This window comes from Pinus tabuliformis, chromosome 2_2 (assembly GCF_031772625.1).
Source record: "Pinus tabuliformis cultivar Carrire ecotype Pingquan chromosome 2_2, CPIR1, whole genome shotgun sequence".
Lineage (NCBI taxonomy): Eukaryota > Viridiplantae > Streptophyta > Pinopsida > Pinales > Pinaceae > Pinus > Pinus tabuliformis.
The window spans coordinates 139,938,085-140,010,173 of NC_142300.1; positions in this window are offsets into that span (position 1 = coordinate 139,938,085).

Consider the following 72,089-nt stretch of genomic DNA (forward strand, 5'->3'; position numbering starts at 1 on the left):
CAAATAATGTATACGAGATATCAGCCTTATAGGATAAATTATTATTAATAAGGTGATAGCTATTAACATTATTTGCTTGGTTAAATATTTCAATCTCACCTAATTGTTTACATAAAGACAGATTCTCCACTGACCATAAATGTATTTGTGTCAATAAAAGATATTTCATGAAATGTATTTTCTATAGAAATTCATTCTTCCCACATGGAAGGTTGTTAAGAGTTAGATTCGTGGGAAGAGTTATTGTGATTTTTTTATATCTAAATTAATATAATCTTGCACTTCATTAAACTCTGGCCCTACAAAATGAAAATCTAGAGGATCTGAAATGTTTTCTTGAGAATTACAATCATCAAATAGAACAGAATGTGATGAATAATAAGTGTGAGATGAAATAAAATGAAAGATATCTCATGAATGAGTAGTCTTCGTGTCTGATTTAAATTCACAATTTATTGTATTCACTTCTCTTGGAATGAACTCATCAATATCAATGATATGCTTTGCTAAAAAATGTGAACACCAAATTTTTTCTAAAATGTTTTCATGTTCATAAATAAGAGATACAGGTAAGATCACATCACTGGAATTTTAAAAATTAGAAGGTCCAAGAAATATGATAGAATTCCCAAGGAATTGGTCTTGAACCTCATCAATTGAACTATACGAAGATTGTAGATATCAGTCTTTCGGATTAATCACATACTTAGGATTGGGTCAACGTTTCAAACCGACTAATGTGGTTCATTCTCAGGACAAGGTTAAGAAGATTGTTTTATATTATGAATGCAAGTTTCTTTCATTCTTTAGATAGTTGTAGAATTGTCTAGAGTGTGGAAAATTTCTTCAACCCTATTAAAACTTTCTTCCTCATTTAAATTAGATGATAAAAGATAAGAACAATCAAGTGTTAGATTTACTTCTTGCGAAATATCATGTTGTTCCTGATTCACATATATCAATGTAAAAATATTTGTTAAACCTTGTTTTTCTTCAACAACTTCTAAATCTCATAAATGAAACTATAAGTGGCTATTAATGTTTGATTAATACTGATTAATATTTGGTTGATCCTAGTCATAAGAGAGAGAAACTAGATGTTGAAACAATTCAATTATAAAAGACAAATTATCTAAAGGAAATCTATAACAAATATGAGTAAACCTTGTAGAAAACTTTTCTAATGATTCATCTCATTTCATCCTAAGATAATTTATTTCCTCACATAATTTAACATAATAAAAATTCCTAAAAGCAAAAAGAAACTCACCTATAATTTTTCCAATGAATGAATCGACACGACCGACAATGTTTCACATCACATCTTAACTCGACATTCAAAAGTCAAAGTGAACATCATCCACATAAAATATTCATGAATTATATTATGAGAAATATAATTTTGAACAAATTGAAAAACATGTTCAAATGCAGTAATTTCACACTCATAGTCTAACTTAGATTTCAACAAGAGTTTAACTATCTTTGATGATACACTAATGATACTTGTCCAGAAACACATCTCCAAATAGGAATTTGGGAAGGATCTATTAAAAATAAAAACTTTAAAGAAAAAATATCCATAGAGTTAGATTTTCTGTATGGCCCTCCTTCTAGTGCCAATTGTTAATTGGCATAAACATCCTACTTACAACAGGGGATCATTACCCAATCAATCCTCTTATTAGGCCTTTATTCATTTGGTATGGTGATGTCCACTGGTACGTGGGCTTGGTTGCTAATAAATGGATTGCTCCTCGAAAGGAGACTTTCATTGAAGGTCTCCTGAATCTAAATGTAGTTTAAGCTACTTTACAGAAAATAGAAAGAATTAGTCTAATTATATTTCAATCCTAAACTATCTCAATTGGGATAAGGAAATAGTTCTTATATCCCAATTGAGAGCATGTAAAATGAAAAAAAATGAACATGAGAGATTAATATGAGTTATCAAGCTACAAAAAGAATTCACACAACTTGATAATGATTAAAACAAATACATGTTAGCCTTTAACTTAATAAATAATTACCAAGAAAAACATAACTATGCATGCTCATGCTCAGTTTGGAGGATTAATAGAATGAACAAAGTTCATATATGAAACAGAGTAATCTTCGAAAGAATCCATACCAACATAACGAACAAGGTTCGTTATAACAGGGTAAATACTCCAAAATACTTGGAAGACGTAAACATCCATAGTAGGATAGTAATTGTATATCAAATATCATATAAAAATTGATGAGATCTGAGATGATCACAATGAGGGCGAGGGTCTGCTTATATACCCTAAGCATGTACCTTTTCACCAACAGTTATGTCCTTAGGTATTTTCATTAACTAGCTACTAATTAATCATTATTTATTATTATTAAAGTTTTACATAATTTATATTATTTTATATATTTTTATTCATAACATTGCCTTCCTCTTCAAAAAGATTTGTCCTCAAATCTTACTGATGAAAGGGTTTGATCTATTTTCTTGTTTTGAGTGTCTTCTCGTTGCAGAATTTTCATCCTCATTGACACAAGATGATAGGATCCTCTGAGTGATAGATAAAATTGTCGGGCTGAGAATGGATCTGACCATCCTAGATTAATCTTTTGTGGAATGTTCTAATCACTAGAAATTATTAATGAATCGTTATCATAGGAATAGATTATGTAAACTTCAGTATTCCTTGGAACATAAATTTGTTGCTTCCATTTTGATTGGTTCAAATATGTAGACTGACTTAGTTGTCTGATTTTGTGATTCAGACGTCGATAAGGAGTTATTCTAGTTGGACTTTCCCTTATCTTGTGTGTGGAAGTTTCTTGGTTTACTTCAGGTACTGTTATAGTTGAATTGGCTACTGAATCATCACTTGAAATTTCCACTATTTGAATTACAACTTTTGAATATGTTTTAATTTTTATTGGTCTATCATCTTCTTGAGTTGTGATATTGACTGGATTGGTATTTGTTCCCCTTTCGTCCACTTAGATTGAAGACTTCGACACTTATTTCGTGATAAGTTCTAATTTTTTTTTCAATGTTTCTTATCCTCCTTAAGTTTCTTAATTTTAGTGAGTAGACTTTGATTATGGTTTCTGAGACGTAAGAGTTCCTCATTTTCTGAATCAACTTTATTTTGGTCTTCAAGCTTCTCATATTTTAAACACTTGATTTGATTTAATAACCTTTGGTTAAGGTTATTTAAGCATAAACATTTTTGTTCTTTTCCTGATAGACTTTCGTTGAGTTTCTATTTAAAAATTTCCTTTTCTTATTCTAACTGATGTTTCTTAGCTTTACATTTTCTCACTTGTGTAAGTGGTTTCTGATTATGCTCCTTCAAACATGAACTTTCCTTATTTTTGTTGGATATGACTTCTTCAAGCTCTTTCTACTTCTTTGACATTGTTTCTGGATTCTCTTGAAAAATTAGTTTCGCAATATCTTTAAGATCTTTTAATGAAGGCATTGTTAGTTCTGATTTCATTGTCATGTCTTGGAACGTAGCCTTCTTCTTCTTGTACAGGAACACCAATAAATTTTGTTTATTTATTATATTTTTTATATTATATTTATATATATATATATATATATATATATATATATATATATATATATATATATATATATATATATATATATATATATATATATATATATATATATATATATATATATTATGTGTTTAAAATGAACGTACCTAAGTACTTCAACCAAGGTTGATCGAGAATTATGTCAACCTCTTTGTCAAGCATAGTTATGCCACATAATTGAGATATGTACTCATAATGATCAATTATCACTTGTAAATTATTAATTTCATATTCTTTTTCACCAAAAATACCTTTTTGGTCGCCTATATTTGGCTGTAAAATTAGTACCGATGTAATTATCCTCGATGTTTGGATGAATAGCGATACTAATCTCTTTCCTTTGGATACACCATTTTAATGTAAATAATCTAAGATATACAATTGGGATACCTTTATAGGAGAAACTTTGTTCCTTTATTTTCGAATTAGGCTCCATTTATATTTATTTATTTTCCAGAGGTTGACTCTATTTGTATTAGTAAAAAATTTGGGTTTTTTCCCTCCCTTTACTCTTGAAAAATGCTTCTTTAATTTTGATTTATTTTAACTATTCCTTTTATAATTGAATTGGAATGTTCCCTTTCCTTCTTCTTCAACCCTTTCTCTTTTTTATTTTCATATATATATATATTTCATTTTGAAAAGTTACAACCCTAGTGAAACATGGCTATTCACCTCTTTGGAGTATAATATAATTTATATATGTCCACTTATGTGCCTTTGACGTGAATTTTCTCCACGTAAAAAGTAAAACTTACCATTCACATAAAGAGATTTTTTATTCCTATTTTTTTCTTTTACCTTGAAAATACCATGGGCAATTACCATGGGTTGTTAAAACCACGAGCTTGTAAACCACTTAATGAAGAATCAAGATCATCTTATCACTCTTCTTTCTCTTAAGATTCCCTTTTGACTTTATAATGCACTTTTTATCAATAATGTATTACCTTTTTATATATATGAATGTTTTCCTTCAAATTTTACATCAGACTATTTTTTTTACTAGAATCATTGAAATGTCAATGGCCAAAGACTTTTTTTTTTTTTTTTAACTCTTTTCTTTTGTAATTTTTTTTCCATCTTTTTTTTTGTAATTTGCCAAGGGCCTGATCGAAAATGGAGATACTCCAACTCATGTAGTGAAACACTTTAGTTGCGATGACAAGTTGATGGCCAAAGGTCAGGATCTGCCAATGTGGCTCTGATACCAATGGAATGAACAAAGTTTGTATACGCAACAGAGTAATCTTCAAAAGACTCCATACCAATGGAACTAACAAGGTTCATTATAGCATTTTAAGTACTCCAAAAGACTTGGAAGACGTAAACATCCATAATAGGATAGTAATTGTATATTGCATATGATATAAAAATTGATGAGATATGAGATGGTTACAATGAGGGTGAGGGCATGCTTATATACCCTAGGCATATATCTTTTCACCAATGGTTATGTCCTTAGGGACATACCTTTTCATTAACTAGTTATTAATTAATCATTATTTATTATATTTTTATTCATAACAATTAATGTGAATTGAAAATGATATAAGTTTTTCGATATGAGAAATGTTTCACATAATTAACCTAAAGGTTTTAACCCTGTACAAAATTTACCTGGAAATGAATTCTTAAAACAAAAAAATATACAATTTCATGAACATAAAACAAATATACATAGATATTTTCCCCTAGATCCCAAAACCGGGACTAGCAGATTGATTTTTCATTATATTCCTTTCAATGTTACAATACATATACACACACACACACACACACACACACACACACACACACACACACACACACACACATATATACATGCTAAAGCATTCATAAACCCTAAGCCACTAACCCTAGATTAGAACATAACTATAGTTCTCTTGACCATATCTACAAAATACCATGGGAAGAAAACCCTCATGCCCAAAACCATTAGCAAACCCCATGCACAAAACCATGGGTGGGTTTGCACAATTTTTTTTCTTTCTCGGGGTGCTGCCCTAGACCCTGTGCAAGGGGGAGTTATGTCACCCCCCTGTGACTCCTCCGTCGTGCTCGCATAATGTACAAAACGTATAACTAGCCTTGGACAGAACATAACACATACAAAAAATTATCTCACTTGTTGTTTTCTTTCCATACAAGGGGTCACAGGAGAGCTTAGTTATTGGTCTAGGGCTGCAATTCCCATTGTTTCTCTACACCAAGAAAACTTCTCAGTGCTCACGAATTTGTCAATGCATATATAAGATTATTCAAAGTGTCCACCTTTACCAGCAACACATTTTTCTCTTCAATCATATCCCTCACAAAGTGATACTGAACATCAATGTGCTTTATCTTCGAATGGTAAGCAAGGTTATTTGCCAAGAAAATTGCACTTTGGCTATCACAGTCTATCCTTATAACTTGTTGTACTAGCCCCATACTTGAGCATAATATTTGCAAACAAACCACTTCCTTGCTTGCATGAGTGGTTGCCATGTTTTCTGCCTGTGTGGTTGAAAGTGCCACTGCAAACTGCCTCTTGATCATCAAACTAATTTCTCCTCCAAGTAGGTTAAACACATACCCACCTATATATCTTCTCCGATCTAGATCTCTAGCCCAGTCTGCATCAATAAATCTATGGATGTCCAAAACTTTGTCTAATCTTGGTTTTCCTTGGTAGCACAAACCATAATCACTAGTGCCACACAAATACTTGAAAACCTGTTTCACTACTATCCAATGCTCCTTCCCTGGTTTTGACATAAACCTGCTCAATATCCCACTACATGTGCAATGTCTGGTCTAGTATAGATAATTGCATACATCAAGCTACCAAATGCACTCACATATGGAACACGGGACATGTCCTTTGTTGAAAATGCAACAAGAAAATTCTAATTTAATTTTGTCCTTGAATTAAATTGGGGAAAAAATTGTAATTCCACATCTCATGACAACTTGTATTCGTTAACAAAGTTAATTTGACTTAGCTGGCTTAGTTAAGTAGAGTTGAGGGTCTAACTAGAGTCATGTAGAGTGTCTCCTACATTATAAGAGCCCTGGTTGAGTTTATTTTGAGTTGTAATTAATTAATTCAGTTCAACTAGTTCCAACTGTTGGAGGAACTAGTGGGAGGTCTAATAGCGTAGTGCTGCATGCAGTGATCAACTAGTAAATTGTGCCTTAGCTGGAAAGGTGAAGAAATGGAAAGGGAAGTCATCGCTTTCCAAATTAGATTTTATTCAAGGTAGCAAGAAGAAGGACATCTCAAAGATTAAATGTTTCCACTGTCACGAGTTTGGATAATATGCCACGAAGTGTCCACACAAGAAGGCCGACATGAAGCCCTTAGGAGGAGCGACAGGTGAAGGTCTTGCTTCAAAATTCGAGCTAGCTTTCACCCTCATTGCTTGCATGGTGACATCGATGATGGGTAGTGTGTGGTATCTGGATAATGGAGCCTCATTCCATATGACCAACAATAAATATTTCTTCAATGACTTGGAGGAGAAGGAGACCTCCATATGCACATCGAAATGGGAGATGATGGGAGGTATAATGCAACCGACATCAGTACTGTTCCCTTTCAGAGGGAGTCTGGTTCTCCTCTCACATTAAAATATGTCATGTATGTCTAGGGTTGAAGAAGAATATGGTTTTAGTTTCCATGTTGGAGGACTGTGGATACGATGTGATATTTAGCAAAGGAAAGCTTTTCCTTCCTCACATAGCCTTAGGACAAGTGAAACGGATTGGGGTTTGGGTGAAGAACCTCTACAAATTGGAGGTAGAAGACTGTGCTACTTTGAGCACAAAAGCAGAGAAGGTGCAAAGTCGAGACATCAATGAGTTGTGGCATAGAATATTGGGTCACTTGCACCGCGAAGCTTTGAAGATCATGCAACAAATTTAAAAGTAAAATTTTATAACTTAACTAATGCATTAAAAGTAAAATTCTCCTAGTTTATGACATATCAAATTCAACAATGAATCCAAAATACGAAAATTTAATTTATACTATTCTCATATTATTGGATAGGAAAGGTATGAATATGGAGTTTTACAATCAGCAAACATATATTAGGTGCATAATCTACTTAGAATTAAATTCGGATATCTACTGAGAGTGATGTGAAGTAACTTCATGCATCATATCATGTAGAAAGATGTTAGAATCAATTGTTTTATTTACAATAGGGAAAGTATCAACATTCCGATACAATGTAAAATTCTTCAAGAATGATTTTTCCAACCAAATTTCATTTGATTGATCAAAATTAAGTTGAAAATATATTGCTAATTGCAAAGAGTTTGTAAAAAAATATAGTAGGTAAAAATGAAAGAATAACTGGTAATAATTATATGGTACAATTGCAAGTGTTGGATTTTGTGGAAGAATATTAAAATCGATGGTAATAGTTATGAAATATAAAGCAAGAAGACAAGGGATAATTATTGGGTGAGATTTCAATTTTTCATTATCTTGATAGATTCTTCAACACTTATTCTTTAAATTCAATCAATTTGAAGAAAATTAATTGGATCAAATAATGTATATTCTTCCACTAATTTATAAAGTAACCATCAATACTAAAATAATAAGAATATCAACATAAACCATTAAATATATGAGATATTGTAGTCATATATAAATTCTTATTAAAAGAAAATAGCATTCTTATTTAGAGAAAATCTTGTGTGAAAACATTATTCTAACCAAGCTTCTAATTTATCATGATATATAGAATGATTAATGTAAAAACATTGGAAGAAATCAACATATGAGTGAGGATTTTGGGTAAAATTGCTATGAAGAATATCTTATGGAAAAATTTTGGTGTGATTTATTTCAAAGATCGTAGCAGGGCCATGAGAACTTGACATTACCATTGGTTGCAATCGAAGTGTCTCATATTCTTGACAGGCCTTTATGAATTCGTAATTGGACCAAATAATGTATACGAGTTATCATCCTTATAAGATAAATTATTATTAATAAGATGATAGCTATTAACATTATTTGTTTGATTCAAGATTTCAATCTAGCCTAGTTCTTTACATAAAGAGAAAGATTCTCCACTGACCATAAATGTAATTGAGTCATTAGAAGATTTCATGAAATGTATTTTCTATAGAAGTTCCTTCTTCCCATATGGAAGGTTGATAAGACTTAGATTCCTACAAAGAGTTGCTGTCATTTTTTTATATGTAAATTAATATAATCTTGCACTTCATTAAATTCCAGCCCTACAAAATGAAAATCTAGTGGATATGAAAATTTTCTTGAGAACTGAAATCATCAAATAAATGATAAGATAATGAATAATAAGTGTGAGATGAAATGAAATGAAAGACAACTTGTGAATGAGAAGTCTTTGTGTTTGATTTAAATTCAGAATTTTGTGTATTCGCTTCTCTTAGAATGAACTCATCAATATCAATGGTATGCTTTACTAAAAAATATGAACACTAAATGTTTTATAAAATGTTGTCATGTTCATAAATAAGAGATACACGTAAGAGGCACATGGAGGGCTCTAGAACCCGATCGCTCTCTGCTAGGGCATCTACTGCTCGCATCTGGGGTTAGGTACATATTCGCTTTCCTTAGCTGACTGTAGCTCTTTGCTGGCACCGTCCATCTTCCATTATTCTGGCACATAGGGCACACATCGAGACACTTCTCTGGGCAACTATAGGTCATCGCGGTTTTTGTGCGGACCTCCTTTCGTTGTCTTTCAACTGAGATGGAGGTGGATATGGTCGACTATTTTGAAGATCCTTATGAATCTGTGCATATTTGGATGGTTTCTCCTCCACAACTGCCGGTCACATCCTCAAACATCTCCCTACAGCTCCCTACGACGTTGGAGAGTGACCCTAGGGTTTTCTTAGTTCCCATATTTTTTGATCCCTGTCCCCGGGCTCAGCATTTTGTGTCGTCGGTTGGTCCTTCATCATCATCGCTGCCGAAATCTGGTTCAACGAACACTTCTTTTTGTTTTCCAAGCTCTGACTATTCTCAATTCTCTCCAGCTTCGTTTCAGTTCTTTGCATCCTGTTTAGACCCGTCCTCATCCTCCTTCTCATCAGATCTCACGAATTTTCCCACCTCTGCGACCCCTTTCCCATCTAACCCACCTGAATTGGGTCCCCATTGCCCTCTTACATCGAATCATTCCACCACTATCCCCACTCCTCTGGTTACCAAGCCTTCCACATCTGGTTTTTTTGAAGGCACTTCACTTTCGCCACCTGATTTTGGAGAAGCACCTAGGGCTAGTACAGGACTAGGTATTGCCTCTGAACCCTCTGTTAACCCACCCTTTGGCAAGCTAGCGAAGACCATTAAGAAGTTCAAAAGAATTAAGGCAAGGAGAAGGAAGATTTACTAACTTTTGGTGATGACCTTGAAATGGGTGATGTTCTCGACATTGCTGATAGGGTATTGGTCGGTCGAGTTCGGGGTCGATCTTATACTACTGCTCAATTGAGACAATGGATTTCGGAAATTTGGGGCTATGTGCTTGATGAAATTACTTTTTATGGTTACTTTATCTTGAGGTTGGTTCGCCCTATGTTTCCAGTGACTTGAATACATCCCCTGGGTCCTATCAAAGTATTGGCACATTGAGCCGGCACCGATATTACTCAAGAGATGGATTCCTCTATTTGACCTGGAATATGAGCATCTGGGGGCTGGCCCAATCTAGGTTCGTCTCTGTGGAATTCCACTTCATTTATGGTCCGAGGACGTCTTTAAGCGAATTGGTAATGCCTTGGGGACCTTTCTGGACTATGATAAATCATACATCATCACTAGGAATATGGCAATGGATCACATCCTAGTGCACTTGGATATGCGAGAAGGTTTGGAGGAAAATTTACAGATTCAATGGAGGAACTCATGTCACATCCAAATACTAGATTACGAGAGGGTACCCTATAGATGTCGTCTGTGCCATAAAATTGGGCACTTATACAATGATTTCCCTCTGCTCGCTTCCATTTTTTATTCTATATCACAGCCAGATCACATTGTAGCGGATATTCCAACAAGCCCACTGGGCAAGAGACCTACAAAGGTTGTTGTTCACCCACCGAAGACATCCTCACAGATGCATGGAATGAGAAAGGAACCTGTTCACCCTTCCTCTCCTCGCATCACCAGATCACTTGAAGCCATTGTTGCCAACACTTCTTGTATTTATTACTCTACTCTTCCTCTTTTTACTGCCTCTATATATGTATCTAATCTTTGTGCATCCATTTCGCATTGCATCTATGCACCCGCATTTGACCACCATCCTATTACTTGCCCCCTGGTATCCTCTCCCCCCACTTTCTCTATTACTCCTCCTATTATCCCTGATGTCCCACACTCTACTCCCTCATCTGAGCCTTCTAATGATTCCCGTTGGAGTCATCCTTACCTCCTCCAATCATTAGTCAAATCCTCATCCAAAGATTGTTGTGGCATTGGTATTGTCCCCTCCTCCATGTCCATCAAAACTCCCCGAGGCAGACATTCCAATATATCCAAGGCTATCATCCAAGCTGGATTGGATGTAGCTCATGGCCGACAATTACCCATTGACAAGGTCCTTAGAGCATTGACCTCTCCCCCCCGGTTCTCCATGAAGTGGTTATCTTTCAATTGTCGTGGGATGGCTAGTCCTACAAAAAAACTAGCCTTTAGAAGACTTCTTGAACTTGAGAAGGTGGATATATTTTACTTACAGGAAACTCTTGCACTTAGTGACCATATCATTCCCTCCCTTGAGTTACTTATCCCTGGTTGGAACTTTCATACACTTGATGTCTGAGGACAATATGGAGGCATTGCATTAGGTTATAACCCTCAGATTGTAAAGCTTCTCAATATTTGGGGGATGGGGGGGGGGGATGGTATCATTGGGGCAAACATATATACCTTCGATATTGGGAGGGAATTATCAATGTCTATGGTCCCTGCATTAATCGGGCTACTTTTTTGGAAAACCTACTCAATACTTCATACATGCAAGCTGATAACATCATCCTTGGAGTTGATCTTAATTTATATATTGGCCATTTGGAATCTTGGGGTCATAATGTCGAATTTGACCCTCTATATGATCCCATCAGTTCACTGTTGGAGGACCATCACTTTATTGATATTCATATGGCTCGGCTTGAACCTACCTAGTGTAATCAAAGGACTAGAGAGGCTATGCTTGCCAGAAGACTGGATCGGTTCCTTGTTAAAGAAGCTATTTTGGGTCATTTATCTCAGTACAGACAATGGGTGGGTTCAAGAGGCTTATCTTATCACTCCACCATATACCTGGAATTCACAAGTGCTGATCGCAAGCCAAAATCCCTTATAAATTCAACTCTACCTGGCTCAAGGATGAGGGGTATACCAATATGGTTACTGATTATTAGAAAGCTCATCCCCCTACTCCCGGACAGACACACACTGAAGCTTTTGCTAAAAAGCTGCTCTGTCTTAAATACAAAATAATCAAATGGGCCAAAGAAAAAAGAGCAAGGGATGACCACGTCCTAAAAGATATCAAAGTAGAACTTGCAAATATGGTTGATAAGTGTTATAGAAATTTTTGGGCATTGCAACCCCAAGCATAAAATTTCCATAAACCAAGGGCTTCTAAGTCCCTAAAAGTGTTGTTCTAACCCCTAAAGGAACAAGGTCAACTTATTACAACTTCTCCCATAAGTTCTCCATGAAAAACTGCTCAGAACTGGTCAAAACAGGGTCATTTCAGCTGCTCCATAGGCAAAGTGCATTGCATCTCACCTAAGTACACTCTGCGGGTGCATTGCATTTCAAAAAGCCCTTCTATGGGGTGCAATGGGCGAGAAGTGACAAATGGCAGTCTCAATCCGCGAGGTGGAGAGGCATGGAATCTTCCAGAAACTTCTCCTGTGACACTTGCCTCTCTGAATTCGACCAAGGATGAGTAAGAGATCATCAATCTCCAAGTGGAAGCAAGAAATATCAGAGGGAAGACACTAATAAAATCACAAGCTGACTCATCTCCCTTACAGATATCTATATATGGACCCCTCATCCCAGAGATCTAGAGGCTGGGATTTTGCATCTTGTAAGGAATTGTTGTTGGTTTCTTGAGACAACATCATAGTGTTGGGTGATCTAAGATTTGTATGAGGTGAAGAAGGGCTTACTTGCTGAGAGGATGATGCTGGGTCAGAACAACTGGTTGTAACTCTCTTGGCTCTTTCTTGATTATCAATAAAAGCTATTCAAGTTTTCCTCCATACTCTTGTGTCATTTATGTTTTATGCATTTGTATGGTAAATTTACATCTGATCCTAGATTGTTTATGATTATAGATCCATGTTCTTGTATAGTGTTATGCTACTTTGATCCTACAGGTACTCTGTGAAGCTGGGTGTACAAGGAAGCAAGTAGCGAAGGACTATCAGGAGAGAGAGGAATCAAACTAGGAGATAAGCGCAAGACAGAGGTTGGTCTCCTTTGTTCTTCTCTCATCTATATTTCATAAAGGAAAAATGAAAGTAGCTTTACTTTGTTTGTTTCTAAGGTAGCTACCACACCTTAGTGGGATAAGTAGTTCTGTGTAGACACTTTTCCCTGTAACAAAATGGCGACTCCGCTGGGGAGCGACTAGGTTGTTTGTTTATCTTCCTTGTTGTTTATTTTATAAACTTATAGACGGAGCCTGAAGTCGAGCCAGGTAGCTTTCGAACTGCATTTTCTATGAAAATTCAAAGTAGATAAATGCCACTTCAGTCAATCTCTGGGATTTGTTTATGAATTAAACAACTGATTTACAAACTCTCTAATTGCCCCTGTGGTAGCTCCAGTAACCTCCTTAGATCTACCCCTGATTGTTGGTTTACTGATTACCATTTGCTCGGCCAAAACCCCTGAACTGAACTGAAAACTGTGACCCAGAACCCAAGCAAAGTCTTGTCTCTGGCCCAGCGCAGGCTCTATTCTGTGAATCTGAAATTCAGCGCACTTCCCGAGTGTAGTAGGTGCACTGCATTTCAAGTTCACTGTGTTACAGGTGTGCTGATCAGACTAGGCATTGTTCCTCAGTTTTGGTTTCTGTGTTCATTCTTTTCAGTTATATTCATGAGTTTTGCTATTTGTAATCAATATATCTCTGTTTGAAACCCCTTTCCTTGCTGATATTCTGCCTCCATTGGCAAAAGAATTGTAAATGTTTTTGTGTATTTGTTGAGTCATTTTCAGTTCTCCTTTGCAAAAAGTAACGTAATTGTACTATCGTTCCTTGATTTGAAAGTGTCGCAAGTGTCGTTTTCAGTCATAGGAGAGAGTTTGGTTGCTCTTGATAGTCGATTACCCTATTACTATTGTATTTGGTCTGAATTTGTAGTTTTTCTAGTGTCGAAAGAAAGTATTCATTTCCGAATCGTAAAGTGTTGTGATTGTCTCCATTTTTGATTTTGAAAAGAAACTTGTTAGTAATTGTCACTTGAAAAGTAATTCAGATTTGCGCATTAGCTTTCTTTTTATCATTCACATACTAAGAAAGCTGAAAAAAAATATATGCATGTGCATTTGCATTTAGACTGTTTGATTGGTTTGATTTAGGACAGTGCATTTAGTGTGTGCTCTTTGCTCTTTGTGAAAGAATATTGTCTCTCTTTCCTTAGTAGCTAGGATTTTCATTGCACAAAGAAGATAAAAGACTGTTTATCATCTTAGATTTCATTTTAGGAATTGTACATCTACATCTCGCGGTGAACTTGAAAGAAAAATTTCTTAAGCAAGATCAACTATAAAATAAATTTAATGAATCTAACAACGCTTTGGAACCTAACGCACAACATCTAGAAGTCTAGGCTAGAGACGTATTCTAGCGTCGTAAAGCCTGGTAACTGTTGTTGTCACTGATGGTTGGGTGATTCCTATACTTTGAGACGATAAGTGCCAGTACGGACTTGTGCTCCCACGTACCGTCGAGTATATTTTGGGAGACCACAATAGGCTTAATCCTTTATCCATAGGAAGCCGTGTCTGCCGCCCTATCGATCGCAATGCACTGAACACAACATTCGGGAAGATTGACTGCCGTACCGTAAAAAGTATTCTGCAGTTTTGCGATTGGTTTGGTAATCCCTATGCCTAGATTTCTAGAGCAGTCCCTTTCATTCCTTTTCAGACTCCTTAACGGAAAAGGTCCATCTGAGCACTTGTCACTTCAGGCTCATTAAAAATCGAAGGCGACTAGAGTCATCTTTTGTTTTTTCTCGACTCTTTAAAATTGAAAAAACAAGTTGTGTCAAAGCGTCTAAAATTTATTTTAAATGGAATAATCATCACCCTTTCCTACGTTGATCTTAGGTTGAGAAAATGGAATCCACCAACCAAGGAATTCCCCTTGGAGGAAATCCTATTCCCTTCTCCTCTTGGGGAGTTGTTGGTGCACCCCATATGGCAACATTGTCGCTTCCAGGATTGACAATCGGCTTGCCCGTATGGCTCTTCTCAACCTCTGTCATTCAGAACACCACAATTCCTGAACAATCAAGTCAACAACTAGACGAATCCAGAGTTACCCACCAACTTTCTACTTCCTCCAATTCTTCCTCTCCTCCTTCCTCTTCGCTTGATGGGGCTAGTAAAGCCAAAAATCAAGTACCTGAGAACAAGAAGGAAAAGAAGAAGAAAGAGAAGAAGAAGAAGGAGCCAAAAGCGAAAGGGGGAAACCAAGCGTCGTCTAGCGAAAATCCACACACTACACCGACCAGGCCTAAGTCGCCATGTGTCATTTGCAAAGGAGACCACTATCATCGAGATTGTCCCTGTATCCCTCAGATCTTAAGGGACTGGTCTCCTCGTTTGCAAAACTCGGTGTCGTCAACCTCTGATGATCATGTTGAAAACACACCATTGACTAGTGAAAGTGAAGCCCTTCTTAGACGAGGCTAAAAGAGTTTTGGACGATCGTCCGGTTTCACCGTTACGACTTCCTCCTGGATATAAAAAACTCTTGCCGAGTCTGTCACTAGTTGAAAATCCGGCTGACCCGCCCAGGTGGTCAGCTGAAGCGTCTATCATTGAAGACAAACCATCTGAACCCATACCAGACGAAATTCAAAAGGTTGAGGTGGCAGTTGACCCGGTCTTGCCTTCAGAGGTTCCATCTTCAGATGATACAGTCACAGAAGAGAATAAGGATGACACCATCCAAATTCTTTTCGTAAGCACAGACTTCGATGAACATGGGGGAAATTTACCCATTCCTTTACCGCAGGAAGGAAGTTCGTCAGAATCATACCCGACCATCTATTCGGTCCCACCTCCAAGCAACCTAGTTGTTTCCTTCGACTGGAATCAACTAGGCAGACCCCATTTACTGGCTAGTGTACCATTCCGAATTATTGCTCAAGTATATAGAATGGTTATGGCTGTTACCATCATAGATGAAGGGGCTTCTGTGAGTATCCTTTCCTCGACTGCTTGGAAAGTGCTTGGTTCGCCATCGCTTTTTCCTGAGATGAGAAATCTAACAGGCTTTGACAAAGGAACTAGTCGACCGTTAGGGATCCTTCCCAATGTGCCCATAACATTGAGAGGGAAAACCATTCATATGAACGTAATGGTAGTCCAAGGACCCCTGGATTATAATATACTCCTTGGATGAGACTATATTTATTGCATGGGAGCCATTGTCTCATCACTCTTTAGAGTAATGTGTTTTCCGCACGAAGGAAGAGTGGTCAAGCTCGTAGACCAGCTTTCATTTCCCAGATAACACATAGCAAATAGTCATATACCATCCCTAAATGGTCTTTTCACACAAAGAATGTCTCATCAATCTCTAGTCCATCCACCTGATGAGCGCGAGTGATTCAGGGGACATGATTCAAACCTAGGGGGCATGCACCCTGGTCTGCTTCGGCAGGAAAACTTCGGGTATAGGGTAGGTTTCCGCGAGAGATATATGACTAGTCTGTACTCCTGTCCATGATTGGAAAAGGGGGTTAGACTGGAATAAGATTCCCTCATCAAAGTTATTTGAGTGGATTGTCTCATCTTTTTCTATTTCGGTAGACATCACCGAAGAAGTGTTTTGTTTGCGGTGTGAATAGAACAATCTTTGGTAACCTGAAAGAGGTAGACCTTTCCTGATAAAACAAATGTTTTGTCGGTAGAATGAAAGGTGACCTTGAAGCTTTATTTTATACCTGGGGGCATGCAAACCTTTTGGCATGCAAGCGAAGAGCGACCATTTATTTTTTAAATTTGTAGGTCCTCTAACCCTTTAAACTCGTAGGATTGGTCGTTTCCTAACTTGCATAAAGAAAGGATGTGGGGAAAAACTCTAAAAATTGTCGTTTTCATATATGAGACATTCTTATTTTACGACTGGATTAATTGAGCAGTTTTAGCACATAGTTCAAGCTCGTTAAAAAATAAACATAAGTCATGAGCAAATGTTTCTCCCCGCATTTAAGCTCATTAAAAAATGAACTATTTCCCACAAATAACCATCGTCAATGTAGTACTTCAGCCTTTAAAGCCTTGGTCGTGTTCTCATCATCACCTCCACTCTGTATTGGCCGATCATTCACCTCCATTTGATTGTTTACCCCTTTTGAGGAACAGCTGCGAAGAGTGATCCCACTAGCCATCCTTGTAACACTGTCATGATTGGAAAATTCCAAACCTTACCTGGAATCAGCTGCTACCCTATTTTTATCACTCTTTCCTCAAAAAACGAGTCTCCTTTAAGCTCTTTTGAATTGACTCATAAAATATGAAAAGATTGCCGAGCCATTGGCCTCTCCAGCTCGTTAAAGGGACCAGAAGTGCTATCCCTCCTTTATATTTTAATCTTTTTGGACCTGAGGGATTATTACACAAAAAGATCGAGCACTTGTTTTATTCGGCTCGTTAAAAGTATCGAAAGTTCATCCCTTCTGTATTGTTTTATACTTTTTCAGACTTAAGGGATTAGATGACGAAAAAGGAATTTTGGAGTTTCCTTTACGTCCCTTTTCAGACTCTCTAAAAATGAAAAGGACCGAGTTATCTTTGTCGTTAAACTCGTTAAAACCTAATAGCGACAAACTTGTCGATAGCAGACAAGAATGAGTTTCACTATCGCTAGGCTCGTTGAAACATAGCAATGGGTTTGCCCGAAGGGAAAATTATAGAACAAGCATATTTTATCCTCCTCAAGCTTGACAAAAATAAAGAGGTACTGGTCAGCAATGACTGGGGAAAAATTGGGAAGAAAACTTGAAGAAACTTTGTTGGTAGCAAGTCGCTCTTGAACATGACACTTTCACTCTGCATCCAAGTCGGGTTGGGTTGTTTCATTCACCGGTCACATCACCATGGTCCCATCACACCATCCACATTTGGGGTTAATGCTACCAATCCATCACGTCAGTGTCGCCGATATGTTCAAGAGAAGTCATTCAGAGAATTCACCTGTGTCTCACCCGCTGCAATACATTTACACTCCATTCTTTCATGACCGCCACCCTGAACCTTATATCACCAGATCGTTTTCACCTCCATTAAAATCATTTTCTCCGTTCCGTGTCATTGATGTGGGATTCATTAAGGCCCTCCTATGATGGATCGATTCTTGTCGACATCAACTCATTATCAAAGAAGTCGATCTAGGAACACCCCGTTCAGTACTTTGAAGCTTGCATGCCTCAATGGCAATTTTCTCACTTCCGGCGACAGGTTTACATCAATGACCTTCGACCGAAAGATTTTACGTGGTGTTCGATGCCAAGTCCTTTATTTACACCATGTGAATTGTACTACAGTACCTTGAGGGTCATTATCATTATCGGTGATTCCTCTTGCACCTGTTAACAGCTTACATCATTGGCTGGTAATCAGGCGATGTCTTTCCATGTTCGACTCCAGAACATCTCTCACATGGATAGACTTGTACTTCAAGTGAAGATCGAACGAGATTGAAGACCCCGGATCTAGTTTCATCCATCCGGGCTGCGATATATATTCAGGGAAATAAAGACATCAAATGTACATCATTGCTGCACAGATAATCATCTATTCAAAGGGATGATGGCTCTACCAGAATCATCAGTCTACACTCAGACAATTGTCTGTCCTATGTACATGAAAATGAATTTATAAAGCTGAGCATGGGAATGCCCGCCTCAGCTAGATCATGAAAATATTATGAAGATAATGTATTGTATTGTATTGTATCTTATTACAGGTCTCCTCCCATCTTGAAAGAACTTCGGATCCTCATAATAAAGCATTTCACTCGGCATCAAAAGATTAACGACCTCATGCTTTAGGGGGCAAATGTTATAGACATTTTTGGGCACTGCAACCCCAAGCATAAAATGTCCATAAACCAAGGGCCCCTAAGTCCCTAAAAGTGTTGTTCTAACCCCTAAAGGAACAAGGTCAACTGATTACAACTTCTCCCAGAAGTTCTCCATGAAAAACTGCTCAGAACTGGTCAAAACAGGATCATTTCAGCTGCTCCATAGGCAAAGTGCGTTGCATCTCATCTAAGTACACTCTGTGGGTGCGTTGCATTTCAAAAATCCCTTCTATGGGGTGCAATGGGCGAGAAGTGACAAGTGGCAGTGTCAATCCGTGAGGTGGAGAGGCATGGAATCTTCCAGAAACTTCTCCTGTGACACTTGCCTCTCTGAATTCGACCAAGGATGAGTAAGAGATCATCAATCTCCAAGTGGAAGAAAGAACTATCAGAGGGAAGACACTAATAAAATCACAAGCTGACTCATCTCCCTTACAGATATCTATATATGGATCCCTCATCCCAGAGATCTAGAGGCTGGAATTTTTCATCTTGTAAGGAATTGCTGTTGGTTTCTTGAGACAACATCATAGTGTTGGGTGATCTAAGCTTTGTGTTACACAACAATTTGTCACCATTTGTCACCGTCCCTGTTACCCCTCATCCGCACACTGGAGGACTCATTCTGGGACCTGTGAGAAGTGACATGACCTGAAACCACTTGCATCATATTCCTCTAAGTATGAGCTTCATATGCCCTGAAGACATCTCCTGCAAAATACCCATGAAAACATCTCTTTTTGCATTAGCGCGGGTCCACAGTTCACTGCCCGCGCCAATGAGGGAAATCCTCTAAAGAGAGTGTGCCATTGGCACTTTGTCTCAGAGTCGCACTCGCGCCAACCGAATTGAGTAAAGTTTTCAACGAACAAGCTTCCGAAGGTTCTCCTTAACCCATTCACCAACTGAATCTATGTTGAGCTAGGATGGTGTGGCTTCGAATCTCCATAGAAGGGAAGTGGTTTGCCACCTTTCATGGAAGTTTCCAAATGATAAAGCCAATCCCATGAATAATGTGGTTGATCCTATCTCTTTCCTCTCTATCTATAAAAGCTTGCCTCTATGCCTTGAGCAAGCTAGTTCTAGTTCCAGTTCTAGTCAGTAGTTCCAGCATAGTGATAGAGAATACCAGGTTTCAAGAGTTTGAATCTGCAAGAGCCTTCTTTGCACCCATAAGGCCAAATCTAAGTAAGGAGATTCTTGTCACCCAAAGAGAGAGAGGATTTTTCCCCATCCCAACAAGCTTTGCAAGACTTGTGTAGCTGACTACCCAACCAAAGGAGGATTTGACGTCAGAACAATGGTTGTATTCTTCTTTGTTATTTATCAATAATAGATGACTATCATTATGGTTCCACTCTCATTGTCTTATGTTTGATGTTGAGTTATATCTTTTCTGACTGATATATAATTGCATCTACTAGATTTTATGCTTGTATTCGTGTTATTCTTTGCATGTGTAGGTGTCCAATCACGGAGATAGTGGGGATCATGACCGGCTGAGGCAAAGGAACAAGAGCGATGTCTCTTCTACGAAAATTAGCGTTGGAATCCAAGTAGGTTCTCACCATCCACTTTTTATTTGCAATTAGGAACTTGCGTGATAGCATTGTGTGATTGTTGCTAGACCCGGTCTGGGCTAGTAGGGATCGTCTCTATCCGCAGAGAGGATTTACCTCCACAACAATTTGGCGACTCCACTGGGGAGTCTTGTCTCTTTGGCTTCTTGTTTGATTGCTTAGATAGCTTTCTGGGTCAGATTTCTTGCTGTCTCTTGCTTCCAGGTCTACCTGGATACTGTTTTCAAGCCCTGGATTGCTTGTTTTCGTTTTGATTTAGCAAACTTGATTAGCGTGATTTTTAGCCTTACAGTCACACCAATTGGCGCAAGTTTCTCAAAGACAACCCGCACCAATCCCCTAAAAGCGCGAGTTGCAGCCTGACAGTCGCGCCAGGCCTGTCAACTTTTCCAGTTTGCTTGTTTTCGAGCCCTCTGAGCTTGGATTGGTATCTTGCCATGTCTTTTTCAATTACTGGAGTGTGTTTGATCCTTGTTTGACTGGTTTTAGACCTCCATCCTTCGGTTGTTTGCCTCTTTCTATCGATTTCGCATTTTGGCCCTAGGGCATCTAGTGGCTTTGTGCATCGAGCCTTCCGTAGGAGTCTTGGGTTATTTGACCGTCCAGTCGACTTTGTGATTACTTTTGCACTTGCTCAGTAGTTGTCAAAACCTTTTATTGATATTCAAGTGATTTGTTTCTTTTCCGCTTGGATTTTCGCTTGAGTTTGTTTGGGCTTAGATTACATAGCTCATAGAGGTCTTTGTGTTTTCCTCTTGGTTTGAAGGACTATCTTGGTGTTTTGGGGATTTGATTGTATTCTCATTGAGAGAAATTTGTCTCTTTTGCTCGGTGTTATTATCTCTCAAAATTTGTTTAGTGCACTTTGCCATTGAAAAGAAAACGAACAATCTCTTTTGCGTTGAATTAGCTAATTGAAATTAGAAGCTTTTCATTGATTAGTGATTTAAAACAAGGAAAAAGTTTCATTTATTGCCATTAGCTGCATTAGAGTGGTTTTTGATTGTTTGTAGTCATTTTGTTTGTTTGAAAAATTCTCAACTCTCTCGTAGTTAGCATTCATCAAACGAAATGATATTCTTTGGCATATAGTTTGCATTTAGGGAATTGTGAGAGATTACATACAGTAGGACCTGGAAATTGAAACTTAACTAAAGATCAACCATAAAATGAACTGAATGAACTTAAAAATGCATTAGAACATAATGCTCACTGATTAGAGGTCTAGGCTAGAGACGTGCTCCGGCGTCGTTAAACCTAGTAACTGGTGTTTCACATTACGGTTGGGCGATTCCTCCTTTTGTGACTCGATAGTGGTCTAGCACGGACTTGAGCTCCCACGTACCGTCGCGTATATAGGGGAGACCCCACTAGGTTATCATCCTTTATCCACAGGAAGCCGTGTCTACCACCTTACAAGCCGTAACGCATCGAACACAGCATTTGGGAAGATTGACTGCCGTACAGGAAGTCCTTGGTTTTCATATGACTACCAAGGTGTATATGCAGTTTTACAGATTTGTTTGGTAAACCCTTTTGCCTAGTTCTCCAGAGTTGTCACTTTTGATCCTTTTTAGACTCCTTAAAAGAAAAGGCTCACTTGAGCAGTTTGTCACTTTGGGCTCACAAAACATTCGAAGGTGACTAGAGTCACCTTTTTGTCCTTTTCTCGACTCTTAAAACATGAAAAGGTCAAGTTGTGTCTTTGTGTCTTAAAATTAATTTGGCCACGATTAACATTACTTGGTTAGATCTTGTGTGCGTTAGTTTGAGTAGGGTCCTTTATTGTTAGATTCCCTTAGGTCTTGTTTGAAGTTTATCATCCTGGCTGAACCATCGACTCCCGACCTGAGTGATCAAGTGTCTCCGTCTTCCATTGCTTCTGAGGTACCGATTGTGAGTGATACTCTTCCTGTTATTTCGAGTATCCAACCGATCAACTCTCGAGCCCCAGGCGACGAGGATTACGAAATCAATTGGAACCCCATCTGGGAGCCTGACGAGGATGATATTCCTTTTACCCCCCCTAGTGTTTCGTCTCCAATGTCTACCTCTCACATGGATGAGACATCTCCTAGAGTAAGTGAGACACCTGTTTTTTCGAATATCGACACTCCTATCCTAGCTACTTCTCCGCTCCCCCTACGCTACAAGTCATTGAGGGATAAAGTAAGTGCCAAGATCCTTGCTTCGAGTATGTGGGACCCCCACATCACCCCCACCTCGGGACCTTTCGTTTCACAAGTCCACACTACACCTGTCACTTTAGTTCCGATGAATCTGACTGTTTGTGTAGCACATTCAACTCTGGTTGTTAGTGTCATTATAGCATCTTCAGCTTTGAACACTGGTGCTGGTCCCCCTCACGGTCAAGTGAGCAGCCGCCAGCCGGCACACACACCTAAAGTTATCCATCCTGCACAAAGTGCACCACCCTCTTCTGGTCCCGTCCCAGGAGGGGGGCCATATGATGCCTATGGACAAGCTATTCAGGATCCGAATGCGCAAGGTCCATTTTATTATTACGATTCTATTGGTCAATACCTTCAGCTTTCTCAACCCTTGCCTACTCAACCTATTGTTGAGGTTTCGATACCATTATCCGTTACTTGGAACACCACCACTTTCCATGGGGGCCAAGTAAGGCCTGCACAGCCACAGGGACCGCCTAACCAAGGCCAGCCATCTTATGTGAAAAACCCCCAAGGGCAGCAATATTACGGCCAGTCTTACCCAGGATAACCTGGGGGCCTACAAGGACAACCCTATCAGGGACAACCTTCGGCCGCTGGTGGTCCATCTTTTACTTATCTGACTCAACCTTCTGGTTATCCAAGGCAACCTAGTACCCAGCAAGGTTACCCGTCTGGACAACCAGGACAACCTTACATCCAACAAGGTCAACCTGGTATCCAGCAAGGTTATCCCTCTGGACAAGCAGGACAAACTTATATTCAACAAGGTCAACCGACAGTCCAACAGGGGTACCCTTCTGGGCAAGGGGGGGCAGCCTTACGTACATCAGGGCTAACCCACTTCCCAGCCTAGTCATCCTTCTGGGCAAGGGGGTCAACCTTTTGCACAACAGGGCCAACCCACTGCCTAGCCTAGTCATCCCTCTAGACAGGCTGGCCAACCTCAAGGTCAACCGACCGTCCAGCCCGCTCAACCATCTGTTCCGCAAGGACAACCCTTGGTTGCTCAAGGACAACCTGGTACCTAGCAAGCTCATCCTTCTGGGCAAACAGGTCCGTCCCAAACCCAACCAGGCCAACCTTCCGGCCATATGGTCCAAGCTCAACCTGTTCAAGGACATCCTTCTGGGCCCCAAACTCAAATTGGTTATCAAATGCAAGGTGGGCCACGACCCAACCTTCTTACCAAGCGCAGCCTTCTTATCAGGTTCAATATGGAGCTCAGCAAACGCATGGCTACCAGCAACCCCAGGGGCAAACTCAATTTACCCCTTATCAAAATTATCAACAAATGCAGGTCACTCCTTACCAGAATTATCAGCAACAATACGTTGCACCTGCAGGTCAAGTTGCTAATCCATGGGGTGCTGGGGGGCAGACCCAAGGTCAACTATCTGCTTATGGACATAATCCTTATGGACATAATCCATATGGACAGAATCCTTATGGACAGAATCCATATGGACAGAACCCCTATGGGAAAAATCCATATGGGCAGAACCCTTATGGGCCAGGCCCATCCGGACAAAGTCCATGGGGGAAACCACCACCTGGTTGGAACCCTGGTACTACCTCTCTTCCATAGCCACAAATGTCCTTTAACCCTCAGTTTCCTTTCTTAGCGACGTTGGAACTCCCAGATGTGTCCAAGTTGATGAATGATCCCATTCTTCATAATCCATATTGGCCACCAGTTCCAACTAAAATACCCGGTGATTGCCCAAAATTCGATGGCAAAGCTGGTGAAGACCCTCAAGCCCATGTCATGACCTATCACCTTTGGTGCTCATCCAATTCATGGCTTGATGACTCCATCCGGCTCCGCCTCTTTCAAAGGACTCCCACCGGCTCAGCCGCTAAGTGGTATATTGAGTTGAATCGCGGAACATTTCAAGATTTCAACTCGCTGGCTATGGCATTCCTAACTCATTTTCAGTTACCCATTCGGTATGAGACAGGGACACATCTCCTTACGTCTCCCAAACAGGACACGGCCACGCATATATCCAATCATATACATGAATGGAGACGGCGTCATTGCTTGATCAAGTTCTGGATTCCTGATCAGCTCCTAATCGATTGGTTCACGAACTCCTTTGTCCCTGCAATCGCGCGAGACATTGCCATGGGAGCTTGTGTAACTGAAGAGCAAGCTATCGCGCGTGCTCAGTACCTCGACTTAGTTTATTCTCAGTCAGGTACTTTATATGATTATTGCCAGACGCCTCGAGACCTGGAACATCCAAAGCTCCGCCAAAACCATATGTTGACGGTGTTATTGGCTCTGTAAACGCATCTTCAAAGAAATCATCCGCGAACCTTGGGAAGCAAAAAAAAATGCTTCTAATGGAAACACTTCTCAGGGTCAATCTAATTCTGGAAACACTTCCGAGGTTAACGCCGTCCAGTCCACCACAGCGGATAAATCCTCGAAAGGGAAAAAGAAAGGGAAAGCCAAGAATAAATCTGAACAACCCAAACAGGACTCCCCTAAACCTCCACCCGAGGAAGGAGCCAAACGTAAACCTAAGTATCCTTGTCTTAACTGTGATGAGGATCACTACACTAAAGACTGCCCTAGGCGGTCCGAAGTTAGTCGATTGTTGAAAGGTGCTCCTGGGACTCCTGCTGTGCTTAAAGAACCTTTCCCTTCAGAGCAAACTCAAATGGTGGTAGATCCATCGCAACCCTCTTCTTCATTCGGCTCTCAAGTATTTATGGCTGGGACGATTCCCATCCATGTCACTACTCGAGCAAAAGAATATCCATCTCATGCCGGGAAAGAGCCAGAGGTCCCCTCCAGCGCTCCTCCGTCCAGTTTTGGTCCACTCCACATCGAAAGACCTAGCACTGAGACGACTATCCGACCCCCTCCAAAAGGTGTACTCCGGAAGTCTTCTTACAACCCTAATGCTCGTGCTGCCCAGCACTACAACATCGTTGAGGACTTAGCTCAGGCTCCGTCTGCTATGTCCGCTTTAGAAGTGCTCCAGAGTTGCCCCTTCCAGAGGAAGTCCTTGCTATCGGCCATCGGTGGCATAGACCCGGCTGACTCGGATTTGATTTCTTTTGATCTCGAGGGCTATACACTGAGACTGCCTCACCAAATCGCTTTCCTTATACAGGTCATCATCAATGGTAAAACGATTCATCGTACAGTCATTGATGAGGGTGCCTCAACTTGCATCATGTCTGTCGCCTACTGGAAAGCTATTGGTTCTCCAACACTAAGCCAGTCTCCTACGATATTAGAAGCCTTTGATGGAAGAGAGTCCTGTCCTTATGGTATCCTCCAACGGTTGCCCATCTCCTTGGAAGGGAAGATGGTAGAAGTGGAGGTCGAAATTGTTGACGCTAATCTTACCTACAACCTCCTCCTCGGACGTAGCTGGACATACGCCATGCAAGCCATGGCTTCCTCCCTTTTCCGTGTCATTCGTTTCCCTCATCAGGGGAAGATTGTCACGGTAGACCAGCTCTCCTTCTTCACCTCCTCTTCTGAAGGCAATGTGCCTTTCCTGGAGCATACCTCCAAATCATTCGAGAGTGTGGGAGCCGGACTTCTTAAAGACCCTGCCCTGATGGTTGTCTTTCCCCTCCCACCTCCTAATCTCGCTCCAATTAATATGATTTCCATGCGCTCTGATCCGTGGGTCCTTCCTCCCGCTAATCAGATAGAATCCTGGGGCGATATGATGCCGTTGAGTCTTGCCGAGCTCAACTACGTCGAAATCGTTGCTGCATCGGCTCCCCTCCCAAACCTGCTCCTCTGAGCGGTGTTCCAGACTCGTATGATCATTTCCCTTGGCTTGGAGATGATGCTACTTCAGATCCATTTAAGGAAATATTTCCTTCCGATGAAGCCATCATAGAGACCATGTCTCTTGAGGAACCTCCTTGGTCAGATCATCACCACCGTTCCTCATTTCTCCCTGCCCAGCAGGAAATGATCGCCTGTCTTGAACGGTTTGCTTTGTGTATCCCATTTCAGCCCCTTCAAACACCCATTCAAATTTATCAAGTGTCTTCTAAAGGCAATATGGGAAACATTACGCAGACCCAACCCATCAACATCTCTGTGGAACTGGGATTGTTGAGCATATTCATATTGGAGTCACTTTTACCCCCGAGGATAGTTCTTTTACCTGTGTCAACCTCGTTAAAATAATGAAACAAGAGCTCGTGCAATTCAAGCGCAATAACAGTAATGTCAACCTTCACTCCATTTTCAATGGACTGAAGCTTGGGGGGCATGTACCTCGAATTGAGACACCATGCTGGGGGGCATGCCCATTCCTTTATTCTCAAGCATAGTTTGCATGTATGTGAGTTCTTTTAAGCTTGCATAAAAAATAAAATCATCTTCAAGCATAGTTTGCATATGTGAATATCATGTGTGTTTTCAAGCTTGTGTAAAAATAAAATATACGTGCGTGTAAATACATTTCACAATGGGTTGTTTGTTACGCAACTGATACATTGGATTACATTTTGTGTCAAATATTCGCATAGCATATAACACATCATCACATGTGAAAGATCCATCTAAACCATATGCACATGTATATATATATATGTGTGTGTGTGTGTGTGTGTGTGTGTGTGTGTGTGTGTGTGTGTGTGTGTCGCAAAGTTTTGCACCGTGTGCATTACATAGTCCAAAAAATAATACATGTTCATCCTGATACATCCTGGGATGACATGTCCCTCAAAAAATATGCATAAAAAAAGCCTATAAGTCTATTCGCGGTGGTGCTCATGATAGCACATCACCGCGCGTACCAAGCATCTCAACAGACGATGGATGCGAGTTGGCACCCCCACTATGTGCCTCTGGTATGCAAAAGGCACATCCGCCAATCTAGCGTAACCCGGAATCCCTTGGGTGAGTCCCTCGAGATTCTGCACCAACTCTTCCCCCAGGGCACCCCTTGCCTGAGGGTCAACTGTGGGTTGGCCCCTCTGCGCTATAGGAGACAAGCCGGTTGGTCGCTCTGGGCCCACATCTGCATATACATACAACTGTCATCAGAACATGCATGTATTGACAAAAAAAAATGAAAATACATAAAACATAAAAAAAACGAAGAGATCATACCTAACTCCTCTTCCCATTCCTCTCCCTCTGGCAGTGGGAGGTCTGGATCCCCCATGAAATTGGTTCCCGCGTATGGCCAATCCTCTACCACGATCAGCTGACGGCGAAGCCATATGAAGAACTCGGGCCGCCAATACATCTGCTAGCCCCCTCCTCCTCTGGGCATCAACGCTGCCCAGCGAGCCATCCTAGGCTCTCATGGCAATGGGTCCGCCACTACATCTCCCTGGATCTGAAAGAGGGGTAATTGTTCCAAGAAGAATGACACCACAATCGAGCCATACCCGAACTGTTTCACTCCCCCGCGCTTACATTTTGTAAGCTGCCTTTTGATATTTGTAGTCACTGCTGTAGCCTAGTCAAAAATGGTGGGGCTGAGGCATTCTGTCGTTAGTAATAGATGATTCTTGCTCGCCTCATGGGGCGCTTGTACCCCAGCTGCACGCGTGATGGTGAACAGTATCACCTTAAGAACCAAGTCATGGATGGTGGCGATATCCACCTTCGCACTTTTTCCCAAATTGTGCCTCCGGACACAATCTGGCCTTCACCTCACCTATTTTCTCTCCGGAAGGTCTGCTTCCGGTCAAAATAGGGCTCGCCCCTCTCCATGACAGCCCAGTAATGAAGTACACATCATATACATCCAGCTCTAAGGTTTGATCCCGTAAGCGAAATACTTGGTCATCAACATCACAAGCATCCACTATGAACTGCAATAACTCAGGTTGAGCAGTTTGTCACTTCGGGCTCACAAAACATTCGAAGGCGACTAGAGTCACCTTTTTGTCCTTTTCTCGACTCTTAAAACATGAAAAGGTCAAGTTGTGTCTTTGTGTCTTAAAATTTATTTGGCCACGATTAACATTACCTGGTTAGATCTTGTGTGCGTTAGTTTGAGTAGGGTCCTTTATTGTTAGATTCCCTTAGGTCTTGTTTGAAGTTTATCATCCTAGCTGAACCATCGACTCCCGTTCCGAGTGATCAAGGGTCTCCGTCTTCCGTTGCTTCTGAGGTACCGGTTGTGAGTGATACTCTTCCTGTTATTCCGAGTATCCAACCGATCAACTCTCGAGCCCCAGGGGACGAGGATTACGAAATCAATTGGAACCCCATCTGGGAGCCTGACGAGGATGATATTCCTTTTACCCCCCCTAGTGTTTCGTCTCCAATGTCTACCTCTCACATGGATGAGACATCCCCTAGAGTAAGTGAGACACCTGTTTTGTCGAATATCGACACTCCTATCCTAGCTACTTCTCCGCTCCCCCTACGCTACAAGTCGTTGAGGGATAAAGTAAGTGCCAGGATCCTTGCTTCGAGTATGTGGGACCCCCACATCACCCCCACCTAGGGATCTTTCGTTTCACAAGTCCACACTACACCTGTCACTTTAGTTCCGATGAATCTGACTGTTTGTGTAGCACATTCAACTCCGGTTGTTAGTGTCATTATAGCGTCTTCAGCTTTGAACACTGGTGCTGGTCCCCCTCACGGTCAAGTGAGCAGCCGCCAGCCGGCACACACACCTAAAGTTATCCATCCTGCACAAAGTGCACCACCCTCTTCTGGTCCCGTCCCAGGAGGGGGGCCATATGATGCCTATGGACAAGCTGTTCAGGATCCGAATGCGCAAGGTCCATTTTATTATTACGATTCTGCTGGTCAATACCTTCAGCTTTCTCAACCCTTGCCTACTCAACCTATTGTTGAGGTTTCGATACCATTATCCGTTACTTGGAACACCACCACTTTCCATGGGGGCCAAGTAAGGCCTGCACAGCCACAGGGACCGCCTAACCAAGGCCAGCCATCTTATGTGCAAAACCCCCAAGGGCAGCAATATTATGGCCAGTCTTACCCAGGATAACCTGGGGGCCTACAAGGACAACCCTATCAGGGACAACCTTCGGCCGCTGGTGGTCCATCTTTTACTTATCTGACTCAACCTTCTGGTTATCCAAGGCAACCTGGTACCCAACAAGGTTACCCGTCTGGACAACCAGGACAACCTTACATCCAACAAGGTCAACCTGGTATCCAGCAAGGTTATCCCTCTGGACAAGCAGGACAAACTTATATTCAACAAGGTCAACCGACAGTCCAACAGGGGTACCCTTCTGGGCCAGGGGGGGCAGCCTTACGTACATCAGGGCCAACCCACTTCCCAGCCTAGTCATCCTTCTGGGCAAGGGGGTCAACCTTTTGCACAACAGGGCCAACCCACTGCCTAGCCTAGTCATCCCTCTAGACAGGCTGGCCAACCTCAAGGTCAACCGACCGTCCAGCCCGCTCAACCATCTGTTCCGCAAGGACAACCCTTGGTTGCTCAAGGACAACCTGGTACCTAGCAAGCTCATCCTTCTGGGCAAACAGGTCCGTCCCAAACCCAACCAGGCCAACCTTCCGGCCAGATGGTCCAAGCTCAACCTGTTCAAGGACATCCTTCTGGGCCCCAAACTCAAATTGGTTATCAAATGCAAGGTGGGCCACGACCCAACCTTCTTACCAAGCGCAGCCTTCTTATCAGGTTCAATATGGAGCTCAGCAAACGCATGGCTACCAGCAACCCCAGGGGCAAACTCAATTTACCCCTTATCAAAATTATCAACAAATGCAGGTCACTCCTTACCAGAATTATCAGCAACAATACGTTGCACCTGCAGGTCAAGTTGCTAATCCATGGGGTGCTGGGGGGCAGACCCAAGGTCAACTATCTGCTTATGGACAGAATCCTTATGGACATAATCCATATGGACAGAATCCTTATGGACAGAATCCATATGGACAGAACCCCTATGGGAAAAATCCATATGGGCAGAACCCTTATGGGCCAGGCCCATCCGGACAAAGTCCATGGGGGAAACCACCACCTGGTTGGAACCCTGGTACTACCTCTCTTCCATAGCCACAAATGTCCTTTAACCCTCAGTTTCCTTTCTTAGCGACGTTGGAACTCCCAGATGTGTCCAAGTTGATGAATGATCCCATTCTTCATAATCCATATTGGCCACCAGTTCTAACTAAAATACCCGGTGATTGCCCAAAATTCGATGGCAAAGCTGGTGAAGACCCTCAAGCCCATGTCATGACCTATCACCTTTGGTGCTCATCCAATTCATGGCTTGATGACTCCATCCGGCTCCGCCTCTTTCAAAGGACTCCCACCGGCTCAGCCGCTAAGTGGTATATTGAGTTGAATCGCGGAACATTTCAAGATTTCAACTCGCTGGCTATGGCATTCCTAACTCATTTTAAGTTACCCATTCGGTATGAGACAGGGACACATCTCCTTACATCTCCCAAACAGGACACGGCCACGCATATATCCAATCATATACATGAATGGAGACGACGTCATTGCTTGATCAAGTTCTGGATTCCTGATCAGCTCCTAATCGATTGGTTCACGACCTCCTTTGTCCCTGCAATCGCGCGAGACATTGCCATGGGAGCTTGTGTAACTGAAGAGCAAGCTATCGCGCGTGCTCAGTACCTCGACTTAGTTTATTCTCAGTCAGGTACTTTATATGATTATTGCCAGACGCCTCGAGACCTGGAACATCCAAAGCTCCGCCAAAACCATATGTTGACGGTGTTATTGGCTCTGTAAACGCATCTTCAAAGAAATCATCCGCGAACCTTGGGAAGCAAAAAAAAATGCTTCTAATGGAAACACTTCTCAGGGTCAATCTAATTCTGGAAACACTTCCGAGGTTAACGCCGTCCAGTCCACCACGGTGGATAAATCCTCGAAAGGGAAAAAGAAAGGGAAAGCCAAGAATAAATCTGAACAACCCAAACAGGACTCCCCTAAACCTCCACCCGAGGAAGGAGCCAAACGTAAACCTAAGTATCCTTGTCTTAACTATGATGAGGATCACTACACTAAAGACTGCCCTAGGCGGTCCGAAGTTAGTCGATTGTTGAAAGGTGCTCCTGGGACTCCTGCTGTGCTTAAAGAACCTTTCCCTTCAGAGCAAACTCAAATGGTGGTAGATCCATCGCAACCCTCTTCTTCATTCGGCTCTCAAGTATTTATGGCTGGGACGATTCCCATCCATGTCACTACTCGAGCAAAAGAATATCCATCTCATGCCGGGAAAGAGCCAGAGGTCCCCTCCAGCGCTCCTCCGTCCAGTTTTGGTCCACTCCACATCGAAAGACCTAGCACTGAGACGACTATCCGACCCCCTCCAAAAGGTGTACTCCGGAAGTCTTCTTACAACCCTAATGCTCGTGCTGCCCAGCACTACAACATCGTTGAGGACTTAGCTCAGGCTCCGTCTGCTATGTCTGCTTTAGAAGTGCTCCAGAGTTGCCCCTTCCAGAGGAAGTCATTGCTATCGGCCATCGGTGGCATAGACCCGGCTGACTCGGATTTGATTTCTTTTGATCTCGAGGGCTATACACTGAGACTGCCTCACCAAATCGCTTTCCTTATACAGGTCATCATCAATGGTAAAATGATTCATCGTACAGTCATTGATGAGGGTGCCTCAACTTGCATCATGTCTGTCGCCTGCTGGAAAGCTATTGGTTCTCCAACACTAAGCCAGTCTCCTACGATATTAGAAGCCTTTGATGGAAGAGAGTCCTGTCCTTATGGTATCCTCCAACGGTTGCCCATCTCCTTGGAAGGGAAGATGGTAGAAGTGGAGGTCGAAGTTGTCGACGCTAATCTTACCTACAACCTCCTCCTCGGACGTAGCTGGACATACGCCATGCAAGCCATGGCTTCCTCCCTTTTCCGTGTCATTCGTTTCCCTCATCAGGGGAAGATTGTCACGGTAGACCAGCTCTCCTTCTTCACCTCCTCTTCTGAAGGCAATGTGCCTTTCCTGGAGCATACCTCCAAATCATTCGAGAGTGTGGGAGCCGGACTTCTTAAAGACCCTACCCTGATGGTTGTCTTTCCCCTCCCACCTCCTAATCTCGCTCCAATTAATATGATTTCCGTGCGCTCTGATCCGTGGGTCCTTCCTCCCGCTAATCAGATAGAATCCTGGGGCGATATCATGTCGTTGAGTCCTGCCGAGCTCAACTACGTCGAAATCGTTGCTGCATCGGCTCCCCCTCCCAAACCTGCTCCTCTGAGCGGTGTTCCAGACTTGTATGATCATTTCCCTTGGCTTGGAGATGATGCTACTTCAGATCCATTTAAGGAAATATTTCCTTCCGATGAAGCCATCATAGAGACCATGTCTCTTGAGGAACCTCCTTGGTCAGATCATCACCACCGTTCCTCATTTCTCCCTGCCCATCAGGAAATGATCGCCTATCTTGAACGGTTTGCTTTGTGTATCCCATTTCAGCCCCTTCAAACACCCATTCAAATTTATCAAGTGTCTTCTGAAGGCAATATGGGAAACATTACGCAGACCCAACCCATCGACATCTCTGTGGAACCGGGGATTGTCGAGCATATTCATATTGGAGTCACTTTTACCCCCGAGGATAGTTCTTTTACCTGTGTCAACCTCATTAAAATAATGAAACAAGAGCTCGTGCAATTCAAGCGCAATAACAGTAATGTCAACCTTCACTCCATTTTCAATGGACTGAAGCTTGGAGGGCATGTACCTCGAATTGAGACACCATGCTGGGGGGCATGCCCATTCCTTTATTCTCAAGCATAGTTTGCATGTATGTGAGTTCTTTTAAGCTTGCATAAAAAATAAAATCATCTTCAAGCATAGTTTGCATATGTGAATATCATGTGTGTTTTCAAGCTTGTGTAAAAATAAAATATACGTGCGTGTAAATACATTTCACAATGGGTTGTTTGTTACGCAACTGATACATTGGATTACATTTTGTGTCAAATATTCGCATAGCATATAACACATCATCACATGTGAAAGATCCATCTAAACCATATGCACATGTATATATATATATATATGTGTGTGTGTGTGTGTGTGTGTGTGTGTGTGTGTGTGTGTGTGTCGCAAAGTTTTGCACCGTGTGCATTACATAGTCCAAAAAATAATACATGTTCATCCTAATACATCCTGGGATGACATGTCCCTCAAAAAATATGCATAAAAAAAGCCTATAAGTCTATTCGCGGTGGTGCTCATGATAGCACGTCACCGCGCGTACCAAGCATCTCAACAGACGATGGATGCGAGTTGGCACCCCCACTATGTGCCTCTGGTATGCAAAAGGCACATCCGCCAATCTAGCGTAACCCGGAATCCCTTGGGTGAGTCCCTCGAGATTCTGCACCAACTCTTCCCCCAGGGCACCCCTTGCCTGAGGGTCAGCTGCGGGTTGGCCCCTCTGCGCTATAGGAGACAAGCCGGTTGGTCGCTCTGGGCCCACATCTGCATATACATACAACTGTCATCAGAACATGCATGTATTGACAAAAAAAAATGAAAATACATAAAACATAAAAAAAACGAAGAGATCATACCTAACTCCTCTTCCCATTCCTCTCCCTCTGGCAGTGGGAGGTCTGGATCCCCCATGAAATTGGTTCCCGCGTATGGCCAATCCTCTACCACGATCAGCTGACGGCGAAGCCATATGAAGAACTCGGGCCGCCAATACATCTGCTAGCCCCCTCCTCCTCTGGGCATCAACGCTGCCCAGCGAGCCATCCTAGGCTCTCATGGCAATGGGTCCGCCACTACATCTCCCTGGATCTGAAAGAGGGGTAATTGTTCCAAGAAGAATGACACCACAATCGAGCCATACCCGAACTGTTTCACTCCCCCGCGCTTACATTTTGTAAGCTGCCTTTTGATATTTGTAGTCACTGCTGTAGCCTAGTCAAAAATGGTGGGGCTGAGGCATTCTGTCGTTAGTAATAGATGATTCTTGCTCGCCTCATGGGGCGCTTGTACCCCAGCTGCACGCGTGATGGTGAACAGTATCACCTTAAGAACCAAGTCATGGATGGTGGCGATATCCACCTTCGCACTGCTTTTCCCAAATTGTGCCTCCGGACACAATCTGGCCTTCACCTCACCTATTTTCTCTCCGGAAGGTCTGCTTCCGGTCAAAATAGGGCTCGCCCCTCTCCATGACAGCCCAGTAATGAAGTACACATCATATACATCCAGCTCTAAGGTTTGATCCCATAAGCGAAATACTTGGTCATCAACATCACAAGCATCCACTATGAACTGCAATAACTCAGGTTGAGCAGTTTGTCACTTCGGGCTCACAAAACATTCGAAGGTGACTAGAGTCACCTTTTTGTCCTTTTCTCGACTCTTAAAACATGAAAAGGTCAAGTTGTGTCTTTGTGTCTTAAAATTTATTTGGCCACGATTAACATTACCTGGTTAGATCTTGTGTGCGTTAGTTTGAGTAGGGTCCTTTATTGTTAGATTCCCTTAGGTCTTGTTTGAAGTTTATCATCCTGGCTGAACCATCGACTCCCGTTCCGAGTGATCAAGGGTCTCCGTCTTCCGTTGCTTCTGAGGTACCGGTTGTGAGTGATACTCTTCCTGTTATTCCGAGTATCCAACCGATCAACTCTCGAGCCCCAGGCGACGAGGATTACGAAATCAATTGGAACCCCATCTGGGAGCCTGACGAGTATGATATTCCTTTTACCCCCCCTAGTGTTTCGTCTCCAATGTCTACCTCTCACATGGATGAGACATCTCCTAGAGTAAGTGAGACACCTGTTTTGTCGAATATCGACACTCCTATCACAGCTACTTCTCCGCTCCCCCTACGCTACAAGTCATTGAGGGATAAAGTAAGTGCCAGGATCCTTGCTTCGAGTATGTGGGACCCCCACATCACCCCCACCTCGGGATCTTTTGTTTCACAAGTCCACACTACACCTATCACTTCAGTTTCGACGAATCCGACTGTTTGTGTAGCACATTCAACTCCGGTTGTTAGTGCCGTTACAGCGTCTTCAGCTTTGAACACTGGTGCTGGTCCCCCTCATGGTCAAGTGAGCAGCAGCCAGCCGGCACACACACCTAAAGTTATCCATCTTGCACAAAGTGCACCACCCTCTTCTGGTCAGGTCCCAGGAGGGGGGCCATATGATGCCTATGGACAAGCTGTTTAGGATCCGAATGCGCAAGGTCCATTCTATTATTACGATTCTGCTGGTCAATACCTTCAGCTTTCTCAACCCTTGCCTACTCAACCTATTGTTAAGGTTTCGGTACCATTATCCATTACTTGGAACACCACCACTTTCCATGGGGGCCAAGTAAGGCCTGCATAGCCACAGGGACCGCCTAACCAAGGCCAACCATCTTATGTGCAAAACCCCCAAGGGCAGCAATATTATGGCCAGTCTTACCCAGGACAACCTGGGGGCCTACAAGGACAACCCTATCAGGGACAACCTTCGGCCGCTGGTGGTCCATCTTTTACTTATCTGACTCAACCTTCTGGTTATCCAAGGCAACCTGGTACCTAGCAAGGTTACCTGTCTGGAGAACCAGAACAACCTTACATCCAACAAGGTCAACCTGGTATCCAACAAGGTTATGCCTCTGGACAAGCAGGACAAACTTATATTCAACACGGTCAACCGGCAGTCCAACAGGGGTACTCTTCTGGGCAAGGGGGGGCAGCCTTACATACATCAGGGCCAACCCACTGCCCAGCCTAGTCATCCTTCTGGGAAAGGGGGTCAGCCTTCTGCACAACAGGGCCAACCCACTGCCCAGCCTAGTCATCCCTCTAGACAGGCTGGCCAACCTCAAGGTCAACCGGCCGTCCAGCCCGCTCAACCATCTGTTCCACAAGGACAACCCTCGGTTGCTCAAGGACAACCTGGTACCCAACAAGCTCATCCTTCTGGGCAAATAGGTCCATCCCAAACCCAGCCAGGCCAACCTTCCGGCCAGATGGTCCAAGCTCAACCTGTTCAAGGACATCCTTCTGGGCTCGCCCCTCTCCATGACAACCCAATAATGAAGTACACATCAGATACATCCAGCTCTAAGGTTTGATCCCGTAAGCAAAATACTTGGTCATCAACATCACAAGCATCCACTATGAACTGCAATAACTCAGGTTGAGCTCGCAGATAAGATGTGAGGAAGAACTTCTTGAGACCACAATCTCTCAAAGCATTCATACATCCCTCATCCTCTATGGCCAAGGCATCTACGACATCATGCTCCCGTTCTTTCCATTCCACCACCATTTTTGCTTGTTTCCTGCACCCACAAGGATGAATAAATCATTATTGAAACACTGGTAAGCTTACAAACCAGATGAATTTCAAAAATAATGAGAAAATTCAAGGTAAAATTTAGGTCGTGCGGTTGGCGCGACACCTTTAAGCAAATCACCCCATTGGCGCGGACCCGTGCTGGATACCCACGCTAATGGGGCGCAACCCTAAATTTTAAAATCCTCCTTGTAGAGGCTCAATCAGGGAACAAAATGCATAAAAAGAGTATGAAAATGGAGCTAAGGGAAGCGCCTCTTACCTGGAACTGGCAGAATCTCAAATGGTTGCATGGATTGGCAGTAATCACTGTTCGAAGTTCGCTCCCCAAATGGACCACTACTACTATGCAAGAGGTAAAAAGTAAAAGTAATTCTATTTTTTACATTTTCACCATATTTATAGACTTTTTGACTTGTATTTAGGTTTAAAAGGTTGTTTTTTGAATATTTTAATATATTTTTGGTCGAAAATGGATTTTACGCTTGCTTTTGGTGCCATGACAAGTCTTTTTTGCAACTTCGATAGTGAAACGAGTTGTATTTTATACTTTTTCGGACTCGGTAAATACACGAAAAAGTCACTGTGGAGTCATCTTTCAGCTCTTTTCTGACTCGCTAAAAATGAAAAGATCGCCGAGTTATCCCTCTTGACTCGTGAAACATAAATAAGAGGCGGTCATCTTTAAACCCTTTTCCGACCGTGTAAAAATGAAAAGATCGTCGGACCTTGGTCGTTTCAGGTTCGTTAATGGTTACGAAACGACGTGATGTTGATCACTTTTTTACTTTTTTCAGGTCGATGTCACTATATATGAAAAGTACTCCTCGATCGTAATGGTCGGGCAGTTCTTTCGAGCATTGTTTTATACTTTTTCGGGCTCGGGAGACACAACTTTACGAAAAAGGACCCCCCTTGAGTTTTCTTTTCTATTGTCTTTTCAGACTCTCTAAACAAGAAAAGACGCAGAGTTCTTCCTTTGTCAGACTCGTTAAAACTTAATGACGTCGGATTCCGTTGAAATGACGCTCACAAGCATATGCTATCCTCGTCAAGCTTGTTAAAAATAACTGGGGTACTCGCCAGAAATGGTGGGGAAAATGGACCCATACTTATTGTCGTGTCAGCAGTATGTCGCTCTTGAACATGGCACTTGTCTGCTTTCGTGTCTAGGTGGGGACATCTCATCTCACTTTTCACTTGCCTCCTTGGGTTTTGGGTGATCCTGTTTGACCTCTCATCTGCTCATTGCCTTGTCACCATGACCTCTGCTCATTTGATGTCAAATACTGCCAAGTCCACTGTCGTGCCGCTGATATGTTCAAGAGAAGTTGACCTCTGCAGCATTACAACCCCCCTCTGATACCTCACATAATTTTGATTCACCACAACATTCTTCCTCTGTCTCGTGTCAATGATGTGGGAAACACTATGGCCCACCTTTGATCAAGGTCACTTCCTGTCGACTTCAGCTCATTATCCAGGAAGCTGATCTAGAGACTCCCTTCCGGTGCCTTGGAGCTTGCATGCCTCAATGGCAGGTTCTTCGTGTTCGACGAGAGGTTTTCATCATTGGCCTCCGATCGAATGATTCTGTGGGTGTTCGATGCCAGCTCACTTATTCGCACGCCGTAGATTGTACCTATAGTACCTTGAGGGCCATTGTCCTTATTGGTGGTACCTCTCGCGTCTGTTAACAGTTTTCATCATTGACTGGTAATCAGATGATGTTCATGCATGTTCGACTTCAACTCATGTATCCGCATGCCTGAACTTGTACTCTGTTCGGGTCGAGATGGAGCACAAGACCTTGGATTTTGTTTGTTGGAATCCAGGCTGCGATTTGTGGTTTATTATGATCACTACATGACTCATTCACTGGATGGTTGCGACCATGCCTGAGTCTATTTATCGATCCTCTCTGGATGGCTGCATCCATACCATGGATCTAGATTATTATGTACTCTGTTATGGATGGCTGCGCCCATACCACATATATCATGTGCTTGAGATATCAGTTGTACTTCTTTTTGCAGGTTCTCCGACGGCCGTGTTTTCAGTCACGCATGTTCTTGTAAAGCATTTCACCCCTCTCTCTCTCGGGCCTCATGCTTTAGGGGGCATCTGTTACACAACAATTTGTCACCATTTGTCACCGTCCCTGTTACCCCTCATCCGCACACTGGAGGACTCATTCCGGGACCTGTGAGAAGTGACATGACCTGAAACCACTTGCATCATATTCCTCTAGGTATGAGCTTCATATGCCCTGAAGACATCTCCTGCAAAATACCCATGAAAACAGCTCTTTTTGCATTAGCGTGGGTCCACAGTTCACTACCCGCGCCAATGAGGGAAATCCTCTAAAGAGAGCACGCCATTGGCGCTCTGTCTCAGAGTCGCACTCGCGCCAACCGAATTGAGTAAAGTTTTCATCGAAAAAGCTTCCGAAGGTTCTCCTTAACCCATTCACCAACTAAATCTATGTTGAGCTAGGATGGTGTGGCTTCGAATCTCCATAGAAGGGAAGTGGTTTGCCACCTTTCATGGAAGTTTCTAAATGATAAAGCCAATCCCATGAATAATGTGGTTGATCCTATCTCTTTCCTCGCTATCTATAAAAGCTTGCCTCTATGCCTTGAGCAAGCTAGTTCCAGTTCCAGTTCTAGTCAGTAGTTCCAACATAGTGATAGAGAATACCAGGAGTTCAAGAGTTTGAAGCTGCAAGAGCCTTCTTTGCACTCATAAGGCCAAATCTAAGTAAGGAGATTCTTGTCACCCAAAGAGAGAGAGGCTTGTTCCCCATCCCAACAAGCTTTGCAAGACTTGTGTAGCTGACTACCCAGCCAAAGGAGGATTTGACGTCAGAACAATGGTTGTATTCTTCTTTGTTATTTATCAATAATAGATTACTATCATTATGGTTCCACTCTCATTGTCTTATGTTTGATGTTGAGTTATATCTTTTCTGACTGATATATAATTGCATCTACTATATTTTATGCTTGTATTCATGTTATTCTTTGCATGTGCAGGTGTCCAATCACGGAGATCGTGGGGATCGTGACCGGCCGAGGCAAAGGAACGAGAGCGACGTCTCTTCTACGAACATTAGTGTTGGAATCCAAGTAGGTTCTCACCATCCACTTTTTATTTGCAATTAGGAACTTGCGTGATAGCATTGTGTGATTGTTGTTAGACCCGGTCTGGGCTAGTAGGGATCGTCTCTGTCCGCAGAGAGGATTTACCTCCACAACACTTTGTATGAGGTGAAGAAGGGCTTACTTGCTGAGAGGATGATGCTGGGTCAGAACAACTGGTTGTAACTCCCTTGGCTCTTTCTTGATTATCAATAAAAGCTTTTCAAGTTTTCCTCCATACTCTTGTTTCATTTATGTTTTATGCATTTGTATGGTCAATTTACATCTGATCCTAGATTGTTTATGATTATAGATCCATGTTCTTGTATAGTGTTATGATACTTTGATCCTACAGGTACTCTGTGAAGCTGGGTGTACAAGGAAGCAAGTAGCGAAGGACTATCAGGAGAGAGAGGAATCAAACTAGGAGATAAGTGCAAGACAGAGGTTGGTCTCCTTTGTTCTTCTCTCATCTATATTTCATAAAGGAAAAACGAAAGTAGATTTACTTTGTTTGTTTCTAAGGTAGCTACCACACCTTAGTGGAATAAGCAGTTCTGTGTAGACACTTTTCCCTGTAACAATAAGGATGGTCAATGATTTGAATCTACTGAAGCTAAAGAATTCCTTATCAAACTTGAAGGAGAGTGGAACAAAATTCTAAAGGACAGAGAGGAAATTGGGAGACTTCAGAGTCGAGCTATTTGGCTTCAATCTGGGGATGACAATACAAAGTTTTATCATTAGTTTGCAAATGGACTACGAGCCATTAATACCATCTAAAACTTGGAGGATGATATTGGACACTGAGTAATTACATTCAATCAGCTTTCCACCCTCAGTATCTCACACTTCAGTTTGCTATACAAAGCACCTCAGGAAGCTACCCTTGCTGAGATGATCAAAGTGGCAGGGTTGTTCCCTAGATTTGTAAATCATGAAGAAGCAGAGGAACTTGTACAACCTGTATCTATGGGTGAACTGGAAGGCACTCTCAAATGGTTCAAGAAAGACAAGAGCCCTACAACAGATGGATAGCCAGTAGAATTTTATCTCGTCCTTTTGAAGTTATGGGTAATGATCTTCTCAAGGCTATAAAATAATGTCGATTTAGTGGTAGAATGTATGATGCATTTAATTCTACTTTCATTGCTCTCATACCCAAATATGATGCCCCTCAGACCTTCAATGGCTTTCAACCCATCTTTCTCTACAATTGTTTATATAAGGTCATTACAAAGATTATTGCCAACTGCCTTAAACCTATGTTGTCTGAGCATATCTCTCTAGAACAATTTTCTTTCCTTAACCACTGGCAGATTCACGAAGTAGTTGGTATTGCACAGGAGGTCCTTCACTCCATCAAGACTAAGAGGCTAAAAGGTATGATACTCAAGATCAATTTGAAAAGGATTTTGATCGTACCAACTGGCTTTACCTTAGAATGCTATTCACTCATTTAGGATTTCCCTTAGGCTTCATACAATAGATCATGTGTTGTATTACCAATGTTTCATATAGTGTACTTATCAATGGATTTGCCTCATCTTTCTTTCACATTGATTGAGGCCTCAGAAAAGGTTGTCCACTCTCACCACTACTCTTTTTGCTGGTCATGGAAGGATTGAGTTAGTATATATCTGAGGATAAGAGACGGGGAAGAATGCAGGGAATTAAGATCACCAACAATTGCATCCTTACCCATCTCCTCTTCATTGATGATGTTCTCATATTTCTCAATGGATCGATTGGAGACACTATAACTTTTTTCACTATCCTCAGATCTTTCTGTTTTTCCACAGGCATGGAATGCAATCAACTTAAATCGATTCTCACTATTGTTGGTTTCTCTCTAAATGAAATACACACAACACAACAATTATTTCCTTATAATATCCTCCCTTTTGATGATGGACTTAAATACCTGGGTTTTAGAATCAAGCATATAAAGTATAAGATAGCTAATTGGGTTTGTCTTGTGGTAAAAATCAAAAGGCATCTTCTGGCATCATAAATGGATCTCTAGTGCAAGATGACTTAATCTCATCATATTTGTATTGGAAGCTACTTCGGTGTATTGGATATCTTTGGCATGGATTCCAAGGGGCATACTTCACATAATGCAATAGTTGTGTTGCAGATTCTTATGGAAAGGGAAACAAGAAGGCCATACATATTCTTGGGTTAGATGGGATAGCATTGAACTACCAAAGAAATGGGGTGGATGGGGCATGAAAAATTTAGATGCTTTTGCAAAAGATTTAGCAGCCAAAATGGGATGGAATGATCTCACTTCTAAGAATCTATTGTCTAAGGTGGTCATACAGAAATACATTTCCCCACTCCATACTCTTGATTGGATCAGACAACCAACTTGGATCAGAACAAATATATCCACAGTTTGGAGAGAGATACTTAACTCTCTATCATTCATCAGAGATGGATTAACCTGGAGGATTGGCAATGAAAATATAGTTCATATTGGCTTGGATCCCTGGTCTGGATGTGGGAACACCTTTCAGCTCCCACAAGAGCTCCTACACTTCCTATCGAATTTAGGTATTACTAGACTTGCTCATATAGCTGATCAGGACAATTCCACTATCTTCTATCAAGCCTGGAAATCTGCAGACCTATTGGGCATACCTCCCAACTGACTCAATGTTTGGTAGACCTATATTAGTGCTCTCATAGAATCACATGTCCGGATCGCCGAGGGAGAGGATGAGCTCATTTGGGCACACTCGCAACATGGTACTTATTCCCCAAAGGAAGGATACCCACTTATCTACTTTGATCACAAACCCCCTGTTTCTGATTGGTGGTGGCGTGCTCTCTAGAAACTGAAGGTGCCTCCTAGAGATAATATACTCTGCAACAAAGCACCCCCATGGGACAATTTACAAAATTGATCATATCATGGACCAACCTGGTGTATACTCTGCAAACTGACATCCGAATCTATTGAACATTTATTTCTTTCATCCCTATTACTATAAAATTTTCATACGCTCTACTTATAAATCTACACCTTCATTATAGATGGCAAGGAGCTAATATATTAGAAGCACAACAATCGTCGTGGTCTGCAACACACTCTCCTAGCATTAGGAACCTCCCTTTCCTGATTTGCTAGTGAATTTGGCTACAGATAAATAAACTTATATTTTCTAGTACTACCCCATTGCTGGCCACATGATATAGCACATCTCATCTCTATTTATCACAATATTATGGAGGAAGACCACCTTCACACAACCCGCAATATAATTGCTGATATTATCGACAGGCATATTCCTTCGGCATACTTTGACGGTTCTGCACAACAACATGGCTGTGGTGGGGGTGTGTTACTACATATCTCTGAAAATCATTCCTATAAGATGCATATGGGACTGGGGGATGGAACAAATAATTTTGCTGAACTCATTACACTCTGACATTTACTATATTTTACACTTGAGAAGGGATGTCATCACATTCTGTTTTTTGGCGATTCCAAACTTATCATAAATTGTTTTAACCAAGAGTCTGCATATCACATGCACACACTTCGGAACATTTTGGATGAGACTATGCTTCTGAAATCTCAATTTGATTATATCTCTTGTCATCATATATACAGGGAGCGCAATAAGGTTTCTGGCAAATTATCCAATGAGGCCATGCACCAGCCACGGGGGCTCTAGATGATCCAGGAGTAGACAGAGCAGGAATTCTACAGATAATTTCATTGACCATATGATGACCAATAGAAGAATGGGGCCGACATGCCCTGATTATATGTTTTTTCACGACTTATGATTGTGAACATAATTTTCTTTGTTATTTATGTACATAATTTATATTTGAGAGACATAATTTTATTAGTCTCCCAACTTGGGATATTATAATTACTGATAACATCACACAGACAGTGGCATAGCCACCCTTATAACATATGCTTACAAGTATCTACAACATGTAATTTTGAACTCATTAATGAAAATTACGATTTTTCCTTGGGGAAAAATAGAGATACACATAAGAGCACATCACCAAAATTTTCGAAATGAGAAGGTCCAAGAAAAATGATAGAATTGCCAAGAAATTGGTCTTGAACCTCATCAATTGAACCATATGAATATTGCTTTATATTATGAATGCAAGTTTCTTTCATTCTTGAGATAGTTATAGAATTGTCTAGAGTGTGTCAAATTTATCCAACCTTATTCAAACTTTCTTCCTCATTTAAAGTAGACGATGAAAGATAAGAACAATCAATCATTGCATTTTCTTCTTGTGAAATATCATGCTCTGTTTGATTCAAATCTATTAATGTGAAAATAGTTGTTAAACTTTTTTTTCTTCTACAACTTCTAAATCAACCTATAATTATGTATTAATGCTTGATTAATATTGATTAATATTTGGTTGATCCCAATCATAAGAGAGAGAGACTAGAATTTGAACAATGATAAAAGATAAATCATCTAATGGAAATCTATAGCAAAAATAAGTAAACCTTGTAGAAAAATTATCTAATGATTCATCTGATTTCATCTTAATATCATTTGTTTCCTCACATAATTTAACATAAGCAATTTTTCTAAAAGCAAAGAGAAACTCATCTATAGTTTTTCCAATGAATGAATTGACGTGACCGACAAAGTTTCATAGCTCATCTTAACTCAACCTTCGAAATTTAGAATGAATATCCTCCACATAAAACCTTCATGAATTATATTATGAGAAATATAATTTTGAACAAATTGAAAAACATGTTCAAATGCAGTAATTTCATTGTCACCATCAAACTTAACTTTCAACAAGATTTTAACTATCTTTAATGATGTGCTACTTGATACTTGTCCAGAAACACAACTCCAAATAGTAATTTGGGAAAGATCCATTAAAAATAAAAACTTTAAAGAAAAAACATCAACAGGTTTATCTTGTCCATTTGGCCCTCCTTCTAGTGGCAATTGTTGATGGAATAAACGTCCTACTATCGTCACCAAATCAAGCCTCTGATTAAGCCATTATTTGTTTGGTATGGTGATGCCCACTGATATGTGGGCTTGGTTGCAAATGAGTGGATTTCTCCTTGAAATGAGACTTTCATTGAAGCTCTCCTAAATCTACATGTAGTTTACGCTACTTTGCAAAAAATAGCAAGAAAGAACTAATCTAATTATATTTTAATCCTAAATTATCTCAATTGGGATAATGAAATAATTCTTATATCCAAATTGAGAACATGCAAAATTAAAAAAAATGAACATGAGATTTTAATATGAGTTATCAAGCTACAAAAGGAATTCATACAACTTGATAATGACTAAAACAAATGCATGTTAGCATTTAAACTAATAAATAATTACCAAGAAAAACATAACTATGCACACTCATGCTCATTTTGGAGGATAATGTGAATTAAAAATGAGATAAGTTTTTCAATAGCAGAAATGGTTCACATAATTAGCCAACCATTAAAACAAACACATATTGGTAAACATCCTAGTATGTAGTTACCAAGAATTTACTGATATGCATACTCACATCCAATACTTTATTTCATCAAACTAAGAGCAACCATGAAAGGCATGCTATAAGTGGTTTTAAATAAACATAACTTTGCATAAATTGGAAGTAGTGCACATCACTAAAAAAATACATTAATTTAAAACATATTTTGGTGGAAAAAAAGGTTCATTTGCTTTCAACAATAACAATAGTATCATAACTAATTACAATTGATAGATCTCAAGGTTTTCCAACAAGTCCCCAAAACTTGACAATAGTGTGCAAACTTAGATTATCGTTTCAAACACCATATACAAATAATTCCAAGAAATAAACAATAATAGCACAAGTTTCTTTATGCCTTCAACTCAGTCCCCCTTCTTTCAAAATCCTCCATCCTCCTCTCAAGTTTGTGTTCATGCTCTTTTATAACCCCTTGAATTTGCTTTTTCTCCATGCTTTTTTGCTTCCAAAATCTTTGCAATCAAAACCAAAAATTCCTTTAAATAAATATAATCAAAATCTAACATATTAAACTAAATTCTAGTAATGAAAAACTAAAATTGAAATTAATTAAAATAAAAATAGAATCAAAGATTCTACTAAAGTAAAAAAATAAACTAATATTAAATTTTAAAAATAATAAATCTATACTAATTAAAAGACTAAACTAAATATAATAAAATAAATCTGAACTAAAGCAAACTAAACTAAACTGGATTAAAATAATAATTATTTTTTAAACAAAGATGAGTAAGGATTCCATTAAAATATGCACCTAGACGCAAAAACTTCATGGAAAATTAGAGACATTTTTTCTTCTGGTAGAGGGTCCTCATAGGAAGGACTAACACATGTTACAAAAAAACTGTATTACACACCGACTGCTATAGGTGACTAAGATACATAGACTTCGAAAAATTGTCCAAGAAGTAAAACACATTTACAATATGAGAGCATCATAAAGGAGGAGAAAGATCTAAGATTGCTACCTACGACTAACATAGGGAGAAAGCTTATTTTAGTCACTAGTCACATGTCATAGGGACAAAGATTCCAAGTGTCATTTAGAATTGCGATTTGTGAAGAGGAAGAGGGGTTGTATATGAAAGATATTTGCCATTGCAAATGTCAATATTTATCCATTTATTTTGGGATTGGAAATCACACAACAACTGATTGCTTTCCCATATTTCAATACTACCATTCCAAAATCAACGCAATTTTTTCCTATTTACATTTTCCCTTTAATCCTTCCTATCATTTTCCTTGCTTTGTTCAAAGTGAAATCACGTTTTTCGAGAATGCCTTCTCTATTTTACTCAATCGTGCACAATGTTTCACCTTTTCTTCATATTCATTAACGCTTTTGATTTTGAGTAAATCAAAGGCCTCTTTTGAAAATTCGTGCTTTAACTCTTCCAATCAAACAAAGGGAGAAAGCTAAATTCAAAACTAAATTTAAGCCTAAACTATCTCAATTGGAATAAGAAAATAGTCCTTATATCCCAATTGAGAGCATGTGAATGAAAAAAAATTGAAGATGAGATCTTAAGATGAGTTATAAATCCACAAAATGAATTCGTACAACCTGATAATAATTAAAACAAATACATGCCAACCTTTAACTAAGTAAATAGTTACCAAGAAAAGAAAAACTATGCATGCTCATGCTCAGTTTGGAGGATTAACGTGAATTGAAAATGAGACAAGGATAAGCTGTTCGACGATGGAAATAGTTCACATAATCATAAGACCATTTAAAAAAATACATGTTAGTAAACAACCTAGTAAGCAGCTATGAAGAACTTACTGATATGCTTACATCCGATACTTTGTTTTGATAAATTCAGAGCAACCATAAAAGATAGGTTATCAATGGTTTTAAATAAATATAACTTTGCATAGATTGGCAGTAGTGTGCACCATACAAACTTACATTAATATAAAAAAGAATTTGGGCAAAATAAAAGAGAAGGGTTGAGTGAAATTGCTTTCAACAATGACAATAGTAACAAAATTGATTACAATTGATAGATTTCAGGGTCTTTTAACAAGTCCCTTAAACTTGAGAATAGTGTGCAAACTTAGATTACTTATTTCAAACACCACATACAAATAATTTCAAAAAGGAAATTGTGATAATATAAGTTTCTTCAATGGACTAAGGCTAAAGTATGCCTTGGAAGGCACTTCTAATTTTATTGCCTGGAAGGATCACATTGAGTCAATATTAGATGACAAAGGATTGCTAGAATACATAAAGAAAAATGTTGCATAACCATCGAAATCTAATGCCCAAAACCATGCTCAGTGGAATAAAGATGTAGCCAAGATGAGGAGAATAATCTTGGAGGGAGTACATGATCACATTATCTAAATCTCCATGGAAAAGAAACTTCGTTCACGATGTGGAAAGCACTGATAGAATTGTTCGAGAATAATAGTGACCACATGAAGATGGCGCTCAAGGATAAACTTCATAGTATCAAAATGCATAATAATGACACTATTTCGCAGTATCTAAGTGGGTTCACACAATGTATTGATGAACTTGGCGGGGCAGTGTTAATGTTCCTGAAGAAGACCTAGTAACACTTCTAGGCCTTGCCAAGAGCTAGCATAACTAACAAGATTCGATGAATGGGAGTGAGAAACTACAAAATTGGGAGCGCTTATGGTCTGGGTTGGTACACGAGGAAATCAGGAAGAATAAATGAGACGGGACTTCATCCAAGGGTGAGGATGAAGGAAAATTTGGATTTGTTCGAAAGACAAAGAAGGGAAAAGGGAAGAAATTTCATTCCAAACTAGAATCCAGTCAAGGGGGCAAGAAGAAATATTTGTGGAAAATTAAATGTTTCCATCATCATGAATTCAGGCACTATCCCACATACTGTCCACACAAAATGGAAAGTAATAAGACCTTAGGAGGAGAAATAGGTGAATCTTTGGCTTCACAGTTTGAGCTTGACTTTACCCTCATTACATGCATGTCTAACACAGTGATGGGGAGCATGTGGTACTTGGACTTAGGTGCATTGTTTCACATGAAGGGTGTAAATATTTTTTCAATGACCTGGAAGAAAAATATTTGTAGATGTACATCGAGATGGGGGACGAAGGAATGTATAGCACAACCGGAGTTGGTACAGTCACCTTTCAAAGGGATACGGGCTCCCCCCTCAGGCTCAAGGATGTCATGTTCGTTTCAGGCCTAAAGAAAAATCTCTTTTTTGTTGCAGTTTTAGAAGACCGTGGTTATGGTGTGATCTCAACAAAGGAAAGGCATTCCTGAGACACATAGCTACGAGACAGGTGAAGTAGATCAGGTTTCATGTGAAGAACATGTATAAACTAGATGTGGAAGATTGTGCTACATTAAGCATAAAGGCGGAGAAGGTGCAAAGTTGCGATGTTGGCGAACTTTGACACAAAAGACTTGGCTACTAGATTCTGGCAATCAGACATTGATTTTTGGCCATCAAATAGAAGGTTGGCCATTAAGTAGAAGGTGATGATGGGAAACAAAGGCCTTGAAATCCCAATTTCATGAAAAATAATAAAAATAAATAAAAATTAAAACAAAAGCAAAACATTACCAACTATCAAATTTCAACCATTAGGCATTGGATTCTAGGCATCGGTCACATATTTCTAGCCATCAGATCTAAGATAAATGATTTTGGACCTCGAATTATTTAGAAAGTAATGGAAAAGGAAACCCCAACGAAATTTATAAAGATAAATAAAAGATAAAATTAAAACAAAATATCAATGACCATTCGATTTCGACTATCTGACACTGGAAAAATTTGAAAAAAAATGAGAAACAAGAAAATATATTGTAAATAATCTTCATTTATTATGTTATGTCAGTTGGATTTCAGATCTCATATGAAGTAGGAAGAGATGAAGGGAAAATGTCCCGACATTTGATAGTCAACCATCATATTTTGTTAACTGACGGGAACCATTACCATTTATTTAGTTTTTTTAGTCGACAAATCTTGGAAAACAAAAAACAAAAAAAATTGAAAAAATGAAAAAAAAAAATAAAAAACAAAAATTACACATACATACATACATATATCAATCATATCCACATCAACTGCTATGTTAGCACATTGAATATAATTATTTGTCACGTGGATCAAGGGACACATCATTTTCCATGTCATCATAGCATGTTGATTATGTAAAAACTTCTAAGGGCCAAAAATTTATGTTCTAGAGTCAAAATGAGAAAAAATTATATCATCGAAAAGTGCTCAATGAGTAGAAAATGATGGCACCCTAAAAATTTAAAAATTATTTAATTAAAAGAAGTAAAATTTTATAACTTAACTAGTGCATTAAAAGTAAACTTCTCCTAGTTTATGACATCTCAAATTCAATAATGAATCCAAAATATGAAAATTTAATTTATAATATTCTCATATTATTGGATAGGAAATGTATGACTATGGAGTCTTACAATAAGACAACATGTATTAGGTGCATAATCTACTTCTTTTTACTCAACATTACTTTGTTCCCCACGAGCATCTATAGCCCTGATGAAGGTGTCTTGATACCATACAAGCATAACCTCGATGAAGGTGTCTTGATACCATACAAGCATAGCTCCACTGCCAATGATTTCCCATAGCCCTGAGTCTTGACATGTTTACTTTTACTTCCCACACTTTACAATGCTTTCAACATTATTATATCAAATTTCACCCATTAGATTTGATTTGTAGAGAGTTGTAATATGCAACTCGGTGAAGAGAGTGGGGTGGTACAAGAGATTTATTTTAAATAATAAATGAAATATTTTAAAAAGTATGACCCCAAAATTTCCCTTACACTAACAATGTAGGATATTTATTTAATGTGGTGGGATAAGAGGTGGAATTCGAAGAAAATATTGACATAAGATCTTTCCTCTACATAAAGAGAATCATCATTATTTGAAATATTTTTTAGTGTTCCTCCGTAATCACTAATCAATGCAAAAGAAATGAAACCTAATGTAGATGTTTTTAGATAATTAAAACCCCATTTGTAATATATAATATATAGATCTCACTTATGTAATTTTGAAAATATTCTCTATATAAAACTTAAAAACACCATAAACTTAAAATTTAAAATTAAATCAAAAGCAAAAAAATAAATTCAAAAAACAATGAAAAAAATACAACATAACATTTTGTAAATGCTTAATCTACAATAGAAGAACGATATAGAAAACTAAAAATTACAAATAAAGAAAATAAAAATAATGGAAAATTACAAAACCTATCCTATAAAATAAAATAAAATAAATTAAATTAAATTAAATTAAATCTATCCTATAATATAATATAATATAATATAAAATAAAATAAAATAAAATGAAAGATGAAATTAAAATGAGCCCTAAATATAACAAGATCTGACGACTATATTGTATTTCAAAAATAAAGATCGTGAAGGATATGTTGAATTGTAAATTTGAAATCCCATCCAATTAAATCGATTTTATGTGTAAATACATCCTTTCATTAATATTGTGATTCATTAAGTTTACCAATGCATGGTACATTGCTATGCGAGACTTTTATTCAGAGAAGATACCAAGAATAAATAGAAAAAGGGAGTTCCAAACAAAATGCAGAGTTAGTCAAAACAGGAAAAGCACATTAATTAATTAATTAAGATTAAAGGAATGAAAGTTGACGTGTAACTACAAATCATTATTTTTCCCATTTTACTCTCTTTCTTCTCTCGTGGATTTTGGCTTTAAAAACTCATCATATTAGAAATGCCAGCCGTAGTCTAACTAGTGGGATGAATTGCTCGGAAAGTGATGGGAATTCCGGTTATATTTAAAGAAAATGTGGAATGCTCGAAAAGTGATGGGAATTCGGGTCATATTTAAAGAAAATCTGGCATTATATTTGTAAATCCAAGTTATTGTTGTTATACTTCAAAATTTTAGGTGTTCTAGACATTTTTGATGGTGCTGAATCTATTTCTACCGATTCAAACAAACACTGCCTCTACAAGATTTTCTGAATTTTTTTACCCCAATTCCGACCACTTTTTGCCATCCAAACAATTGCTACATCTCGATAGAAAACTCCGAAATTTTACATCATATTATTTAATAAACACAAATGATGTTCAATGAATGCGAACATTTGTAAAATGAAAATTAAGAACGGAGGAGCAAAATAAATGTAGTCTGCTTGTGAAAACGAAAATAAAGCTAACATAACATATGTACACTAAGGTGTGAAATCAAATCCCCAGGAAACATAACATATGTACATCAGAAATTAGTAATGGAAGACGAAGACATATGTACATCAGAAATTAGTAATAGAAAGACGAAGACGAATTAACCTAGTAGGAGGAAATGCAAGAATTGCATTACCTGGTATTCCATGCATTACGAATAACCTAACAACATTATTATGAATAGGATTTCTTTTCTCGAAATGATTGGACTTTCGATTTTATCATCAAAATTATTATGGTACCCTAAAACTGTCAGGAAAAATATAATTAATTAGAATATCTATTTAGAGTGATGTGAAGTACTTACACGCATCATATTTATTATGTACAAAGATGTTAGAATTGATCGTTTAGGGAAAGTATTAACATTACGATACAATGAAAACTTTGAAAACTTTTACAAGAAGACTATTAAAAATTGATGGTAATAATTATAAAATATAAAGCAAAAGATGAGGGATAATTATTGGGTGAGATTTAAATTTTTCATTATCTTCATAAATTTTTGGGTATTCATTCTTTAAATTTAAATTAATTTGAAGAAAATTAATTGGATTAGATAATGTATATTCTTCTATTAATTCATAAAGTAAATCATTAATACTAAAATAATTAATAATAATAATAATAATAATAATATCTATTTTTAAGGTCATAACCAAGCCAAACACTAAATTGGCGTATGAGACCTCCTTGTTTGTGGGCCAAAGGACCCAGTTGGTGTATGAGACCTCCTTGTTTGTGGGACAAAGGACCCACCTCTACGTAGCGATTTGACTGCTAAATCTACGAAGGCATACATACTCTACCCCCCTCCAGTTTTGAACCTGTGACCGCTTAGGAGGAAACACATGCTCTTAACCATTAGGCCCACTCAAGTTGTATACCATTAAGCCCACTCAAGCTGTATAACAACATAAGCTATTAAATAGATGAAATATTGCATTAATATATAAATTCTTATTAAAAGAAAAGAACATTCTTATTTATATAAAATCTTGTGTGAAAAGATTCTTCTAACCAAGCTTCTAAATTATCATGATATATAGAATGATTAATGTAAACAAATTGGAAGAAATCTACATATGAGTGTGGATTTTTTGTAAAATTTCTATGAAGAATATCTTATGGAAAAATCTTGGTGTGATTTATTTCAAAGATTGTAGCAAGATCATGACAAGTTGACATAACCATCGGTTGCAATCAAAGTGTCTCATATTCTTTTTAGGCCTTTATGAATTTGTAATTGGATGAAATGATGTATATGAGTTATCATCCTTATAGGACAAGTTATTATTAATAAGGTGATAGCTATTAACATTATTTGTTTGATTAAAGATTTCAATCTAGCCTAATTGTTTACATAAAGAGAAAGATTCTCCACTGACCATAAATTTGATTGAGTCAATAGAAGACATTTCATGAAATGTATTTTATATAGAAATTCCTTCTTCCCATATGGATGGTTGATAAGACTTAGATTCCTAGGAAGAGTTGCTGTCTTTTTTTATATGTAGATTAATGTAATCTTGCACTTCATTAAATTCTAGCCCTACAAAATCAAAATCTAGAGGATCTGAATTTTTTTCTTGAGAATTGAAATCATCAAATAGATCATAATATAATGAATAATAAGTGCGAGATGAAATGAAATGAAAGACATCTCGTGAATGAGTAGTCTTTGTGTCCAATTCAAATTCAGAATTTTGTGTATTCGCTTCTCTTGGAATGAACTCATCAATATCAATGATATGCTTTGCTGAAAAATATGAACACCTAATGTTTTCTAAAATGTTGTCATGTTCATAAATAAGAGATATGCATAAGAGCAGATCACCATAATTTCAAAATGTGAAGGTCCAAGAAATATGATAGAATTGCCAAGAAATAGGGTTAGAAGCTCATCAATTGAACTATACAGAGATTGTTTTATATTATGAATGCAAGTTTCTTTCATTCCTGAGATAGTTATAGAATTGTCTAAAGTGTGGCAACTTTCTTCAGCCCTATTCAAACTTTCTTCCTCATTTAAAGTATATGATAAAAGATAAGAACAACCAAGAGTTGCATTTTCTTCTTGTGAAATATCATGCTCTCCCCGATTCAGATATATCAATGTGAAAATAGTTGTTAAACTTTATTTTTCTTCTATAACTTCTAAATCAACCTATAATTGGGTATAAATTCTTGATTAATAATGATTAATTTTTGGTTGATCCTAGTCATAAGAGAGAGAGGCTAGAAGTTGAAACCATTCAATGATAAAAGATAAGTAATATAAAGGAAATCTATAGAAAAAATGAGCAAACCTTGTAGAAAACTTATCTAATGATTCATTTGATTTCATCCTAAGATTATTTGTTTCCTCACATAATTTAACATAATCAAAGTTTCTAAAAGCAAATAGAAACTCATCTATAATTTTTCCAATGAATGAAATGACGTGACCGACAAAGTTTCACAACACATCTTAACTCAATATTCGAAATTCAGAGTGAATATCCTCCACATAAAACCTTCATGAATTATATTATGAGAAATATAATTTTGAACAAATCGAAAAACATGTTCAAATGTAGTATTTCATTGTCACCATCAAATTTAGATTTCAACAAGAGTTTAACTATCTTTAATGTTGTACCCAGATGCGGGCGAACTCCAAGATCATTAATGGCAACCCAACGGACCGCCGGCGCTCGGACCTGCCAGATGGTGGGTAGCGCTTTGTCCCATGCTCACCTGAGTCGAACATAGGCCAGCCTGCATGCAGCATTAAATGGCCACTCAGGACGAGATCCGGACGCAGTACGAGATCCGGACGCAGTTGGAAATAATATGGAGTCTCTCAACCCCTCTGTCTATCCTCCTTCCATCAGCATCTGTCCACCTCAGGCTGAAAATTCATGCAGTAGAACTGCCACCGGGAGACGATGTTGGCTTCTTTGCTGTATTGATCTCGGAAATGGGCACCATTACTCCCATTCTAGGCATTGCCCTTTGAATCCTGCACAGGAGCCCTCTGTTCACAACCTGTTCTCCTTCCCAGCCTCTTGTCCAGCTGAATTGCACTCTAACCACACTGATATGGTCCGTCACCGCATGAGGAGCTGCAGAGGAGGCACCTGCAGTGGCAGCGTGCGCCCACAAGTAGGGCAGAGCTCTGTTCTAGCCTCTCCCCCTCATTCCCGTGAGAATTCGCCTCCTCCCAGTTCGCCTCACATACACTATCCCCAAACACGTAGTGGACAGGGGCAAGGGCAGGCCTCAATGGCTACGCACAGTGATTTCCGGCTCCACACTGCAATTTCTCCTCTGCATCCCAGCTCTGTCCCTCACTCAACCCAGTTCAGGTTCTAGAGTAGCCTGAACAAGGCCATCATTACTGCCAATGTGACCATAGTTTTCTCTGAAGAAAATGAGCAGAACAATGCTGAGGCAAGAAATTCTGAAGCGCCATTTCAGGAGGAGAGAAATCAGGGAGTGGGTTGTGGTTATGAGAAACGCCCGAAGGATGATAGCAGGGGAGTTAGGCATGGCCATCTGCATGGAGAAGGAGTTCACGCTGGTGACATTAAGCAAACTTGTGGCAACTCAGCCGGAGCTTCAATTACGATGGAATTAGCTCGCAGTTCGAGCGGCACCCATCATGCAAGGGAACCTCCAGGTGGCGTAGCGAAAGGCGACGTGGCGGAGGAGGATGAAGACTGGGACCGATACACTTGCCCCATTGTTGAGGAGACACCTGATCAGGATGATAACAAATGATGCCACGTGGCCTCCGTTGCCACCCACGTGCCAACTCAGACTTCTGCTGCTTACGAGTTTGGTCCAGTCACTTATTGTTTTTGCTGTTTGTATGAACGATAAGCAGGTTTGTCATTTTGCAGTCGCATCAGGTGGTGCTGTGTTGAATCTTCTTCTGGTTTTTTCCTTAAAAAATAGGTCCAGGTCTTATGTTTGGTTTTCCTCTGGTGACGGCCTCGGGATATATGTATGGTTTTTTGCCATGTCAAACTGGTTTCCCCAAATCTGGGGTAGTTTAGATTCTCTTGATGAACTTCAGTGACAACGGTTGAGGCGGGGCCTCTTTGTAATTATATTTTTTTTTATTAATAGAATTAGCCTTACATAGAAAAAAAAACTATCTTTAATGTTGTGCTACATGATACTTGTCCAGAAACACAACTCCAAATAGGAATTTGGGAAGGATAAATTAAAAATAAAAACTTCAAAGAAAAAATATCCACAGGTTTAGCTTGTCCATCTGGCCCTCCTTCTAGTGCCAATTGTTGATAGGCATAAATGTCCTACCTAGAACATGGGATCGTCACCCAATCAAGCCTCTAATTAGGTGATTATTTGTTTGGTATGGTGATGTCCACTAATATGTGGGCTTGGTTTCTAATGAATGGATTGCTCCTCGAAATGAGACTTTCATTGAAGCTCTCATGAATATAAATGTAGTTTAAGCTACTTTCCAAAATATAGCAAGAAAGAACTAATCTAATTCTATTTAAATCCTAAACTATCTCAATTGGTATAAAGAAATAGTTCTTATATATTAATTGAGAGCATGCAAAATGAAAAAAAAAGAACATGAGATCTTAATATGAGTTGTCAAGCTAAAAAAGGAATTCACACAACTTAATAAATAATTACCACATGCTAGCCTTCAAAAATAAGGAATTCACAAATACATGCTAGCCTTTAACTTAATAAATAATTACCAAGAAAAACATAACTATGCATGCTCACACTTAGTTTGGAGGATTAATGTGAATTGAAAATGAGATAAGTTTTTCGATACAGAAATGGTTCACACAATGAGCCAATCATTAAAACAAATGCATATTAGTAAATATCCTAGTAAGGAGTTACCAAGAAATTACCGATATAAATACTCACATCCAATACTTTGTGTCACCAAACTAAGAGCAACCATCAATGGTTTTAAATAAACATAACTTTCCAAAGATCCATAAAATCCTTTAAAAAAAATAACAAATATAATCAAAATTTAACATATTAAACTAAATTATTGTAATGAAAAACTAAAATTGAAATTATTTAAAATAAAAATAGAATCAAAGATTTTGGTAAAGTAAAAAATAAACTAATATTAAATTTTAAATAGAGGAGGAATGACCTGTTATAGATGAATGACGTTAAACTATCCTCACCTGTATGGATTCATTATTTAACAACATCAAGTCCTACCATGGAAGGGACATGATGGACAACACATCAAAATTCGAGAAATGAATATCTCTAGAATATCTATTGTCACATCCCCTGATGATGGACTCACTTGGTAGTCCGAAACGTTAAACTATCCTCACCTGTATGGATTCATTATTTAATAACATCAAGTCCTACCATGGAAGGGACATGATGGACAACGCATCAGAATTCGAGAAATGAATATCTCTAAAATATCTATTGTCGCATCCCCTGATGATGGACTCACTTGGTAGTCCGAAACGTTAAACTATCCTCACCTGTATGGATTCATTATTTAACAACATCAAGTCCTACTATGGAAGGGACATGATGGACAACACATCAAAATTCAAGAAATGAATATCTCTAGAATATCTATTGTCGCATCCGTTGATGATGGACTCACTTGGTAGTCCGAAACGTTAAACTATCCTCACCGGTATGGATTCATTATTTAACAACATCAAGTCCTACCATGGAAGGGACATGATGGACAACACATCAGAATTAGATAAATGAATATCTCTAGAATATCTATTGTCGCATCCCCTGATGATGGACTCACTTGGTAATTCGAAACATTAAACTATCCTCAACTGTATGGATTCATTATTTAACAACATCAAGTCCTACCATGGAAGGGACATGATGGAAAACACATCAGAATTCAAGAAATGAATATCTCTAGAATATCTATTGTCGCATCCCCTGATGATGGACTCACTTGGTAGTCCGAAACATTAAACTATCCTCACCTGTATGGATTCATTATTTAACAACATCAAGTCCTACCATGGAAGGGACATGATGGACAACACATTAGAATTCGAGAAATGAATATCTCTAGAATATTTATTGTCGCATCCCTCGATGATGGACTCACTTGGTAGTCCGAAATGTTAAACTATCCTCACCTTTATGGATTCATTATTTAACAACATCAAGTCCTACCATGGAATGGACATGATGGACAACACAACAGAATTCGAGAAATGAATATCTCTAGAATATCTATTGTCACATCCCCTGATGATGGACTCACTTGGTAGTCTGAAACGTTAAACTATCCTCACCTGTATGGATTCATTATTTAACAACATCAATTCCTACCATGGAAGGGACATGATGGACAACACATTAGAATTCGAGAAATGAATATCTCTAGAATATCTATTGTCGCATCCCTTGGTGATGGACTCACTTGGTAGTCCGAAACGTTAAACTATCCTCACCTGTATGGATTCATTATTTAACAACATCAAGTCCTACCATGGAAGGGACAGGATGGATAGCGTATCAAAATTTGAGAAATGAATATCTCTAGAATATCTATTGTCGCATCCCCTGATTATGGACTCACTTGGTAGTTCGAAACGCTAAACTATCCTCACCTGTATAGATTCATTATTTAACAACATCAAGTCCTACCATGGAAGGGATATGATGGACAACGCATCAGAATTCGAGAAATGAATATCTCTAGAATATCTATTGTTGCATCCCCTGATGATGGACTCACTTGGTAGTCCAAAACATTAAACTATCCTCACATGTATGGATTCATTATTTAATAATATTAAATTTTAAAAATAATAAAGCTATACTAATTAAAAGGTTAAATTGAATATAATAAAATTAATAAACTAAATCTAAACTAAACTAGACTACATTGTATTAAAATAATAATAACTTCTTAAACAAAGATGAGTAAGGATTCCATTATAATATGTGCCTAGACACAACAACCGTATGGAAAATTAGAGACATTTTTTCTTCTGATAGAGGGTCCTCATAGGAAGGAATGGCACATGTTATAAAAAGACTATATTGCATATCGACTGCTATAGATGACTGAGATACATAGACTTTTCAAAATTATCTAAGAAGTAAAGCACATTTACAATATGAGAGCATCATAAAGGAGGAGAAAGATTTAAGATTGTGACTTACGACTAACAGAGGGAGAAAGCTTATTGTAGTCATGAGTCACATCTCATAGGGACAAAGATTCCAAGTGCCATCTAGAATTGCGATTTGTGAAGAAGAAGAGGGCTTATATCTGAAAGATATTTTCCATTGCAAATGCCAATATTTATCCATTTATTTTGGGATTGGAAATCACAGAACAACTTATTTCTTTCCCATATTTCAATACTACCGTTCCAAAACCAACACAACTTTTTCCAATTTACATTTTCCCTTTAATCCTTCATATCATTTTGTTTTCTTTACTCAAAGTGAAATCATGTTTTTCGAGAATGTGTTCTATATTTTGCTGAATCGTGCACGATGTTTCATGTTTTCTCCATATTCATTAAATATTTTGACTCTGAATAAATCAAATGCCTCTTTTGATTATTCATGCTTTAACTCTTCTAGTCAAACAAAGGGAGAAGGCTAAATTCAAAACTAAATTTAAGCCTAAACTATCTCAATTGGAATAAGAAAATAGTTCTTATATGCCAATTGAGAGCACATGCATGAAAAAAATTGAACATGAGATCTTAAGATGAGTTAGAAAGCCACAAAAGGAATTCATACAATCTGATAACGTTTAAAACAAATACATGCCAACCTTTAACTAAGTAAATAGTTACCAAGAAAAACATAAATATGCATGCTCATGCTCAGTTTGGAGGATTAACATGAATTGAAAATGAGATAAGCATAAGTTGTTCGACGATGGAAATAGTTCACACAATCAAAAAACCATTAAAACAAATACATGTTAGTAAACAACCCAGTAATCAGTGACCATAAAAGAAGAGTTATCAATGGTTTTAAATAAAGATAACTTTGGCGTACATTAATCTAAAAAGAATTTTGGAAAAATAAAAGATAAGGCTTAAGTTAAATTGCTTTCGACAATGCCAATAGTATCAAAACTGGTTATAATTGATAGATTTCAGGGTCTTTTAACAAGTCCCTTAAACTTGATAATATTGTGCAAACTTAGATTACTTATTTCAAACACCACATACAAATAATTTCAAAAAAAGAAATTGTGATAACATACGTTTCTTCAATGGACTAAGGCTACAATATGCCTTGGAAGGCACCTATAATTTTATTGCATGGAATGATCACATGGAGTCTATATCAGACGACAATGGATTGTTAGAATACACCAAGAAAAATGTTGCACAACTACCGGAATTTGAAGCCCACAACCATGCTCAGTGGAAGAAAGATGTAGCCAAGGTGAGGAGAATAATCTTAGAGGGAGTACGGGATCACATTGTCTCAAATCTCCATGGAAAGTAAACTTCATTCAGATTGTGGAAAGCATTGACAGAATTATTCAAGAATAATAGTGACCACAAGAAGCTAGCGCTTAAGGATAAAATTCGAAGTATCAAGATGCAACAAAATGACGCTATTTCATAGTATCTGAGTAGGTTCACAAAATTTCATGATGAACTTGGTGGGGTCGGTGTTAATGTTCTTGAAGAAGGCCTGGTAAGCCTAGCCCTTTTGGGCCTTCCAAAGAGTTGGCATAGCTATCAAGATTCAGTGAATGACGGGGAGAAAGTACAAAATTGGGAGCTCTTATGGTCTAATTTGGTATAGGACAAAATAAGGTGGAATAAATGAGATGGGATTTCATCCAAGGGTGAGAATGAAGAAAAATTTGCAGTCACTGGAAATACAAAGAAGGGAAAAGGGAAGAAATATCATTCCAAACCATAATCTAGTTAAGGGGGAAAGAAGAAAGATTTTTTGAAAATTAAATGCTTCCATCATCATGAATTCAGGCACTACGCCACGAAGTGTCCACACAAAAAGACAAGCAATAAGACATTAGGAGCAGCAGGTGAAACTTTAGCTTCATAGTTCGAGCTTGAATTTACCCTTATTGCATGCATGGTTAACACAATGATGGGGAGCATGTGATACTTTGACTCAAGTGCATCATTCCACATGATAGGGTTTAGATATTTTTTCAGTGGCCTACAAGAAAAATATTCGCATATGCACATTGAGATGGGGGATGAAGTAATGAATAACACAAATAGGGTTGTTACAATCACCTTTTAGAGGGAGTCAAGTTGCCCCCTTAGGCTCAATGATGTCATGTTCGTTTCAGGCCTAAAGAAAAATCTCATCTCTATTGCATTTTTTGAAGACTATGGTTATGATGTGATCTTCAGCAAAGGAAAGGAATTACTGAGACACATAGCCACGGGACAGGTGAAGCAGATCGGGGTTCATGTGAAGAACCGATATAATGTAGATGTGGAATACTGTATTGCATTAAGCACAAAGTTAGAGAAGGTGCAAAGCCGCAATGTCAATGAACTTTGACATAGAAGACTGGGCCATTTGCATCATGGCACCCTGAAGATTATGTAGCAGATAACCACAGGCCTCCCAAAAGGAGTGCTTGAGCAGTAGGATGTATGCAAAGGATGTACTTTGGGGAAATACTCAAAATACACATTCCATGATCGGGACAACAAAGCACATGTAGTCCTAGAAAGGATCCACTCTAATGTTTGTAGAACTTCCAGACACAAATATTTTGTCATTTTTATTGATGACTTATCACAAAAGTGTTGGATCTTCTTCTTGCGGAAGAAAGATGAGACATTCTCCAAGTTTATAGACTTCAAGGCATTGGTTGAGAAAGAAAATGACATGAAGGTGAAGGTTCTCAAGAGTGATAATGGAGGTGAGTACATGTTGAATGAATTTAAAAATTTATGTGTAAAAGAAGGCATTGAATGAGAATTGACAACCCACAACCCACAACAAAATGGGGTGGTTGAGAGAAAGAACCATAACAGTTCGAGAGTAATGAGGGCGATGTTACATGACCAGGGCCTACCTTTGCACTTGTGGGACGAAGCATGCCATACAACAATCTATTTTCAGAACTGGAGTCCTCATCAGATTCTGGGCATGATTACACTAAAGGAGGTTTTCTTAGGGAGAAAGCCAGATGGGTCACACTTTAAGATTTTTGGAGCCTTTATCCACTACCATGCGTCCAAAGAATCAAGGAAGAAGCTAGAGCCGACAAAAAAAATCGGGGGTATTTGTGGGTTACATAGAAACTCCCCATAACTTCCCCATGTACTTTCCATCCCTCATAATGACAGTTGTGCGAATGGTGTAAAATTTGATGAGGAGAAAGTGATGCAGTGCTCTCTTGAGAGGGAGATTCTGACTGATGCTGATTTTGTTGCATTTCCTCTTGCAGTTTCTAAACATTTGTATCTTCTTGCAGCAAAGTGTAGAAATTCCCACTGTATATCACCAGATAATGCATTACACTAAAGAAAAATACTTGATCTACTTCTACAAACAAACTTGCAGAAGCTTAATCGATTATGAGCTAGATCAAATAGAACACATATAACAAAGAATGAGAAATCAATCACACATGAACAGAGAAGAATAATCAGGGGAAAGCCTCAGCTAAAAACCTCGATCTCTGTATTATCATACAAATGGAAATATGTCCAGGTTACACAAAGCTTTAGCTCACAAGCTATCCAGCTCTCAGCGCAATTCCTCAATACAACTCACAGACTGAATAGACACAACATATGCCTTCCTCCAATCCTCCAAGCCTCCTATTTCCTTGCGAGTTCCTCCTAGGGTCCAATGTTTCCACCTGTGTCTAATAATCCCTCACACACTACTTAGATCTCTGAAATAACTGTGCAATCCTGAAGGAGATAATTCCTTCTGCATGGATGAGTTTCCTATATAGGAAAAATCCTCCAACTAATAGTACACTATCCCTTCATCTGATCTCAACTGGGTCTTTGACTGAACTGACATGCATGAGTTATTTATGAATATCCAGTTATATGAAGTTCAGCAGTTACATGCATGCATGCATTAACTAACTGAACTCACAATCAGTTCCACAAACTATTGGAACTAATCTAACTGGAGTTAACTCAATTAACTGAGCTAACTAGTTATAACTCAAAGTACAACTCATCCGGATCTCCTTTAATCAAGGGATAAATTCCTCAATCAAAGTGGAAACTGTTGCATGTCTTCACATAGACTTCATGTTTGATTTTCTACAACTAATTTACTCAAGATGAATTAATTAATTATTTTACAAACAACTACTAAGATCAAATTCAAATTTTTAATTCTCAATTTTAGTTTAGGGACTAACTAAAATTGGAATGTATCCTGAAATTCTATTTATAGCAATGCTATTTTTAGCATTTCTTGTTGCTATCTTCAACACAAATTCCAAATTTGCATGATCTCATCCAACAACTTTCCATAGTCTGCAAATGATGTGGAGATGCTAGCCATTCCACTCTTTAAGTCAATTTCCCTTTTTTAGCATACTTCTAGTGGCGTAGCTGGCTACAACTTTAACTGCAGATCATTGATCTTTACCTCATACTCAAACTGCACATCTGCAATTTTCTTCTTGGATTCCTTGACTGTAAGGCCAAGCTTTACGATCTTATCTTCCGTGGATCCCTCCTCATGGACATCCATGTCTAACACTTCCATACAAGAGGCTTCAACCACTTCTTTCAACCTCTATTGCTGTAGCTTTACCTGCTCTTTGTCCTTGATGGCCTGGTCCAACTGTTTCTTCAGTGCAGTGCACTCTTTCTCTACATGAATGTTCAACTGTGATGTGTGTTGTTCTCACTCCTTTAGCTCATTTGTGATGCCCTGGTGTAAGTCATGAACATTGGAATGGGTAGGGCTATCATGTTCAAGTTGACATGATCCAAACCTTTTATCTGTTGCTTTACTTTGGTGGAGTCGAACTCCACAACTCTGTCTAGTATCTACATGATCCTCATCCTGAATGTTGTCTCTATCAGCCTTTGTGGGTGAAGTGCTTGGCCTATCTACGCTGTTGGTCTGGATGCTTGCGCCAAGATCTTTAGCTTTGCAATACTCTGTTGCACACCTATGATAAGCTCGCCATAGTAATCTTCCACCCTATTCCAAGATTCCATTGTTATCTCCTGAACCTTGTCTCCAATTTGATCCAGGTCACCTTCAATTAGAACCGTCAATGTGATTTGTTTTGATTTATCCACCTTATGCTTCTTTCTTCTCTTAATGGAAGCTTCACCATGCTTCTTTTTCTTATCCGCGTTAGTTTTCTCTGTTTCTGCCTTTTCTTTCTCCTTAGTCATATCCTCGGCTTCTTGAAGATCCTATTTTTCATGGTGTTCTTCTTCCTTTTCCTCTTCATCTACTTCCTTTTCCTTGTCTTTTCCATTGCCTTGGCCATGGTGTGAAGTTTCCAACTCTTTTTCTTCTATTGAGCTGTCTCCTGCTTCCTCCAACAGAGTCATCCATTTTGCAGGCCATGTCTATATTACTTCTACCAGATCATCTTCTTTGACCGTATATGGAAATGCATGCCATTCATTCTTCATGTTTCCGTGTGCCTGTATGTATAATTTATGGAAATCTGCCTTGAAACTCACCACAGGGTTGTACTGTTTGTGCAAAATCCATGAAAGGCACAGATGCTAGTTTACTAACATGTGTAGATCCATTTGATATAATATAAAAAATGTCCTATTCTCCTGTGCTTGCGATGGTTGAGTGGTATGCCACAAAAAAGCATACCTCACGACCTCACATACATCTTCTTCTATTGGAGGAAACTGCATATCCTCTGGCTCCTTCCATGCCAACATAACAATGATCAATATTAACCAGGTGTAGTGGAAAGATGTACCTTTTTCTTGGACCTCACGACAGCCGTCCAGGAATTCCTTGGACTCCATTTGCGCACTACACTGCTAAAGACACCACCGATGTAGGAACTTCATTGGCGATGCACTTCCTTGTTGGGCATGGAATCCACCCAAGGCATGTTTTTGGACTCTTGAATCTTGTTGTAAAGCTTCATGAATTGCGGGTGTAGGGTGCGAAAATATGATAGAGTCACAGGGTTGTCCGCCCTAGTTTTGTAATGTAATTTCGGCTAGATAGACCTACCCATGGTCTGCGGACCATGGGATTGTATAAATAGAGTGAGGCTCTAAGTAGAGATAAGGAGGGAGAGGAGTAACAAGTCTAAGTGATTGAGCCACGAGTGTAAAGTGTGTCTTTGGGTCGTAGAGTAGGAGAAGGCTCTACAGCTGAGTGCACAGAGGCCTAGTAGTCCGCAGCTGAGTGCACGGACACTTGCAGATGAGTGCACAGGGCGGAGTTGAGTCTGTAACTGAGGAAGGAATTAATAAAGAGAAGTTTTATCATCATTCTATATATTTGTTCTTAGGTTAATGCATGTTTGACATAATTTACAAATATACTGTTTATTTATTGCGCGAACCTGTATGAAGGGTTTATGTTGTTAAGTATAACTTAAAGCATGCAAGTAGGCTAAGATAATCAAGTAACATTGGAATACCAATAAAGTATTGGGTAATAATGCAGAAGCACAATGTTCAGCCCCTGAGTAGGGTTGTGCGTAGGCAATATATCGGGCCACGAGGTACGGGAAAGTGCGTGAAGCAACTTGCACATAAGGTTAAACCGCGAACCAATAGAACTCATCAGACATCTCCAAGGTGCAGAAACTTGGTTCTAGCACCCTCCCATACTACTTCAGGTGAGACCTCAGTTTGTGCTCTGTGGACTGCTACGGAAAGGGCCAGCAGTACTGGGATTTGTTTGGATAAATCAACTCTGAACTCGGGTCAGGCCCCACTAAGCCAACAAATGGTTCTATTTCCGGGACTGGGATATGCATAAGAGGTGTCTGATGTCGTATCACTGGAATCTGACAAAGAAAGGAATTGAAGAGTGTTTTGACAGGAATATTCACGAGTTCGCGGCGTAGGAAAACATGAATCCGCGATTATTGAAGGAAGAGTCGTTAGATTGCTACTTATATACGGAAATCCACGAAATTTTCTTTGCATCCTTACCCTTTGAGTTGTACGAGTGGATCGCGAAGCTAGTAGATAGTCAAGGAAGGTGTAGGCTTGACAAACCTATCGTGTGGACTCCATAGTTGGTGCACAAACTGAAAGCATCGGAAGATAAGATCGTGCGCTCTGTGGATCACTGGCTCGATTGAATTATAGGGGGATTTATCACCGAGTTCGCGTTAGATACTTCAATCAGTTATAGAGAGGCAGAATGATGCTTCCTCAAAGGACTGCGAGGTAAGTAATTTAAATCTTTGAACACTTGGATTAAAATGCTATTGTGTGAAAAGTGGGTTATACGAATAAATTGATGTTTGGGGCTATGCGATGTGGGAGGATCTATAGAAACGAAGGTAGCACATAACTAGAAACTAGCCCCTTGATTTCACCTCTGTGGGAAAGCGAGGAAGAGCTTGCGAAGGTCTCACCAAAAAGTGTGATCAGTTTGATAAAGCAGTGAATTCCGCACATAGCACTTCCACCTACACCACTGTTAGTTTCACCATCTTCACCCCTGTCTTCACCCACACCACCTCTGCCACCACCACAATTCAATATGGCAAGCACGATAAAGTTACCAGTGTTCAAAGGAGTAGGGAATGAAGATCCGAACCAATTTTGGTTTGTGGTAAGGGCTGTATGGGAAGCGCAGGGAGTCACGAATGACAACATAAATAAAACAAAGTTGGTCAGCACTTTGTAGGATCGTGCCCTGACATGGTACATTCCAATGACAATCTGAATGAAGGGATCGCGGATATCCAAGCTGGAATTTAGCAGGTCAAAATCAGAGACACATTCGATCATTGAATTTAAGGAAATTGCAATGCTTCCAGGCGAGACCCTCTGGGAACTGGATCAGAGACTGAAGGGTATGATTCGTGAAGCCAACATGACCTTGATGGATGGGTAGCACTGGACATGGTTTGTAGTGTCGTTAACAACGCATCTAAGGAATGCGCTGTCACAGTAGAAGCTATCCACTCAGGCTGAGGCTTTGGAGATTGCAATGAGATTGCACGAGACCCAGATACAAGATCCTAACTTGGGAGTTCAACAAATCCACGCGTAGTTGAAGAATTTGTGTCTTGAGATGCAGAGTTTGAAACAAGATAGGACAGCTTGCCTAGAAGCACGCCAGGAGGTATGGTGCATAAAGTGTAAGGGCTAGGGACATGACAAGGACCATTGTCTAGTCTTTGTGAACTACCTGGCGGGAGGAGGACCAATTCCATTGAGACCAGAGGCACAAGTAGGACAGAGCGCAGCGCCTGCATTATGGTGCACAATTTTTCAAATAGGAGGGAATCATGCTACAGATAACTACCATTTATTACAGAAGTATACGCAGAGTTCCCAACAGTTGTTCTGTAATTTCTGTAGATCTATAGGCCATGATGAGCGCACCTGTAGAAGTTATGAACTGATGATGGATCAGACTCCTACCTTCAGAGTTCAGACCGAAACACAGGTCCTCAATCAAAATGCAAGGATGGTGCGCACTAGATTTTAGGGGCACGAACAAGGTCAAGGTGGAATGGGATGAGGAAGAGGTCGTGGACAATAGAGATGTTACAATTGTGGAGGACCTGGGCATTATGCCCATGATTGTACAAATTCAAAGGGACCATCATGCTTATATTGTACCCAGCTTGATCATGAGACAGAGGACTGTCCCACTCTGATAACGAGGCTACACGATAAAGGAACACTCCAACCTCCCCCGGCTCAGAACCTGCAAATGATGAGGTCTGAGTTGCGTGAAGAAGACCCGAATGTAAATATCATGCTCCAGAGTGGTATCACCACAAGAGATGACAAAGGCAAGCAACCCAAAGAGAGTGCCTAGGTTCGCAAGGCTCCAACAAAGGAACCATAATTTTATTTGGAGTGCGCTAAGGAGACATTCATGGAAGCTAAGAAGAGCTTTGTGGAGGCCTCCACTTCAGGTAGCAAAGAAAAATTGGAACTGGAAATGGACCCATCAATGATCAATAACTTTTTGGAGACATGTATGAAGCTGCTGTGCAACAACAAGGTTGTGAAGGGGATGTAATAACTCATAACTAGATGTGGCGGGACCGCGCCAGGAGAACCACGTGTAGTCTGAAAGCTCGGGAAGCACACAAGGCGAACATGAAGGGAGATGAGATTGACCGCATAGATCAGGGAATATGAAATGGATCAAGTGATTTTGGATCTAGGATCAAAAGTGAATGTCTTGCCAAAGCAGACATGGGAGTGCATGGGCAAGCCTGCATTGCAATGGTATCCTATTCAATTGCGAATGGCGAACCAGCAAAAGATCCTACCTATGGGAAGATTGCAGGGAATAATGGTAGATATTGAAGGTGCAAGCACACTTGCAGATTTCTAAGTGATAGAGATTGTTGATGACAGTAATCCCTATCCCACGCTACTGGGAATAGATTGACCCACTGACATGAATGGAGTGATAAATCTAAAGAAGCACAAGATTATTTTTGAGAAAAAGTCACTACGCATAGCGGTACCTTTAGACACTGCGGAAGGATCGTGCTACATAGAGCCGATGCACGACTACGATAACGACGATAATCTAGACTGTATTTACAAGAGAACCACACAGGAGCAGGACTAGGTGAATCCAACAACAGATGACAGACTCTCGTGGGAGCATGAAAGCTCCTACACCTTAGATTCAGACGAGGAAATAGAATGATGGAAGAACTATTTACATGTGGTAACCACGCTCAACTGTAACATGATGACAAGGTCGTTGCGCTGTGTGGAAACAGAGGTAAGAGACCTACCTATGTATGACGGGTTGAGTGAGGTAGATGATTTCCTGAACAAATTTGAAAGAGAAGTGCTGGAGCAACAACTGTTCGATGCTCTGAAATGGGTACTACGCGCTACGCCTGCAATATGGTGGGGTACACATCAAAGAGGTTTTGAGGACTGGCATGAATGCTAAAGGATGATGCGCATATTATTTGGGATGCCTCAGATGTGGCTAATAGACAAGTACAACGGACAAGATGATCCATGTGCACACCTCGCGAAATGGACCAAGGTCTATGGGGAAGAGCCACAACCTGAGTGGGTCCACCTGTTCTGTCATACCCGTGATATCATACCCATGAATTGGTATACTGAGATGGAGATCTGCCATGGCATGAGCGAATGGGATGTCTTGTGCAAAGGATTCCTATTAACCTTCACGTTTGAGGATCGTTGGTGGGATACTGTTGATGATGTGCTACAAGAAGTAAAAGCAACTATCTTCAGAATACCCTAGGAGCCAATGGAAGTGCTTTAGCTGGAATGGGCGACCCAGCTGAGCTACGTGCTGGAGTGTTACAATGTAAATATTGAGGAGGATGATGAGGATCCACGAAAAATCAACATTCCAGAAACTGAATGCTATCGCGAGGTTCAAGGACCATTGATTGAAGATCCTGACATCATCGCGTCACTAAAATGAAGCAGGTAAACATTGGGATGGAGGTTGAACCGAAGTATGCAATGCTTGGTGACTATTGGGATGATGCCATGGTGGAGAGGGTCGCTGAGCTACTCCGCGAGTACCAAGACCTATTCTCGACCAAGATTACGGACTTAAAGGAGATCGTTGGTGATTTAGGGATGATGAAGATCACCCTAAAACCCAACGTGAAGCTAGTTAAGTAGAGGCCTTACCACTTGAATCTAAATTGCAAGGAAAAGGTCCACGTAGAACTAGACAAAATGATCGCAGCTGAAATTATTGAGTCGTTGAAAGAATCCGATTTGGTGGGCCCTATGGTGCAGGAGAAAAAGCAAAAGGGTGAGATAATAATATGTGTGGACCTCAGGAAGCTAAATGACGCCTGTGTACACGACCCATTCCTGACCCTGTTCTCATTCCTGACCCCATTCACAGATGAAGTATTAGAAAATGTCGGCGGGCAAGAAGCATATTCTTTCACCGATGGGTTCTCAAGGTACCACCAGATCAAAATTGCGCCGGAAGACAGGAGCAAGACCACCTTCGCCACTGAATGGGGTTGCTTTCAATACACTGTCATGCTGTTTGGGTTAAAAAATGTGCCAACCATCTTCTCACGCATAGTTGTTGCTGCCTTCAAAGAATATATCCACAAATTCTTAGAGGTCTATCTGGATGATTGGACTATCTTTAGATTGGTTAAGCACCATGTAGCAAGCTTACGCTTGATGCTGGATACTTGCTGACGACACTAGATTGCGCTGAACCTTAAGAAGTGTACATTCCTCGGTCCCTTTGGGAACCTACTGGGACATGTGGTTTGAAAACAGGGACTAATGGTCGACCCCATGAAGATTGCGATAATTATGAATTTGGACGCAGCACAGAGTGTTAAACGGTTGCGCGCTACCTTGGGACACACAGGGTACTACAAGAAGTTCATCAAAAGCTATGCTCAGATCACCGTGAAGATGGAGAAACTATTGAAAAAGGATGTCACGTTCTGCTGGAATGACGATTAGATGAAAAGCCTGGATGTCCTAAAGGGGAAATTGGCCTCCGCTCCAATCCTGGTCTTCCCAAAATCGGATTTGGAGTTTCATGTCCATGTTGATGCGTCATGTATCGCGCTGGGAGCGGTGCTCACACAAGAGGGCAGAGAGGGCTTGGATCACCCTATTAGTTTAGCAAGTCATAGACTGTCCAAAGCCAAAAATAAATATTCCACAACTGAGTGCAAGGGATTGGCTATGGTGTACACACTCCAAAAATACCGGCACTATTTGCTAGGAGGACATTTCAGGATGTATACAGACCATTCTGCGCTAATGTACTTGGTCAATAAGCCTATGTTGGGGGTGCACATATGTAGGTGGCTCTTATTGTTCTAATAATATGACTTTGAGGTCGTGGTAAACCCTGGATGCCTGAATGCAGGACTGGATCACTTGTCGCGTATTAAGACGAGCTGAACCTACTAGTTTGGAGGAAGGATTACCTGACACACAACTCTTTTCTGTGTGCATCATGGAAGGAAACTCCAAAGATATAATTCACTTTCTGACAAAAGTGACTGTGTCGAAGGAATACTCCATCCAACAGAAGAAAGAATTGGTGGTGCACATGGTAGATTTTTCTGTCATCACGGGGCACCTATACAAAATGGGAAATGATGAGATATTGTGAAGGTACGTACCTAAATTTGAACGAAGTCAGATCCTTGTGGAAGCACATGGGGGTGTTGCAAAAGGACACTATGCAGGATGAGTGACCGCACAAAAGATTCTCCGCACAGGGTTGTGGTGGCCAACCCTTCATTAGGATTCAAAAGCACACTGTAAGGCTTGCGATATATGTCAAAGGACCGGTAAACCATTATGAAGGGATGAAATGCCTTTGAATCCACAAATGACGTTGTATCCCTTTGAAAAGTGGGCAATCAACTTTTTAGGACCTATCAAACCCCAGGGAAGAATGGGCGCGCGCTACATCATCACCGCAACAGATTACCTGACGCGCTAGGCGGAAGCGCAGCCAGTCAAAGACTGCACGACAACCATGACTGTGAAGTTTTTGTTTAAACACGTGTTGACTCGATTTGATTGTCCAAAAATCTTAATGAGTGATCACTGTACACATTTCCTGAACGAAACCATCAACGCACTCACAAAATAGTTCCAGGTGTATCATCAAAAAAGCACACCGTATCACCCACAAGCCAATGGGGCAGTAGAAGCATTCAACAAAATACTGGAGATTGCGCTAACCAAAGTGTGCAATGTGTAGCGAAGCAATTGGGACCTGCACGTACCTACTGTACTATGGGCTTATAGGACAATGTGCAAGAAATTGACGGGACAAACACCTTTCCGATTAGTTTATGGCGTGGAAGCCGTCATGCCGATGGAGTATATTGTACCTAGTCTGTGCACAACAAGGCTCATAGGTATGACGGACCGTGAAACTCTGGAAGATAGACTCACACAATTAGAAGAACTTGAGGAGGAACGGTTCTTGGTTGGTTTTCATCAACAGGTACAAAAGCAGCGTGAAAAGGCGTAGCACGATCTCCATATTAAGTTGCACACCTTCAAGGTAAATGACTTAGTGC